Here is a 72,089-nt window from a genome sequence, read left to right as displayed (position 1 = left end):
TATTTTTTGGTAAGATATGTTTTGTCATTTATATCATGTTTCTACATATTCTAATCTGTTCTAAAATAAGGAAAGCAATATGACAGAGAATAGAATAAGAGAGAGCTATTTAAAAAAAAAAAACAATAGAGAGAAAGTAAGTGTATGTTTGTATTATATTTCACTTGTAAAAAAAATATATATTTATAGGTTTATGAACATCAGTAGTTTTCACCTGGTCAGTCACCGTTAGATCTAGATTTGTTAAAATCATATGATGGAGATTAAAACAATCGTATGGATTAGATTTACACCTTCTAAATCTAGAAGGTGATTGATCAAATTCACTTGATCAATTACTGACCAGGTGAAAATCACTGGTTTGAACATAGAGGTTACATACGAACATAAATTATGGAGTTACAAGAGTTACATTGTTTATATTTATGGAGTTACAATAGTTACATTGCTTATATTTATGGACATTTATCATTCATAACATAATCACAATAGTATTAATTATATACATTTTCTTGAAAATTTAATTATATGCGTTTAAAAAATAAGAATTGTGATATAATTTATTTTAAATGGTGCCAAACCCCTTTAAAATGGTAATGTTTGGTAAAAAGCGTTTTGAGATAAAAAGAGCGGTTTTGATCAACTTTAGCGGTTTGACCATTGAAACCGCTGATTGGAGTGTTTGGTGGAGAGAGGTTTGGGAGAGAGTTTTGGAATGAAAACGCTAATTTAGAAAAAGCTCATTTTAGGAGCTTTTTCAATTAGCATTTTGCAATATTAAAATTAATGGACTTCTTTAACCCTAATTATTTTATATATATTTTTATGTATTAAAAAAATATCTTTATTCGTCTTTTTGCACAAACCGTTATTATCAATCACCAAACAGGTCTATACAAACAGCTAGTTAAATCAACTAATATAATCAGTTAAATCAACTAATGTAATCAGCTAATAACAGCTAATTCCCAAATAGGGGAAATGTAAATTTTGGTCCAAATATTTTCCTAAATAAGCCTAATGTTTTTGTCTTTTTTCTTTGAAGAAAAAGAAATATAGTCCAAAACTCTACTAGGCCCAGGAAGGCAAGAACAGTAGACGTGGATAAAAAAAAAAATATCTAATTTAACCGTAGGTGGATAAGGAAAAGTCAAAATAAAAAAGATAGATAGAAACGTGTACGTTCCTGATTTCATCTTAGAAAAGAAACCGCCTTATGATTCGCCTTGGGATCTATTTACCCCCTATTTTTGTACTCGTATATATATACCTCCTCCTTTATCCCTTCCGCCTTGTCTGATCCAAAACCTTCTCTCTTGCTGCCGATCTTCAATTGTTTTATGGATTCCCTCTCCTAATGCCAATACAATTGTTTTTTTTTATTATTCAATGAGATTCTGATATTTCTTGTCTTTTATGATCGGAAACCGATGTTTTCGAACTAACTTTAGGGTTTTTATTACGCCGATTTTGATTGAGAGAGGAAGTTTAACGGATAGGGGTTTTGGGGGGTTTCGAAGAGCAGAGGGGTGATAATGCCTTCGCTGCCCATAGAAGTTATTTTGCTTTCTATAGTTCCTTATTTGACTTTCTATCATGGTGGATTGTGCTCTCATCGTTTGAAACAGCTTGAAAAGGGTGATCGGCGTGGTAATCTTAGTTAACATTAGGTCTTTTCTTTTTAAAATCTGTATTACCTCTCTCTGCTTCTTTCTTCTGCTTTTCTTTCTGGGTTTTTGCATTAGTTCCCTTCGTTTGTGCTACGTAGCCGCAGTTCTTTTCCGAGAAATTAGAGATTTCAGATCGCGTTTGGAGGATTTGGTTGGATTTGATTATAGCTATTCTAAGGCAAAATAAGAGGTAATTTTATATAGATACTCACGTAATATGTGCTTTTGTACATTATTAATTGATGGGTGCTTTAGATTATCAATGAAGGAAATGCCTATGGAATTTGATGAATGCACAGGCGAAACTTGTATGATGATTTGATTGCCTGAAATATGCTTTTATTGCATTTTATTTTGTGCTATTCATTATCTAAATATATGGTCCATGTGAATTATTGTGATTGGTTACAATTATGTCAATCTGCAATAGAATAACTAACTTGCTTGTTATAAATGATTTGAGTCATGATGGATGGATCTAATAAAACTAACATCCCTAATAAGTATCTTCTGAAATTGTTTGTGATTTCCTTTATTAATGGAAAGAAAATTTGTCTGGTGTGTCTGGAATATAACATAAAATGTGTTTTTATTGTTTTGCAGTTTCACTGGCATTTTTGATGGACATCACCTCTAGTCGGCGTGGTGTGGGTGGTGTTTTGGTAGATGAAATTGAAAGCAGTTTGCGCAAGTTCGTCCGCGTAGAAGATATTCAAGAAACATATGCATCTCAATCTGATGATAATAGTGATGATGCAGAGGAATCTGAAGAGCTTGAGCCCTTTGGGCCTGAACTTGGTGTGGGGAGCATGGAGAAGGATGTGACAGATCCACGCACTGAAGAAGATGATCCAGAAGCAGCACTGCAGCTGCTGTTCTCTGAGGGATCCACACAGCCCATTGTGCCGGTAAGCCATTGGATTCATGTTACCTAATGGGATGCGGCATATACTGTTGTCAATGATATTTTTCTTTAAATACCTTTATTCATTTTCTGATATGTGCCTTTTCTTTTTGAGTAGGCAATAGAACATTTTCTATAGACATAAAAAAATGATCTTATTACCGAATAGATTAGCGGAGTCTTGTTTTGTCATAATGAATGGTTTTGTTTTCAACTGCACGGGAATAGAAACACATGAGATGGTATGAAAATGCAATTCCTATTGACTTTGACAAAATTTAACTTGGTTGTTCTTCTTTGAAGATTGTTTCTGCCATGAAAGGCACTCGAGAGAAACTGGGAGCATCCCCAAGGAAACTGACTGTGAATTGGGCACCCGATGTGTATGATCCAGTTCCTAATTCGTTATCGCACGCTGTGAAAAGCAAACAGAAGAAGTCTAGGAAAGACAAAGACAAAGATAACAACAATTACAAGAAAAATGGAAAGAAAGGACAGAAGGGTTACTCGAAAGGAGGAGCTGGCAGTAAAGACAAGAAGCAACATCGTAAAACTGGTGGGAGGTCTGAAAAGTGTTATCGTAGTTGTGATGGACTGGATTCGTCTGATGAATTTGATGTTGGTAGTCCGGACTATTGTGGAAGTAGTTTCCTGAAAAAATCCCCGGCCAACTTTCACTACTCTGTTGCTGAAGCATTGTGAAGTTCGCCTCTTTGATGATACATCTGTTCTGAAGCTGTTTGTGGATAAATAAAGATGAAGCTTAGGGGTTATCAAGTGAAGAATCCATCCTGGTTTTTTGGTGTCGTCAACTATATATATATTCTTCTACTTTTTGCTGGCTTTCTGGTGGGTTGGGTGGAGTGTGTGATTTAAGTTAGTATTTGGTACGAGTTTAATTTGTTTGAAACTCCATTAGCTTCTGCTGAAGCTGTTTAGCATTTTCTATTTTCTTTTCTCACCACAAACATTCTCGATATTATTATTTTCATACGTTCCTTGGTTTTTATGCAGTTTATTTTTTATTATTGTTATTATAATCTACTTGGAATGTGGATAACATTTGAATATTTGGTAAAGAATCAAGCAGGTGAAAGCAAGCTTCAGCTGATTTCCAGAACGGTAAACTTTTGCAGGGTGAGTTGAGCGAGCTGCTGTACGGCCAAGTACTCGGCCAAGTAGTGTTTGTGTTTTGCGCATGTTAATTTTCAAGAATATGAGTAATATTGGATAATTTTTTCCTCATTTCATTAACGTGAATGGGGATTTCCCATCCATCTAGATGGGAACGGGGATTGGAGTAGTTACCATTCCGTGCCATTTTGCACCTAGATATAACTTATGCTTTAGGGTGATCTAGCAAGGTCATTCATTTTGGTGAGTCTCATTGAACTCTTCCTCCATGCATTAGGGTGATCTAGCAAGGTTATTCATTTTGGTCGGTCTCATTGAACTCTTTTTCCAAACCCTGATAACACCTAGCATGTTCATTGAACTTTTTCATGTTAGTGAGGAGGTTGCGAGAGAATGAACCAAAGATAACACCTAGATTTTTTGTAAACTGTTTTTGAAGTTTTTTAAAATCTTTATTTTAGAGGTTTTAAAAAGTAAAGCTCTTTAAAATCCAAATGCAATGCAACCTTATGTTTTCAAGTTTAAAAGTAATTATTTCGCTGTAGATTTTAGAAATACATCCTTGTGAAAAGATAAAGCTCTTTAAAAATTAAAATGCAATACATCCTGTTATGAAAAGTTTGAATGTTGGTTGCTGAACTTGCTCTTGTCATATATTTGAGTGAACTTGATTTAATTGATTACATACTAATTAGATTAAGTTCCCTTAATCCTTGTGTACTCTTTAGTTTTCGGATAAAGACTATTCTATTAGAACATAGTAGTTGCAACTATACTCTGAAGATGAATTAAGTAATAGGTGACGGTCTAAGTTCGATTTTTAAAATCAGAAATATTGGTCCTGTTTGGGAATTAGCTGTTAGCTGATTACATTAGCTGATTTGACTAGCTGTTTGTGTAGACCTGTTTGGTAAAAATTAGCTGATTGATAATAACGGTTTGTGCAAAAAGACGAATAAGGGCATTAATTTTGGCGCAGGAAAAGAGGGAGTCTATCTATTAGGGTTAAAGAAGTCCATTAATTTTAATATTCCAAAACGCTAATTGAAAAATCTCCTTTTAAGAGCTTTTTCTAAATTAGCGTTTTCATCCCAAAACTCTCTCCCAAACCTCTCTCCACCAAACACTCCAATCAGCGGTTTCAGTGGTCAAACTTCTAAAATTGGTCAAAATCGCTCTTTTTATCCCAAAACGCTCTTTACCAAACAGGGTCATTGTAACTGAAGGTTTTATTGTTGTATTGCTCCAAGTTTTACTGAAATAAACATAAACATATGAGGAGGAAACTGAATTTAACTTAACGTTTGACTCAATTTTAAATTCAATTACAAACTCTCTTTTCGAAGCTAACAAAAGTGAAATTTAGATATGAACATTACAGTTTTCTGATTTCAAATTTAGGATATGATCTGGGGTCAGTTTGGTTTAGGTGAAAATAGAGTAACAACCTCTTAATTTTTATTGGATATCTTGTAGTGTGATGTTTGTTTGTTTTTTTTTTTTTTTTTTTACGTTTTTAAGAACAATGAAAAGACCTAAACATTTTCTTTCAAATGTGTTTATGCCTATTATTAAAATTGAGACCTGCCATGAATTATAATAGGTTGGAGAAAAATATTGAGAATGTTTTTTCTTAGATAGTATATGTTATTAATGATTTATTATTATTTTTTGAGTATATATTGTAATGTTATTTTTTAATAATTTATTATGTTTGTAACATAATAACTTATTATGTTGTTATATTATTTTTTATTTTATTTAGACGATTACATGTCTGACTATTAAAAAAAATAAAATGTATAATTTAATTGTTTTGTGTATTTGTGAATGCTTAAAAATTGAATTAAAGAGTTAACCGTTCAAAGTAATTAGTTAATGGGTAAATAATTATAAAGTCTTTATGTTTTTAGTTAACACGCTAGTAAGTCCATCATATTATTATAAGGCAGTTTTATGTTAATCAATTCTTTAGTTCTTCCATTTGTTTTTGTAAATGAAAGTCCAAAATTGCCTCTAGTTAAATACATAAAAAATTTAGGGTAAATTCTAAAAATCGAAAAATATATAGCTAATCGACCAGATTTAATTTAATCAACTACTTAACTGATCATGTGTACAATTAAAAACTCCCGCTCCTCGCTTTTTTCTCCCTGTCTTCAAGTTTTTTCTCTCTTTTGTGGATCTACATTAAGGAGGAAGAAGGAAGTTCCTTCTTCCTCCTCTCAACGGGTTAGGTTTATTGTAAATTTTTTATTGTATTTTTTTCGGTCAGTGTTTATATATTTTATTGGATCTCTTTATCCGTTTGAATTGTATTTGTTCTCCATTATTCTACTGTTTATACCTTTTTCGGATTTAGCAAGAGCGGAAACGATTTATTTTATACATGGATCAATATATCTACGTGGATGCAACAAACGAAATGACTCAGATCCGAATGTTCGGAAGGACCTAAATGATGAAGATTCGATTGCAGTTGCTTTTCTGCGGATTTGGATTTCAATGAAGTATATGTTTTTTTGTTTTTTTTTGTTGGTTTTGTACCTTTTATGATTTTTTATGCTCTTTGTAGTCATTTTCGTCCCATTATGGATTTTGTAAGGTTTTTTACCTTTCTCGTTTCTTGTTGTACTTGTTCTTTTCATATCTAATGAAGATATATGCATTTCCATCAAAAAAAACTACTTAACTGATACTATGTACACCTCTAAAACTTTTCGTATCTAATGAAGATATATGCATTTCCATCAAAAAAAAAAAACTACTTAACCGATACTATGTACACCTCTAAAACTATGTATAAAATAAAATAAAAAAAACTACCAAAATACACAAGCCATTACTCAATGTACCATGAATTTTTATTTTTTTTTAGAAAAATATGATTATTTTGTATAAGTGCTGATTTCGTTAAATTAAATCTGAAACCAATATATCGAGAAAGAAAAGAGGTGGATATTCCTACACTCCACGAACAGACACAAAAATTTCTATCTTAGCTAAAGAATGAGCTGCAGAATACGTTGAACGCTTGACATAAGAGATTAACACGTTATCTAACTCTTTAATACAATTGACACACTCTTAAACCACATCAGCCAAATATGATAAATAATGAGCCGATTTATTAATGGCTTGAACAACCGAAAGACAATATGATTGAATTACCATATTATTTCTACCTAACAATTTAATATAGGATAATACTTCATGATCACTGTTGCCTCTGCCATATTATGCTCCGGGGCCCAGAACCAAGACTGTCTCTTCATTAGCAAATAGAGGAATAGTCAAAATGATATTGCAATCCTCGTAGACTTTCCATCCTTCGTTGTTTTGGAGCAGAGATAACTACTCATTCCATTTGCAAAATTGCCTCTTGAATTCATTCCTTAATTGAATCCTCATTAATAGTAGTAACTTTGATATTTACTACTCTCTTTATTACGCTTTTAATTGAGTGGTTACTATCATCATAATTATCAGTTACTCTTTTAATTGAGCAGCTATTACCAGCATAATTACCAGTTACACTTTTAATTGAGCAGTTACTGTCAGTATAAGGGAAAATTACAAAATTGGGTCAAATGGGAGATCCATTTACATATTTAACCCATTTACTCAACCTATTACATATCTAGACTATGTTTGTGTGAATTTTTCCAAAATACCCTTAATATATATATATATATATATATATATATATATAACACTTAGAAAAAAATTTCCGTTTCGTCTTTCGTCCTCCCGTCTGACTTCGCAGATTTCACACATTGCGAAATCTGCGAAGACAATGTTTGGTTTATTAGATGATTTCAATTCGCAGATTTCGCAATACGCGAAGTCTGGACGTGTTTTTAACAAAATTTGTGAAGTGGTATGTAACACAAAAAAATGCACAACAACAATGGATTCCAACATTAAAATCATAACATTATCAAAATTTACAACAAGATTGCCACAATAAACTCCTAACTAATCATTTCAAAGTGAATGTGACGAATCTGGATGGAAATTTCTCCCTGTATTGGAAGTCCAGACCTTTTGGGATGAGAAATGGAAGTTCAGACCTTTTAGGATGGATGTTTCACATGGTCCACACCAAGATTGCCACAATAAACTCCTAACTAATCATTTCAAAATGAACGTGATGAATCTGGATGGAAATTTATCTCTGTATCAGAAGGAAAGTCGTCCCCTCTGTTGGGATTTAGTGTCCTATGGACAATTGTTCTAGGATATAAACTTAATATAAATGAAGTGTTCTTTATCATTTGTTTTAATAAGATATGGTTTCATAACTATATAAAGACAACCTCTTTTAAGAACTAAATAAGTCTAATAAAAGGAAATCCCTAAGTTTGTTTAAAGTGATTATAAAGTGTTCATACAAGCATGAAGTGAGACAAAACTTTATAATAAACTAATAAACTTAAAATCACCCCAAGTCAAGTAATATGTTTAGAAATAGGATTGACATATCACTGCTGAGACTTGCATGTAACAATGTCTTCTATCGAGACAGAGAGCTGATCTCACAAGCTTCAGATATGCAGATATCTGGACAGTTACATGGATCCAATGAAAGGGAGTTCATTAGGATTGGGGACCCGACTTGAGATAACAGGATGGGTAGATTTATCCTTGTCACATGTTCATCTCATTGGTGCTAATAGGTATAAGTAATCCTCAGACTCAAAGGAATGTTAATTAGTGATTCTGGATTATGGAATGTGATGCTTTGATCTTGTTGTAACACGGTCCATAACAGAGATGGCTCTGGGGTGTGAATGACAGACGTTGGGTATTACAGGAAGTAATTACATGATAGTTATACATTGGATTGAGCATTTGTCACTCCCGATAAATGGGAGATACGTCCAAGGATCGCTTGTGGAAGACTTGACTCTAAATCCTTACAAGGTGATAGCTTAAGACTTGAAATGCAGATTTCACTTAACCTATCTAATTGGAGTTAACTCGGTCTGTACAAGTAAAACGAACGACACGCTATATGTGACTTGACATTATCCATAGTCATAAGATTCAGTTCAAGGATGTAGTTGATAAAGGATCGAATTATACTGTAACTAATACGGAAAGGTCAACGACAGAATCAACATGTCTTCTTATAGCTCTGGGGGAATGTTTCGGATTTGCTAATCACATTTCACATACTTATTCCGTTATGCAAAGATTAAATATAATTCTGTGAAAATTAATTTAATAGTTGCATACGGCTAGAATCAATAAGAACCTAATGGGTTACACATAAGACTTAGAGCCCAAAAGAGAAACATATGTTAATTAATTGATGGAAGCCCTAGTCTACCGAAGAGAGAGAATTTCGACCCCCTTGTTGAGGACGAGATCATTCACCGCTTCCTTCCGATTCGATCGATTTTCATCTCTTTCTCTTATTCCTTGATCTTATGTTGATTAATTAGAGGCAATCTATTCTTGATTGCTTATACACGGTTGAGTTCTAACTTGATTTTGATTTGTGTTTTTGTCTTATGCTCGGGAACTCGGAGTAAGAGTTGTGGGCACATCGATTGCAACGGTGGATAGAACTTCGAAAGGTATTTCCTTCTATCCCTCTTTATATGAAATAACGATTAACGGATCTTGGGTTAATGGAAAAAGGTTAAAATTTTTATATTTCCGCTGCCAAACGTTAGCCTATTTTCCTTCAGTGGTATCAGAGTCTGCGTTAAATCCGTTATTTCATATATGAAAATTAAAAGGTTTTTCAATCAGATTGAATAAATATTTATAGTTAGGTTAATTAACGAAACTGTTTTGATTGATTAACTCTAAAGATAAATAAGTTTTAATTAATTGTTAATTAAAATAGATTATGCATATATATTCCTAATTATTTTGGTTGATAATCATTGTGACAAAATCTATTAGTTTTATAGTTAGATTGATAAAAGTTAGTTTTATTAATTCTAAAGATAAAACAGAAAATCTTTGAAAGGTTTTCCTATTTTCTGAAAATCGTTTTAAAACCGTTTTAATACTGATATATATATATATATATATATATATATATATATATTTAAAAAAAACAGAACAGTAGTCCGGGTTGCGCCGCGAGGTAGCAACCCGAACTACTGTTCACGGTTGCTGCCTCGTGGCAGCAACCGTTTTGCGATTGGACGTCGCTGCCGTAAGGCAGCCGCGGCCAGCCGCGGCGCTGCTGCCAAACGGCAGAAGAGTGTTTAGGTCTCGGGCCCTTTGCGGGCCCGACACGAGTAAAAGCCTATTTGTTTTAAAACCGTTTTAAAATAAAATAGTTTTAAATATATTTATATATATATGTTTCAGAAATTAATAGTTTTCTGTTTTGATTATCGAATGAAAATTTATTTAAAAGTTTGTTTTTACCTATTTGTAAATCAAAAGTATTAAATGAATTAAAATCAAAATAACCGGTATATGCATAAATAAGGTTTTGTATAGTTGTATTAATCTAATATGTAATTGATACATTTAATTAGATTTAATATAGAAGATACGAAACTGATAGAATTAAAATTGGATGAAAGTTAATTTGATAAGTTAATGCGATTAACCTAAATATTACATAAATATTTTATGTAATCAACCAATTAAATTTATTTAATTGAGTCTATGTATGTTTGGAGTTATGGACATATTTGGACCCTCTATTTAGTCTTTTGGTATTTTTGAAATAGGGCATGCGAGTCCTGCCTATCTACTATCTATTGTAATTTCTCCTCTCATCTAATTCCCTTCAAGTTAATTGAAGTTTTCTTTAGTAGTATAGAAATTAATATGTAATTTCAAGGCGCCATGGAGAAGACGGAGGACCTAAAGAGAAATATGTAATAGTTAGTATTTTCCTAGGTTTGGCCTTTTATTCCGTTTCTGGCTCGACGGAATAATTTAGATAATATGTCCATAACGCCAATGTATGAGTCTGATGTATGCTAAAGCAAATCAAGACTAGGTTAGATTATGAGATTTAAAATAAAAATCCCTCACTAATTAAAAGTTAAGTAAATAAGCAAGTTATTAAAATCGGTTGCCCCTCCCTAATATTATAATTCAGCCGGCAGTACTGGGGGCATTTGGGTTGTTGAGTAAACTCAAGCTCGGGGGTCTTATGGTAACACCTGAATTATCGAAAAATCGTTTTTCATGAATATGGGGTAATACTTAAATTAGATTATGGTAATTGGATGGGTAAACTCATGTTATCATAAACTAATGGGCAATATGGTTGGGATTAATATGAATAACATATTGGTTAGTAATGTGGTTAGTAACCCAATAACCTAGGAATCACATTGAAGATGTGATTGATTACATGAATCTACCTAACAAATGAGACTAGCTTGTTGAGTAAACTCAAAGTGAAATCTCAGGAGTTAGGATCCTAGCTCACTAAAGGATTTGTGAAATTCTTCGAATTAATATGGAGGGCTATTAATTTGGCAAAACAGTGGGAGCAATTTAAAATGAATTAAAAGACCTATAATTTTAGATTGATGTAGTTTAAGGCAAATGAATAACATACGTTTACTCTTTCTCACTCTCAGGTTAAATTAAAACACTCCTAAAATCATGACTAAAACCAATCTGCAAAATATACTTACCGATAACAAGTTGAACGGTTCAAACTTCACCGACTGGTATCACAACCTCAAAATCGTTTTGAAGTTCGATAAGATAGGGTATGTACTTGATACATCGATACCCCCTACCCTGGCTTGTGATGCTCCCATCGAAGAGATCAATGCTTACCTAAAGCATAAGGCTGATGATGATCACGCGGGATGCATCATACTTGCATCAATGACACCGGAATTGAAAAGGCAACATGAGGAAATGGATGCCTATTCCATGGTCGCGCACCTGAAAGAGTTGTTTGGGAATCAAACTCGGTGCGAACGCTACGAGATAACAAAGCAGTTATATAGATGCAAGAAGCAGGAGGGCACATCTGTAATGACACATTGTGTCAAGATGATTGGCCTTATTACCAAGTTTTCTAGTATTGGTGATGCGATGGATCATGAACTAAGTGTAGACTTACTTCTTCAATCCATCCCCGAGAGTTATTCACAGTTCATCATGAACTACCAGGTGAATGGCTTGCAAACCTCTCTTGAAGAGCTTGCAAATATGCTCGAGACAGTCGAGCCTAATATGAAAGAAAACGAGGGAATACCGGCCCTTGCTATTGAAGGATCAAAGAAGAGGAAAGGGAACTCTCCCAATCCTAACTATCCTAAGAAGGGCAAGGGGGCCATGCTCACCGAAACAAAGGGGAAGGAAGTGAAGAAGCCCAAAGGAGAGTGCCACTTTTGTGGTGAAGACGGGCATTGGAAAAGAAACTGTTTGGTGTACCTAGCTACCCTCAAGAAGGGAAAAGTCGGGACTTCAACATCTGGTATGTTTTATATTGAAATAAATACAATTTCACTATCTAAATCTTGGGTATTAGATACCGGATGTGGATCTTATATTTGTATGAACATTCAGGGACTCAGACGGACTAAGGAATTGAAGAAAGGAAGCATAAACTTGCGAGTGGGAAATGGAGCAAGAGTTGCCGCCCTCGCTGTTGGAGATTATGTTTTGAGTTTGCCCTCTGGGCTTGTAATAGAATTAGGGAACTGTTTGTATGTTCCAGAAATGTCCAGAAACATTATTTCTATTAGCCGTCTTGTTGACGACGGTTTTTCATATTTCAATAAAAGACAAACATTGCGAGTTTTATAGAGATGGGATTTTCTATTTTTCAGGAATATCACAAAATGGGATTTATGTGCTAGATGACAAAATTTCTGTATTCGCGATTGATACCAAAATACATAAGCTAGATAATTCGATTTACTTGTGGCATTGTCGTTTAGGCCATATAAACAAAAGACGCATGCTTAAGCTACATCAAGATGGGCTTATAGATTCAATTGATTCTGAATCATTGGAAACATGCGAAGCATGTTTAAAAGGTAAAATGATAAAGACACCCTTTAGCAATAAAGGTGAGCGTGTATCAGACACTCTAGGATTAATACATTCAGATGTATGCGGTCCTATGTTAGTCCAAGCAAGAGGAGGATTCAGATACTTCATAAGCTTCATAGACGACCATACCAGATATAGTTATATTTACCAGATGCGGTCCTATGTTAGTCCAAGAAGACTGATTGGTCTTTCACAGGCTACATACATTGAAAATGTGCTAAAGTGGTTTAGCATGCTTGAATCGAAACGAGGTAACTTACCCATGGTACATAGAGTAAAGTTAAGCAATCATCAATGTCCTAAAATCGAAGATGATAAGAAACACATGGCTGTAATCCTGTACGCCAGCGCAATCGGTTCGATTATGTATGCTATGCTTTGCACTAGACCTGACGTAGCGTTCGCGTTAAGTATAACGAGTCGTTATCAAGGTAATCTAGGAGACGAGCATTGGAATGCCGTCAAGAACATTCTTAAGTACTTGAGAAGGACTAAAGACATGTTTCTAGTGTACGGAGAAGGGGATCTGAAAATAGAAGGATTTTCAGATGTCAGTCATCTCACAGATGAGAACGATTTTAGATCCCAATCAGGATACCTGTTTATCTTGAATAAGGGCGCGGTCAGTTGGAAGAGTTCCAAGCAGGGAAGCGTAGCTTTCTCTAAGACCGAGTCAGAGTACATCGCTGCTGCGGAAGCAGCAAAGGAAGCGGTTTGGATTAAGAAGTTCATTACAGAACTTAGTGTGGTGCTTGACATTGTAAATCCCATTACTCTATACTATGATAACAATGGAGCCATTGCACAAGAAAAGGAACCACTATCTCATAATGCATCCAAGCATTACCTGAAGCGATACCACATTGTAAGAGAGATTGTGGCAAGAGGAGATGTGAGAATAGAAAGAGTACCTACTGAGGATAACGTTGTAGATCCGTTAACAAAGCCCTTAGCCCATAAAGTACATGATCGTCATCTAAGTTCGACTGGGATAAGTTGTAGAAACAATTGGCTTTAGTCCAAGTGGGAGTATGTTGGGGTTTAGTGTCCTATAGACAATTGTTCTAGGATATAAACTTAATATAAATGAAGTGTTCTTTATATCATTTGTTTTAATAAGATATGGTTTCATAACTATATAAAGGCAACCTCTTTTAAGAACTAAATAAGTCTAATAAAAGGAAATCCCTAAGTTTGTTTAAAGTGATTATAAAGTGTTCATACAAGCATGAAGTGAGATAAAACTTTATAATAAGCTAATAAACTTAAAATCTCTCCAAGTCAAGTAATATGTTTAGAAATAGGATTGACATATCACTGCTGAGACTTGCATGTAACAATGTCTTCTGTCGAGATAGAGAGCTGATCTCACAAGCTTCAGATATGCAGATATCTGGATAGTTACATGGATCCAATGAAAGGGAGTTCATTAGGATTGGGGACCCGACTTGAGATAACAGGATTGGTAGATTTATCCTTGTCATATGTTCATCTCATTGGTGTTAATAGGTATAAGTAATCCTTAGACTCAAAGGAATGTTAATTAGTGATTCTGGATTATGGAATGTGATGCTTTGATCCTGTTGTAACATGATCCATAACAGAGATGACTCTGGGGTGTGAATGGCAGACATTGGGTATCACAAGAAGTAATTGCATGATAGTTATACATTGGATTGAGCATTTGTCACTCCCGATAAATGGGAGATACGTCCAAGGATCGCTTGTGGAAGACTTGACTCTAAATCCTTGCAAGGTGATAGCTTAAGACTTGAAATGCAGATTTCACTTAACCTATCTAATTGGAGTTAACTCGGCCTGTACAAGTAAAACAAACGTCTCGCTATATGTGACTTGACATTATCCATAGTCATAAGATTCAGTTCAAGGATGTAGTTGATAAAGGATCGAATTATACTGTAACTAATACGGAAAGGTCAACGGCAGAATCAACATGTCTTCTTATAGCTCTGGGGGAATGTTTCGGATTTGCTAATCACATTTCGCGTACTCATTCCGTTATGCAAAGATTAAATATAATTCTGTGAAAATTAATTAATAGTTGCATACGGCTAGAAGCAATAAGAACCTAATGGGTCACACATAAGACTTAGAGCCCAAAAGAGAAACAAATGTTAATTAATTGATGGAAGCCCTAGTCTACCGAAGAGAGAGAATTTCGACCCCCTTGTTGAGGACGAGATCATTCACCGCTTCCTTCCGATTCGATCGATTTTCATCTCTTTCTCTTATTCCTTGATCTTGTGTTGATTAATTAGAGGCAATCTATTCTTGATTGCTTATACACGGTTGAGTTCTAACTTGATTTTGATTTGTGTTTTTGTCTTGTGCTCGGGAACTCAGAGTAAGAGTTGTGGGCACATCGATTGCAACGGTAGATAGAACTTCGAAAGGTATTTCCTTCTGTCCCTCTTTATATGAAATAACGATTAACGGATCTTGGGTTAATGGAAAAAGGTTAAAATTTTTATATTTCCGCTACCAAACGTTAACCTATTTTCCTTCACCCTCTGCATCCCAGTACACCGCCTTCTTGCGGGATGTTATGTATTCAACCACCTTCAGAAAAATTTAATAGTGTTAGGCAGAAAAAAGGAAGATTTGGCTTCACGAAATGAGGATTTGCGAAGTATGTGAATATAAATGTGCAAGAAAGATGATGATTTAACTTCACGAAACGATGATTTCGCGAAGTGTGCAAGAAGAAATGTGACGCTTTGACTTCGCGAAACGATGATTACGCTAAGTTTGCGATGGAAAAATCATGAACTTTTCTCATCGCATACTTCACGTAATCCGTTTTCGCGGAGTAAAATCATCACATTTCAGGCTCTTTCTCCTCGCAGACCTTCGTGAAAACGGAATACGCTAAGTGAATTTTTTGAAAAAACGCAGAGAAAATAGTAGATACTTACATTTTTCGCGCCTTCCACCATTAAAATCGACAATAACCATATGATAAATTGGGAAAAACGATGAAAATAATGTAGAATAATGATTGCTTCGAACTGCACAAGAAGAAAGAAACCAAGAGACGAGCAGAAACATGAAGATGAAGAACCATAGCGTCGTTTTCTAGCAATAGGAAGATGAAGAATCAAGAGATGAAGAGAGGAAGAAGAGAAAGGCATGGTGATGTAGAGAAATGGTGCAGATTTCACGAAATATAAAGGAAGGGAGAAAGATCAAAGGTCTGGGGAAGACCAACCGTTCGCGTAACCAGGAATGGGAAGGGGGAAAATGAAAGGGTAAGGGTATTTTGGGAAAGTCACATAAACATAGTCTAAATATGTAGTAGGTTGAGTAAATGGGTTAAATATATAAATGGATCTCCCATTTGACCCAATTTTGTAATTTTTCCATCAGTATAATTATCATTTACCTTGATTGTCTTTATCGGACTAGATCCATCCACCACCATCGGGGAACTATCGCCATCACCTCTTATACATGCATCATTGCATTACTAGAAAATGTGTAATTGCTGGCGAAATTTTATGACAGAAAGGATTCCATTAGTAAAATTTGATGGAATTTCGTCAGTATATCTTCCATCAATAAGGTTGACAATCTAGCAAGCACTTCTACTCCGATGTTTCCATCCAGTCTAAACAATCATTCCAACAAAGGATTAGTGGAGATCAAGATGATTAATATTGAGATCTTCAGCAGGCACAGTTGCTCCACCATTCTCCTCATCTTCTAACGAAAGAGCATCATGCATCGATTCAAGATTACTTGATGATGTCATAAATGGACAAAAAAGAACATTTACGCAAGAATTAAAAGAAAAGAAGAAACTTGTCAGAGGATAAGGCAAAATAAACTGTTCAGAGGATAAGATAACTACAAAGCTTTTATCATTTGAATATCACCAGATAGAATCCATGAATGGAGATCACTTGAAAGGACAAGTCTCTCTACTTAATTAGGGACAATCTAATGTGGAAGACAAACAACTTAACATACCGCTAACATTCCAAAATCGAAAGTGATACTGGTAGAGATTTAGAAATTCCAACACGGTGTACTAAAATAGTGTATTGAAGTACATGGCAGTTGAACAACCTCTTAGGTAGACTTTGTATATATGGAGAGCTTATTGGCAGTTATTGTTGTCCTCTTCTTTTCTTTTTTGTATCTATGTGTCAAGAAGATACATATATATATATATGTATATATATACTTGAAATTGTTTAAATGCATATAAATTATATCTAGAAGATGTTTAAGATTCTACTAAAGTTGTTGTTTAAAATTGTTTAAAACTGATATGGTTGAATGATGAGATTGTATTTGAATTAATTTGAATTAATTTATTTGTATAGTTGTACACGGTTAGCTAAAGTCTTTGGCTTCATATATATCTCTTTCTATCTGGTTGTGTCAATTCACGTGTTACTCAATACAAGATATCATGGACTCATTTGATTTTCATATTATTAGAGTCTTCTTAAAGTTTAAACATCATTTCCTTTCTTCTTTCATCATTTCACAATGCCAGAAAACCAATTCCACAGCAAACAAAAACAAAAGCTCAGCAACTTTGATTCTGAAACTCATCCTTTCTTATATCTCAATTCTCAGCAAATGATCATCATTTTTCTGCTCCATTTTCACCAAATATTTTGCATCAACTCCATTAAACTCGAAGTTTTCAATTTTTTGGTCTAGAAATATGCAATTGGTTCATTTTCTAAAAGGTTGCCGCTTGTACCGGCATATTCATGGAAGCATTGTTGCACCATCGAAACATCTTCCAAATCATTGTGTTTATCCGACTTACATGGTTTGGGAATAACAAGATCAATAAGTATTATCTTAGGTTTTATACTCTATTTCTGAAAATTTATTGCCCCAAAGTAAGGGGACTGTTATGGCTAAAGACACATGTGACAAACTAGTACCAACCTACTTTGTTGGCTCCATACCTCAGATTCACAATCTGAAATCGTAATTACAGATACTGAAATGTGAGAATGAAAATATCACAACATATATTCAAATGGATAAACTCTTGTATGATCAATTGGTGTTTGCGAAGCCTGATTACTAAAGATTGTTGGTCCCTAATAAGCGGAATAGTTCTAAGGGGGGTGAATAGAACTATTGAGTAATTTTACGCCTTTAAAACTTTTTACTCAAGTTAGTATAGCATAGAGGGTAATTTCAGTATCATGGGAAATTTCAATCTACTGAGCTATTCAGCAATTCAGTCTACTGAGATTGCTTCAGGTTCTGATAATTCGCAACTCAGAGGATGACTCTTTATTAGAGGTTCTGAAGAACGTAAAGCAAGTGACATGTAAAATATGAATAGTGTTAAGAATATTCAGAGTGTTAATATGTGAGATAAAGTTCGGAGCATGAATAATTCAGTAAAGTAAAAAGCAATAGCATGGAAAGAAATACTTATCAAATTTATACTGGTTCGGCCTCTTTTCTACGTCCAGTCCTCAAGATACCTTCTCTTAAGCTTTAATACACTAATGATCTCTTTCAGAGGTAGAGAACAAAACCTTTTACAAAAAAGCCTAAGTTTGAATGAAGTACCTTCCTTCACTCAACACTCACACTAATTCACACTTTGCTACTTATAATCAGAGTAAAAAACAGCTACCAAATACAATATAAATCGTATATGTCTTTGTGCGCTTGAAAAACCTTGTTTGAATTTGTCTTTGAGCTTTCTTTATATATGCAGAAATTAAAACTAGCTGTTTGAATCCAGAAGATGTTCTTTGAGAAGAACCATCCTCTATTCTTCTCTGGAATTCTAGTTTGTATGATTATTTGCCAATTTGGGAAACTAGACACTTTTGACTCAGATGTAATAATTTGGCATATAATTTCCACATAAAGAATTTGATTTTACCTAGAATATGAAGGCTTAGGAGTGAAATGATAAATGCATTGAGTGATCTTTACTCACTGGTCAAACTGTGTAACAAAAAGGTAAAGGCACTCAGTAGGCGGTGTGATAAGATCGAAGAGGTCAAACTCAGTGACCTTCGACATCTCCTCTAGGACAATACCAGGCAAGATGAGAATCTCAAAATCATGCACAGGTTTGTCACTGAGGTCCAATCAGATTATAAGAAACTAAAAGAGGACATCACATCTATTCAGAACCAACTCAGGGTTCCGAATAAGAGAAATTCCCATCAGAACGCTCAGTACCAAGGTACCGATCAGCGGAGATGGAATCCCCAACAAAATGTCCAGTGTGACTTTTGTGGGAAGAAAGGCCATACTACAAAAGTGTGTCGCCACCGAATGAATTACAATGTATTACCTGTTGAGCCTAACAAAAAAGGACCCAAAAAGATTTGGGTACCTAAAAGTAACTAGTTATATTGCAGGTAGGCCTGAGGTGTGCTGAGAAGTCAAAACTGTGGTACATTGACAGCGCATGCTCAAGGCATATGACGGGTGATGGAACTCAGTTCATCACACTTGTGCATAAACGTGGAGGAAACATGAGTTTTGGAGACAACAAAAAAGGTAAAATAGTTGGGTCAGGAGCCGTTGGTGGTAACCATACTATTGAGTCAATCTCCCTAGTCAGAGGACTTGAGTATAACCTATTGAGCGTAGCTCAACTTTGTGACAGCGGTAGGAAAGTTATATTTGATGCCTCTGGATGTCAAATACTCGAGAGCAAGACCAATGAGTTAATTTTAACTGCCCCTCGTGTCGATAATGTCTTTATGTTGAATCTAGAAAAGAAGTTTTCAAAAGATATATTCTTAGTGTTAAAGAAAGAAAATTCCTGGCTATGGCACAGGAGACTTGGTCATGTAAGCATGGACCTCCTGACCAAATTAGCAAGAAAGCAATTAGTTGAGGGACTGCCCAAACTTAAGTTTGAAAAGGATCAATTATGCAATGCTTGTCAGTATGGAAAACAAACTAGAAAATCTTTGCAAAGCAAAAACATTGTCTCAACCAAACGTCCATCAGAGTTACTACACTTGGATCTCTTCGGACCAGTCCAGCCACTGAGCTTGGGTGGTAGAAGATTTTCCTTAGTTATTGTAGATGACTTTTCTCGGTATACTTGGTTCATCTTGCTCAGTAGCAAGGATGAAACATTTGAGATGTTTTCAACACTGTGTAGAAAAATTGAAATGATAAAGACCTAAAGATCACTCATATCCGAAGTGATAATGGTGGAGAATTCAAGAACCAACAGTTTGATGAATTCTGTGAAGCCAACGACATTGACTATAATTTCTCTGCTCCTAGGACTCCTCAATAGAATGGGGTAGTTGAAAGGAAGAACAGAACTCTAGTTGAAATGGCCCGGACAATGCTGAGTGAGAATATGCTTCCGAAGTACTTTTGGAGAGAAGCTATTAACACAACATGCTATATACTCAATATGGCTCTAGTCAGACCTATACTGAGGAAAACCCCATATGAACTTTGGAAAGGACAAAAACCTAACATAAGTTATTTTTATGCATTTGGTTGTAAATGCTTCATTTTGAATACTAAAGACAATCTTGCAAAATTTGATTCAAATGCTGATGAAGCCATCTTTTTAGGCTACTCAATAAACAGCAAAGCATATAAACTTTTAAATGCACTAAGAATAGTTAGAGATGAAATTCAACTAGATTTAAATTTCAAGAAAAAACAAAGTACTATAGAGTTATATTTTGCTAAATTAATTTATAGAGATAATAAAACAATATATTTATAACAAGAATTTTCACATGCACCTTAATGAGCATGTAGAATCTCCACCTCAAAATTCTAATAAGTCTGGATCTAACGGTGAATGAGCAAATTCTATATATTTATTAAGGTGCATGTGATCAAAACTGTATATTTATAAAGGGTTGTTTTAAAAAATTATTATTTTATTAATTTTTTTTAATAAATATTATTTTTTTAATTTATTAAAATTGATAACTGATCCAAATCGAAATAAAAAAATTACTCCCTCCGTTTCATATTACATGTCATTTTAGACAGTTATATAGAAATTAAGGATATTGTAAAAAAAACACTATTGCCCTTTATTTATTGATTCCAATATTGATTTATTCTATAATAAGCTCATTATTCTAATCAATATTCGTAAACCCGCGTTTTATAGCAGAAAAAAAGATGACTTAACGTGTACTGATTATATAAAATGACATGTAATATGAAATAAAAAAGAATCCCCAAAAAGATATGTAATATGAAACGGAGGTAGTATTATTTAAAAAAAATTATTAATTTAGGAAGGTTTAACTATAGAAAAACAAATACAATATCGAAATGTATTTCGAAGAAATGATTCGTTAGTACTATTACTATATTCACTATATAAGTATACATTTAATATTTTTCTTGAAAGCTTGAAATGTGCGTTTGCTCCCTACATCTTATTGGTCCATTTCAATTCAGACGGATTGCCACATCATCAATCCAGTGACCGTCTATCAAAGTAATCTAACGGTTCTGATTCCATCATTCAACAAAACCAAGTTTCCTTCGAACTTTCTCCTTCACCAAGCTCCGTCTATATCTCCTCCCTGTCCAACTCATTTCTTATCTCATTCTCATACATATCCTATTTCCTACTCTTTCTTTCTTCATTGTCTGTTTGTTTCCCGAGAAAAGTGAAAAGAAATTCACAATCCTCTTTTCATCATCTTAACACTTTGAGCCATGGATACCGGAGGAAAGTTGAAGAAAGGAGCCGGAGGAAGAAAAGGAGGTGGTCCAAAGAAGAAGCCGGTCTCCAGGTCCGTTAAAGCCGGTCTTCAGTTTCCAGTAGGTCGGATCGGTCGATTCTTGAAGAAAGGCCGGTATGCTCGGCGTGTAGGAAGCGGTGCTCCCGTTTACATGGCCGCTGTGCTTGAGTATCTTGCCGCTGAGGTATGAATCTGTACTTGCCATTCTTTTATGTGTAGAGACGTTCTGAGCTGTGAATATTCCTTATCTGCTAATTGTTTGTGTAGATGAGTGATCTCTTCTAAAATTAGGTATGAAGCTGATAATTAGGGTTTTTATTTGGTCTGTGAGAACTCAGATTGAATCTTACCTTATTCCTGAGCTGAAATTACATGCTAATCATCATCCTGTAGCTAAAGAATTTTGATTTCTAGGTATTGTGTGTATTATGCTGTCTGGAACTCGAATCTGCCTCAATTAATTTTGCTCGTGTGAAAGTTCGAATCTGGGCCATAATTTTTGAAATCTTTGAATATGAATAGGTGTTGGAGCTGGCTGGTAATGCAGCAAGAGATAACAAGAAAAATAGGATTATACCAAGGCATGTGCTGTTGGCCGTGAGGAACGATGAAGAACTAGGAAAGCTGTTAGCAGGTGTGACCATAGCTCACGGTGGAGTTATACCAAACATTAACCCAATACTTTTGCCGAAGAAATCTGAGAAGGCAGCGGCTACCAAGGAGCCCAAATCACCATCCAAGGCCGCTAAATCTCCTAAGAAGGCTTAGATCTTTCATCTGTCTCCTTTGTTGTATCTAAATTGTTTTTTTTTTTTAAATCTTTTAATGTATTTGGCTTGTAGGAAGAAGTGATGTGCCTTTTGGTATCTAGAACCATCTGTGCTCTTTCTTAACTCTTATGTAGAAGATCTTTCTCTATGTCTCATTAAGTAAATTAAATGTCACTTGCAACTGTTCTTTGTCCAAACTAAACCAGATCTTACCCTTTTTCGTACTCAATTTCGTAATCCTAAAATCAGATCGTGATCCTGAACTTGAAGAGAAGTAACAGATGCAATCTCACTGCCTTCTGATCTCATCAGGTTTTGCAATGATTGCATCATTTGTTTTAATAATTCTGTTATGCTAAATGATTTTGTAGATCGAATTGTATTGTAATTTGATAGTTCATTCTTACTGCTTTCCGCTCTAACAAATTTTGGAGCTTATCTGATTGTTAAGGTCTAACCTAATAAATTTTGGAGCTTCTGTCTAACTAACTATTTGAAGCTTAAATAATGAAAAGTTAGATGTCTCCTTCTATTTGGGAAGAAGGATATTAGGAGCTTCATTTAAAGGTTACAATTATCTGATTATTAATTAGGAGCTTCATTTGAAGGTTACAATTATCTGATTATTGGAGGTTAAATAATGGAAAGTTAGATGTCTAATTATTCTATTTGGGAAGGATAGTATTAGGAAGAACTCTTTATTTTCAGTTCTATCAAATCGGTGACTTCTTTCATCCTTTTCTATTAAATAAATCTAGCTCGCCTTTTTCTTCTATTAAATTTTTTGGTTTAGCTCCCTTCAACTGAATCCAATTCTTACTTCAGGTCCATCTAAGCTTATTTTTAAGCCCAGCTTTCGTTTTCTTCCATTAAAATTCTTGCCTCAACTCCATCCAATCTACCTTGCTTTTTTCTTCTTCCATTAAAATTCTTGCCCCAGTAGTAGTAAAAAAAAAAAAAAAAGTTCTTGCCCCAGTTCCATCCAACAATATTCTATTCTTGCCTCAGCTCCATTCAAGCGTATCCTTAAGTTTGTCTTAGAACTGTTTCATGAAAATACTGTCATTTTTGCTCGTTTGGTAGTCCATTTTTATTTTTTCACTTCAAATAATAAAATAGAAATATTTGGTTAAGAGTTTGAAAATTCTATCAGCTACGAGGAACTAATTGAATCAAAAGTTAAAGTTAATAACTAACGTCTAATAATGGCTTATTGAGCTTGAAGTAAATGAGGTAGCTATGATTTGAAGTCTCAACTATTTGATTTAAGAAGCTTTGATATAATGTTAAAGGAACCGATCCAAATAAAATGTTAAACTAATAGTTAAGGTCCAAAAATAACTTTTATTATTATCAATCTCTGATATTACTAACAGTAACAACAACAAAGAAATGAACTAAAAAGAGTTTAATTTGTTCTCTCATTGATGTGGGAAAATATGAGTAGAAACTCCAGGGTGGTTTGAGATAGGGCTGTAATCGAGCCGAGCTGAACCGAGCTTTGGCCTGTTTAAGCTCGGTTCGCTATAAAATTAACGAGCTCGAGCCCGAGCCGAGCTTGCTATAAAATTAACGAGCCGAGCCCGAGCCGAGCTTTGGCTTGCTCAACAAGCTTGAGCCGAGCTTCGAGCTTGTTTCGAGCCCAAAATCCTCTTTTGGATTTGGTTAATTAAGAAAATTATCTAACCATGAATTGTTTGTGAGTAAGTTGTTAATTATATTTGTGAAGTTTGCTCGCAAATAACTCTTTAATTGTGTACATAAACAAGCTCACAAGCAAAGTTCGTGAATAAATAAACAAGATGCTTACAAATAGTTCGTCTATTACTCATTTATTATGTTTGTGAACGAACTCATCTAATAGCAAATGAAATAATATTAAGTTTAGATATTTGTGAACTAACACAAAACTATATAGTTTTCTACAAAACTAAAATTTGTTCATAAATGTTCTAATCGAGCTTGCTCGCGAGCTTTCGAGCCGAGCTTTGGCCTGCTCAAGCTTGGTTCGTTTACAAACCGAGCCAGTAAATCGTGTTCACGAGCGGCTCGTTTACAAATCAAGCTGAGTCGAGCCGAGCTTTTATCGAGCCGATCACCGAGCTGCTCATGAGCGGCTCTGTTCATTTATAGCCCTAGTTTGAGATGATGACTTTTTGAGATAAGATAGAAAAAGAGTCAAAAGATGGCCTATGGATTGACAACCTTAACCTTATTCTGATGCTTAAGTTAGTAGAGATTTAGAGAAAGAAGATGATGAATATTAGAATTCTAAGATTTTGTGATGATGTACCTTTTACTGCACTACCCTTTCTATTTGTAAGTGTCAAGGGTAGTTCTGATAATTTGTTAGTTTGTGCATTTTAATAGTGACATAAAAGATGTGTAAGGATGACAATAGAGAATATCTTTTAGCCGGCCTAAGGGGATTTGGCAAGCAAAACTACCATCCTGTGATTATAGGCGTAATTATAAGGATTGGCATCTTGCGGTTTCGAATGTGAGTATGCACCTTGACTGAGTGATGTTTAAGCATATTTATAGGGATTTTAACGTCCCAGGAATGCTTAGATGGTTGTTTAGGTAGGTAGCTTCCTACTCGTCTTGGGCTTCCTTAATCTTAGGCGGATCTGGAGGAATGTAGTCCGAGTTGGATATGGAGAACTCCTTATTGATCCATGTGTCAAAGGAGAAGATATCATTTTTAGTTGAGAAATTCGACGATTTTGGGTATTCTAGGCATCCGTGGCAGCCCGAGGTGGTAACTAACATGCATACTAATGTTATTTGACATGTTATCAGATGCCCTCCCCCCTCCCCCTGAATTTCAGAAGCTCTTTAGGGCTTTGTTTAGCTATAAAAGCGTCTGTAGGGCCTTTTAATTTTACTTTCTAGTGGAGGACAGGCCCAAGATGGTATGGACTTTTGATGTGTGATCGAGGGTTTTCTCTGATGGACCATTACATCATATTCTCGGTTGAACCATGTCGAAGGAAGTCTCATGTTAGGAATATGATTGGCTCTGATACCAACTGATACAGATTAGTAATGATGTTAATAGTTTTGATCTTAAACTAAGAAAAAAAAATATCTCTTTAGCTAAACTAGAAGGAAATAACCCTTGGAGAGATTTTCTTTTCAATTGTCTGTCACCAAATCTGGGATTGGAGGAATAAGGAGATTTTTGAATCTGTTCCTATTAATATCCCTGACTTGGTGGACTTCTTTGCTAAAAAGGTTTACCATGTTATTAATAGTTTTATGGAAGATTCTTTTGATAGATATGTGCAAAGGAAGGCTATTCACTTTCTTTGCTGGAAAAGACATCGAGAAGGGTTGATAAAGCTCAATACAGATGGCTCTTGTCTTGCTAATGGTAATATTGCTATAGGTGGAGTCTTGAGAGATGATGGGGGTGCTTGGATATCTGGGTTCTCGCATAATCTTGGCATAGGGTCTTCCTTTTTGGCTGAGTTGTGGGGTATTTATTCTGGTCTTGCCCTGGCCAAGAGTTTGGGGATAGTTAATCTGAGTGTTGAATCTGACAATCAGGAAGCTATCAGGTTAATTTCTAGCAATTTAGCTATTGGGATGAATGGCAAGAATCTTATTAAAGGGATCAAGAGGCTCTGCCATTCCTTTGCTTCTATCACTTTCTGTCATATCTTTAGAGAGCAGAACAGGGTGGCGGATCGTTTGGCGGCTGCGGGTCATGAAGGAAGTTGGGGAGTCACTAATTATCCTTCTCCTCCGGCCTTTCTTTCCTCGATCCTTCTAGAGGATGTGGTGGGGGTTAGCTTTCCAAGGCTGATCCTGGGTTAGGTTTTGTTTTGTTTGCTTTTATTTTCTTATTCCTACCAAAAAAAAGAGAAGGAAATAACCCCAAAGGTTTAAGAACCTTAGCCTCCAATGGAGAACGTTTGTATTTGATTCAATAAAAGATGCATCTTTTACAAAGCTTGAGGCTTTTATACCTCTACAACCCTAGGATAGAAATGACATAATACCCTCAATGCAACACTAACATAACTTAAGGCATTAGGGGTAAAGTAGTCACAAATAAACTAATGGCAAACTAATAAATATGCTAAATGGAAAAGCATTAAATAGGTAGTGGAAAAACAGTAAATATAACATAATGCAGAAATGGAAGAACTCGGCAGAACTTGCTGGTTAAGTCAGTCCGCACGCTACATGGAAAAGTGACACGTCATATGGACTAAAATTCTGATAATCCACACGTCGTGTGATTAAACCAAAAAAGAAGCAAAAACCCGAGTTATTGGCCACATGTCGTGTGGGTGCCTTGGACACTCTTCCTTACCGATGCTCAAAACCGCACATTACGTGTGGTTGTTCTCACACCTCGTGTGAGCCTTGTTTTGGTTATCCCCTACATCTTCCTTGATGCCCTCATCATTCCTTTATTCCTGAAAGAAAGTGGACCCCAAGTCTTTGGTAGTGCGCTCGAGAGATGCATCTGGCTTGAAAGGACTCAAATCCTAAACATTAAATGAAGGAAATGTCTTTCCCAACCAATTCGGAAGTGCTATATGATAAGCATGCACATTGCCCCACTTGATGATCTTGTATGGACCGTATCTCCTAGGTTGAAGCTTGCTACTTAGAGCACTAGCTAGGCACTCCTTACTCAAATACACCATCACTTCATCCCCAACTTCAAACTACACATCCCTTTAGTGCTCATCAACATTGACCTTCAACTTGATATTTCGCTCTTCAAACTTCTCTTTCACTCCATCATGAATTTGTTGGAGTTTATGAGTGAGCGTTTGAGTGGGAATACTAACCTTGTCCCTTTTCGGTATGCTCATAATGTTAAGGGTGTGGTTGGATAATTTAATGTAAAAAATTTAAAAATGAGACTTTCTGGTTCTCGAATGAATGGCCCCATCGTATGCAAATTCTGCTTGAGCTATCACCATGCCCCACATCTTCGGCTTACCATTGTACTTACTTCTCAAGAGATTCCCTAAGCTTCGGTTCACCACCTCGGTTTGACCGTCAGTTTGAGGGTAAGCAGTAATACTAAACTCCACGAAAGTGTCGAACAAAGCCAAAAGGTCCTCTAAAAAAGAACTTAGGAATTTGGTATCTTGATCAAATACAATGATCTTTAGTAACCCATATAACAGAATGATGTTGCTGAGAGGAGAAATCATACTCTTCTCGATATGTTTAGGTCTAAAATGGCTGAAGCAAATCTTCCCATCTCCTATTATGGAGATGCTTTTCTCATATCTACACATGTTTTGAATCGAGTGCCCTCCAAATCTATCACCTCAACTTCATATGAGTTATAGATAGGTCGTAAACCCGATTTAAGCATGCTTAAATCATGGGGTTGCATTGCTTTCTCCCATCATACCTCGAGCAAGTTTGATAAACTAGGCCGATAGGTAAGAAATGTATCTTTATAAGATACATTGATATATCAAAAGGATATGTCCTAGTGGGAGAAAACGATGAAGGCCATATGATGGAAATTGACTCATAAAACATTGTCTCTTTAGAGAACGAGTTCCCTAAACTAGGGCAAGCAAACCATGATCTGGCTTTATATGAGAAACTTGATTCAAATGGACCTATCTATTTGAGCGGGTGGAATTTTGAGGAACGAGGACTTGACCCAGTTGTTCTAGACCATGATCAAGTACAAGAACTTGATCCTGAACCTGAAAATGTTTCGAATGAGATAGATCCTAATTTAAGTGGGAGCATGATTCCTGACTCAAATGAGAATATGGAACAAAGTCTAAGAGAAATATTTTTAGGTTATGATGAATATATGAGATATATTTATCAAGGATCAGAACCGCATCGTATTAAGAGGTAAAAAGTCGAACACTGACAATTTAGTATCAAAGGCATGACTCTTTTAATCACCCTAAGTGATAGCGATAAAACGTATCTACTCCTAAGAGCAAGTGAACTCTATCGTTATAAAGTAGTAAACGTTCCTAAGAACGGTATCGATCCCAGAGAGACTAGTTTTCTATTCGTTACTCGACTAAAATCCTACGTTAACTAATTGGTTAAAAAGGCTATTGTTTTAATTATTCTAATTTAATGTAAAAATAGTGATTTAATGATTGATTTTTCTACGAATGAGTGAGAGGCTGAGATATCGGGATTCCTATGCTTAGCTCCTATGGTATCAAGTTATATAGTGATGTAATAAAGATATAACTCTAAAAGACAGTAACTTTCCTTAAGAAGTAAATAACCTCAGCCTAAGATTATTAACTATATTCCTAATTCCTTAGACATATGCTTGATTAGCCAAAATCTCTAAGTTACTAGAAAGCATGAATATTAATGAAAGCTAAAGCTAAGTCGTGACTTAAGCTACAAAGTCGCATTATCCGATCAGGGTATAGGTAAAGTTAGGGTTGCTTGATTGAATTGATTACTTGATTAGGTTTCACAATTCAACTCCTATACTAATTACTTGATTGGGTTTCTTAGTATAGACAATAATTCCTAACTTAATCTTTTCGGTTAATTTCTTTTCATAATACAATTTAAACGTTAACTTGATTTAAACCATATTCGCTAAACATAGTTCACCTTTAATCTCAGCCAAAGGGTGGTTTAGTTCATGATGGAACTAAAACATAGATTGGGGATAAGATGTAGGAAAGGTGAGCTCATGTTTATCAAATACTTTCTTAAGATTCAATGTGAGATGAACAGAATTGAACTTTAATAAGTAAATTGATAGACTTGAGATGAAGAACAAACCAATATTGAAATCTTACAACTAAGGGATGAATGTACTTTGGTTGCTTGAATATAAAAGGAATCTGAACTTACTTGAATGTAAAACGAACAACTAAGAACTAATTTAAGCTGAAACTAAGAATAACTGAAATTGAATGCCTAATACAATGGTTCTAGCCTCTTTTTGTAGTGTTATTATCACTATTCTAGTCTAATTAGGTCTTTCCGCTGCCTCTGAATCGGATTGAGGTGTTTGTTTTTTTTATCTGAAGTTGAATAATTGAAGTTGAGTTAGAGCAGGATTCGTAAATCTACTCACCGAGTAAGGGGGCTTACTCGCCGAGTAGGTGTCCAATTTCGAGCTTTCACGGTTGACTTTAGGCTCTAATTCTTTGACTAAACTTGAGGCTTGTCTGGTCTGGACGAGGAAATTAACTCGTCGAGAAGTTAATGTTACTCGCCGAGTAGAGTTTATTGTCAACCTTTATTTTGCTCCATTTTTACTCTGTTTCTTCCTCAATTGTCCTGAAACACCTCAAAGTGCACATTAAACGTATAATGGAGAGAATACCACATAAACTATGGTAAACAGATGATAATTACACATAAATAGCCTAAAACCATGCCTAAAACTCTATATAAAATGGCCCTAACACTAAGCGGTGATGTGGAGCCTAAAAATGTCAAATATGTTCTCTTTTGCCTAGAAAAAGACAAGTGAATTACAATGATACAAGAGTAAATAGACTCTATAAGATCTAACCAAGTTTGGGAACTGGTTGATCTATTAGAGGGAAGAAAATCTATTGGGAGCAAGTGAGTTCTCAAAAGCGAAAGGTTGACAACAGTATCAGAAGGTACAAAGCTCAACTTATTGGTAAAGGCTATACACAATAGGAAAGGATAGACTTTGAGGAGACCTTCAATCTTATTGTAAGGTTTATATCTATCGAGTTAATCTTGGCTATATAGTAGCAAGTTTAGACCTAAAGCTACATGAGATGGATGTGAAGACTTATTTTCTCAATAGAGAATTGTACGAAGAAATCTACATGGAACAACATATGGGTTTCATCATGCCAGGATATGAGCAAAAGGTTTACATGTTGAATAAATCAATTTATGGCCTTAAACAATCTTCTAGACAATGGTATATTCGATTTCATAATCAGATGATCTTGAATGACTTCAAGTCAATTGAATAAGACCATTGCATCTACACAAAATGCTCAAGTAGAATTTTTATTATTATTTCATTATATATTGATGACATCCTGATATCATGTAATGCCATTGGATTTGTGAACCAGATCAAAGTTTGGCTTAATACGAGTTTTGAGATGAAAGATATGAGCGAAGCCACTTATATTCTTGGAGTTAAGATTTCAAGAAATCGTTCGAAGAACATGTTAGATCTATCTCAAGAGACCTACGTCAACAAGGTCATCGATCAATTTGGTATACATGGTTGCAAACCTATAGATAGCCCGACGAATAAGAACATCACCCTCAGTACCGATATGTGTCCACAAACACAATAAGAGAAAGAACAGATAAAAAAAATGTTTGTTATGCTAGTGTCGTTGGTAATCTAATGTATGTTATATTATATACAAGACTCGATATCTATCATGCCATTTAAATGTTAAGCAGATATCGGTCTAATCCAAGACAAGCATATTAGGCAACTGTTAAAAGGATATCGAGGTATCTTAAAGCAACTAAAAACTATTCTCCATGCTATCAAGGCAAATATATCAATTTGAGAGGATCATAAATGTTGATTATGTAGGAGACCTGGACGAGAGAAAGTCTACGTCAGACTATGTATTCTTACTAGGGAATGGTGCCATCTCATGGAGTAGTAAGAAATAGACGTGTGTAGCTTTATCCACCATAAAAGTTGAGTACGTATCGTAATCATCATCATCATCATTTCAAGAGGCAATTTGGTTGAATAGATTCTTAAACCATTTAAACATTACCACCTCTAATACTCTAGTCGTAGTTAACATCGATAGTCAATCTGCTATTACTTTCATTAAGGATCAGAGATACCATGACATGGTTGTGGATCCCTCACCAAAACTGTTAGCAGAGATATTTATATTAAACATGTTAGATCCCAATGATTGCGTAAGATCTCGGTATACTTATGTATGTGATAAGGGTCGAAAACCCCTATCTTTAGGTACGGTTTTTAGGATAGTTTTTGTCTAGTTTTCATTCAATAAGCGAGCAATTCTCGCATTTTTATGCATATGTGCGTGTTAGTTAGTTTTAATGTATGTTTTATTTACTTTTGTAGTTTCTAGCCGTTTTCTGATTGTTTTCAGGAAAATATTGCCAAAATAGCACACACGTGAACTGCCACTTACTTGTTTTGGCTAATTGATCCACCAAAGGTCGCACCAAATGGAGTTTTCACTCAAATCTAACGACTGGTGGGTCAATTTAGCCTTTGGATTAACATTGTTTGGAGTTTATGTGCATGTGCAGGTCAAAACAGGACCAATTTCGGGCGGAAATCGCATCTCGGGGACCCCCGACAGTCCTCGACGTGTTTTGGGCATGGTCAGCTCGTCGTACTGGCCTTGCCAGTGCGGTGAGCTGGCCTTACCCAGCTCGCACCGAGCTGGCGCTTGGGAATTAATCTTTTGACTAATTCTCGGCCCCATGATGTCACGTTTCGCCTCCGACTCGCCCACCTGCAACAGAAAACAAGTTAGATTAGGTTTAGGCATGAAACTACAACTATAAATAGGACTTTGTAACATTGTATTAGATATATTTTATTTTTGTAAAAACCCTAGCCTCCATCCTTGAAGAATCATCTTCCTCCTTCTGTCAGCCATTGAGGACCCATCAAGCTCCGCGTTCCCCGAGGATTGTTCAAGGCTCCATCCTTCAAGTCCTAGGAAGACGTCTACATTGGTCGACCTTGTTCCCTGAAAGGGATTTCTTCTCTTTTACATTCTGTTTGCCTCTGATATATTCTATGAATCCTAGGCTAATTGTAATATCGTGACAAACATATCTTTCATATTTAATATCAATTCAAGTTCTTGTTTTATTCAATTGATTGTGTTATTTAATCTTTGTCTTACGCTTTGCCTTTTTGGTTTAACTCATTCATAAGTCCAAACAAATACTTGGCACATATTGCGAGCTGAATCTGACATAGTCAGGGCCTATAGGATTGACAACCTTATAGAAGATTAAGCCCAAATTTCTGAGCCTTGGAGCTAGTTTCGGCCTTACAAGGGAATCACGCGCTAGGAACCATAGAATGATAAGTAGGGTTAATCGCCTTAGGCACAAATGACTCAGATTAGGTTAATAATTAACTAACAATATAGATTGAATTTGGTATTATCGTATCACCACACTTTACCTCAGGGTAATTACATTAACTAAAGATCACTTAGGAGTATAATAACTTAATTAGGAGTATGTAACTTAAACAAAACTCAATCTCAAACCCCCTATAGCCTAGATAACATTAGAAACTTAGTAGCTCGATACTTGCAGGTGTAAATCCTGTGGATTCGATACCTGGACTTGTCCAGATTACTAGTTGGTAGCGATGTGGTACACTTATCCCTTAGTGAGTCCATCAGAGCGTTAGTCCGTGTGAGCATTAGTATGTTGAGAATATGATTTATTAATAAAGGTTTCATGATGTTTTTCCAATACAGGAGTGAAGATATGTTTTGTTAATTTTTGCTATTATATGTTACAATGCATGTCAGACAGAAAATGAGCTCACTCATATGAGCATTTGCCCTTGTTTTGTCACATGGTGATAAATAGAAGGATGATGCCGTTTTTGAACAGTTCGAGAGCATGTTCAATAACGTAAGCCGCCTTGCAAATGATATGAAAGCAATTTCATAATGATGCAAGATGATAACATACAGTACATGTGTATGAAATAGATTAAGTGTAATCTGAAAGGCAAGTTTGAGACAACTTAAAGCCTTCTGTCAATACAGCCAGAAGTAATCATTATATATAGTGAACTAAAGTTAGATATTTTGGTACATCTGAACATATACTTCTGAATGGTGTTAAGATGAGAGACATGCTTCCCTTTCTAAGAAAGAATTGAACATCATAACACATGTTTCATACCATGTGTGCTTTATCGACCATAAGATGGAAAAAAGATGATATCGCCTATTTCCTAGTGTGAGACTTACATTGTGAAATCATGATTTCTTGGCAATCCCTATCCTAAAGACTTTTAACTTATTCTAGAAGTATAGTTTGATATGGCTACCTGGGAAGGGTCTTCTTTAGATTGATGTGATAATTCGAACCAAAGAGAACCCGACTGGATAAGCGAGTTAGACTATGATAAAAGGAATAAAGTAAGAGGGAAAGATATCAATGAAGTTCACATCTTAAGAGTTTATGTACTTCACTGTCTGGACACTTTTTCACATATGCATATTTATGAAAAATGAGGAAGTGTAGAGATCAATGTAATTATAGTGGATGTGATGTATAATCTGTTGGGGTTTAGTGTCTTATAGACAATTATTCTAGGATATAAACCAGCTGTAAATGAATTGTTCTTTATATCATTTGTTTTAATAAGATATGATTTCATAACTGTATAAAGGCAATTACTTTTAAGAACTAAATAAGTCTAAATAAAAGGAAATCCCTAAGTTTATTTAAAGTGATTATAAAGTGTTCATACAAGCATGAAGTGAGACAAAACATTATAATAAACTAATAAACTTAAAACCACCCCAAGTCAAGTAATATGTTTTGAATAGGGATTGACATAATACTGTTGAGACTTGCATGTAACAATGTTTTTTGTCGAGAAAGAGAGCTGATCTCACAAGCTTCAGATATGCAGATATCTGGACAGTTACATGAATCTAGTGAAAGAGTTCATTAGGATTGGGGACCCGACTTGAGATAACAGGATGGATAGATTTATCCTTGTCACCTGTTCATCTCATTGGTATTAATAGGTATAAGTAATCCTCAGACTCAAAAGAATTTAATTAGTGATTCTGGATTATGGAATGTGATGCTTTGATCCTGTTGTAACACGATCCATAACAGGGATGACTCTGGGGTGTGTACGGCAGACGTTGGGTATCACAGGAAGTAATTGTAGGATACTTAATATTGGATTGAACATTTGTCACTCCTGATAAATGGGAGATACGTCCAAGGATCACTTGTGGAAGACTTGACTCTAAATCCTTGCAAGGTGATAGTTTAAGACTTGAAATGAAGATTTCACTTAACCTATCTAATTGGAGCTAACTCGGCCTGTACAAGTAAAACGAACATCTCGCTATATGTGACTTGACATAATCCATAGTCATAAGATTCTGTTCAAGGATGTAGTTGATAAATGATCGAATTATACTGTAACTAATACGGAAAGGTCAACGACGGAATCAACCTGTCTTCTTATAGCTCTGGGGGAATGTTTCGGATCTGCCAATCACAGTTCGTGCACTCATTCCGTTATACAAAGATTTAATGTAATTTTGAGAAATTAATTTAATGGTTGTATATGGCTAGAAGTAATAAGAACCTAATGGGTCACACATAAGACTTGGAACCAAAAGAGGTATGGATGTTAATTAATAGATGGAAGCCCAATATAAAGGTCCAAATAATAAAAAGGGGAAATACATGTATTATATATATATATATATATATATATATACATGTGAGAATTAATTTATTTTAGTCAATTATGATTAGATTATAATTGTGGATAAATTAATTATGGAATAATTAAGTTAGAAGATTTAAAGTGATTAAATTGCTTCTAAATATTATTCTACCAAACAACCTAATGTTATCTTTATATTTAGATATAACTTTAGATAATATTTATGAAGTTTTTATTTTAGAATAAAACTATAAAGAAGTTATCTAAAACTATAGATAATATTTATGAAGTTTTTATTTTGGAATAAAACTCTAAAGAAGTTATCTAAAAACCATAGATAATATTTATAAAGTTTTATTTTAGAATAAAACTCAAAAGAAGTAACCTAATTCTATCTAACTAGAGTTTAGATACAAGAAGCTATATATATCCCCCTTATAGGTGTACTTGGTTAATCCCGAATAGAGAGTGAATTTCGACCAGTCTATTGTAGAGGAAGAAATTGCTCCGCTCGCTTCCATTCTATTGATTTCTTCTCTTTCTCTTTATCTTTGATCTTGTGTTGATTTGTTAGAGGCAATCTGTTTTGGTTTCTATTCATTGGTTGTATTCTAATCGTTTACTTGTTTGATTGTTTGTTTTGATTGTGTTCGTGAAACTCGGGATTAAGAGTTGTGGGCACTTCGTTTGCAACTGTAGATAGATCGTCAATAAAGGTATTTCGTTCTATCACTCTTTATATGAAATAACGATTAACGGATCTTGGTTTAAGGAAATAGGTTAAAATTTTTATATTTCCGCTGCCAAACGTTTGCTTATTTTCCTTCAGAATCTAGGATAAAACATACACCAAGGACGATTCATGTTCAAATATAAAGACTATATATCTCCAACAACTGTATAGTCCCAAGTTTGATACATGCACATTGAGCAGGTATATGTTTCAACGAGTATATAGCACAAGAGCTCTCAATAGTATGTCGGTCCCACGAACTATTTGCAACAGTGAGACGAGGTTTGGAATATGTTCTATCACGTGCGAGTGGGAGATGTTAGAATTATTTGAGTATTGGGCCGAATAATTAATCCGCCCGAAATGGAATCTTACCAAGCCCATCTAAAAGATGAAGTATTACGGTTAGGGTTTTTAACCTAATAAAAATTCTATATATAGATAGCTATCTAACCCTAATCAAGTTGATGCATTATTCTCCCCTGAGCCTCCACATTCTATGCACATATCCTTCTCCGTCTCTAACGTCCGTTTTAGTTTGTGGATTCTACGTTTTCACCTCGTGATTAACATCTAGGTCGGTGATTTGTGACCAGTGATACGAGATCGTGTCAATCCAATTCTTCCACTGCCTATCTTCCTAACGAGTTTTGCTCTACAAGATGTAAGCCTTAAACTCATATTTATATTCGGATTATCTGTTTAATAACCACCTCACTACTCAAAATATTTTAACAATTTAAATTTATCTCTAAAGTTGTTTCATATTTGCAAACTTCCAGAATGACAAGTTTATAATTTATTCGTGCGATCATTTGTAATCTTGCGAATGTTCCACTTAGCTATTGTTTGGAACGAGATTAATAGAGTTAATGTAATGTAAAATATTACTTTAACCTTATTTATGAGTTTTTTTAGAGTAAATATCTCTTATTGTTTTCTGCTTTCATTTATTTAAAGAGTGTTTCACTCTAATAAAATTTATCATGCACGGTATAAAAAAATAGAAATTTCAAGTTATAAATACAATTAACTATATATCTTGCATTGTTGCATGCACACCTGAAGAAAAACCTCAACATTAAAGATTGATATCAATAAAAAATCGAAATCATATTCACAAATTCTAATCTTCAACCTAAAACTTTTATTCAATTATGCATATATGTATTATAAGAGGTAACCAAATAAGTTATTACTATATATTTATACCAAGGAGAATTCTCGGAGGCATGATCATTCTTCAAAAACTCTTCGACAGTTAAAAGGAAACCCAAACCGAAAAAACAATGGCTGCCACCACACTGCATTTAGTGTAGAATTAAAGATCTAGCTTATTTGAAATCTTTAATCATTCTCGCTAAGTTATGCAACTTATCATTTTTAAAGAAAGCCTCTATTTCAATTTTTATATATTGAAAAATAGATATAAATTTATAAAAATTATTTTAAATTAATTATATAATTAATATATTTCATTTATTTATTTATTACATCATTTTGGATCTCACCAATTCAAGTCCCTTAATTGAACCATACAACTATAAATTTTATTTGACATTCATTGTTAATAGACAGCTAAACAACCATAACTGTTGAACCAAATAGATAAAAGAGGGTTTTTGAGTGGCCTTTCATTCTTTGATGGATTATTCAGTTTTGAGCATGAAATTGACCTGAGAAGACTTAAAGTCAAAAGCAGAATCCGTGCATCGCAAAAACGCCAAAACTAATCATTCTGCTCTGCTCCATCAGTCCATGGTTTCACGGTGGACTTACGACGTGTTCCTGAGTTTCGGAGGAAAGGACATAAGGAAAGGTTTCACCGGACACCTCTTTGCTGCTCTATATCGGAATGGATTCAACATTTTTCTCGATGAGGAAAAGCTGGAATACGGCGAGGAAATCGGAGAAGTATCTTTGAAAGGAATTAAAGACTCAAAATTAGCACTAATTCTTTTGTCCAAAGACTATGCATTCTCTGCATGCTGCTTGGAAGAGCTGGTCCAAATCCTAAAGTGTAAGAAGCAAGATGATGTTTGGCCAATTTTTTATGATGTTGATCCATCTCATGTTGAGGAGATCAAAGGAAGCTATGAATTAGCATTTATTCAGCATAAAAAACGTTTTAAGCAAGACATCATCAAGAAGTGGAAAGATGCATTGCAACAAGTTTCTTATTTCAAGGGCCTTGATCTACCTAAGCATCTGGATGGGTAAGTTTTTGTAATTAGTTTATTTTACATAATCAGTTTTTCTTTTGGTAAGTGAATCGGATTACTCAGTTCATTGATACCTCCGTATCTGTAGCTCAAGAGACTTTAGGAACTTGACACTCAAGACCCATTGGTACATAATCAGGTTCTAATTAAGAAAATGAAGTGTTAAATTTTCTTTTCACTTTGCAGACATGAGGCAGAAAATATTGATCATATTGTAGACGAGTTAACAAGAAGACTAAGTCCAAAAATGCTTCATGTTGCAATTCACCCTGTTAGGTTACCATCTCTAGCTGAAAATGTAATTTCATTAATGGCTAACGAGTTAGAAGAGATACGCATAGTTGGGATATATGGGATGGGAGGCATCGGTAAGTCAGCTATTGCAAAGGAGGTTTACAATTCAATCCATCATATGTATAAAAACAGTTGTTTCCTTGAAAATGTTAGAGAAGTCTCGAGTTCTAAAGGTATAGCTCATTTGCAGAGAAAACTTTTGACTGAGCTATCTGGAAAAAAGCATGCAAAAATCCAACGTCCGGAAATAGGCTTGAATTTGATTATAGAAAAACTATCTCAAAGCAAGGTTCTTTTTGTTCTAGACGATGTTGATGAAATGGATCATATACACAAACTTCTTGGGAATTGGGATTGGTTATTTCCAGGTAGTAGAGTGATCATAACTACAAGATTCAAGGACTTTTTAACTCCATCTGAGTTATATTTCCAATACGAGGTTGATAAAATGGATGTCAATGATTCTCTTCATCTCCTTAGTTTACATGCCTTTGGACAAAATCACCCGGTTGAAGATTATGTTGCTTGTGCAAGAAAGATGGTACATTATTGTGGGGGAATTCCTTTAGCTCTTGAAGTTTTGGGTTCTTCTTTGAGTTGCCAAAGTGTTTCTGTGTGGAATAGCAGGTTAGAGAAACTCAAAGTGATTGCCAACAATGATATTCACAGCAAGCTCAAAATAAGCTACGACTCTCTTGATGAAACTGAACAGCTTATATTTCTTGATATTGCTTGTTTCTTCATAGGGTATGATAAGGAGTATGTCATAAAAATACTAGATGGATGTTGTTTTTTCTCAATTCAAGGCATCAGTACCCTCACCCAAAGATGTCTAATAAAGGTTGGGTCTAATAATAAGTTGGTGATGCACGATTTGCTTCGAGACATGGGAAGAGAAATCGTTCGCCAACAGAATGCCATAGATCCTGGGGAGCGTAGTAGATTGTGGCATCATGAAGATGTAATTGATGTTTTGGCAGATAAAATGGTAATATTGCAACTTTATCTATGTAAATTTTGTAACTATCTTGCATATATGTCAATTCCACATCATTGCTTTCTTTTAATTAATAGGGTACAAATGAAGTTGAAGGCCTTGTTTTGAACAAGCCAGGATTAAAACACACTTGGAGTACCAAGACTTTCAAGAAGATGAAAATGTTGAGGCTGCTTCAACTGAATTACGTCGGCCTGACAGGAAGTTATGAGCATATATCTAGCAAGTTAAGATGGTTGTGTTGGCGACAATTTCCCTTGGAGTTTATACCATACGATCTCAGTCTAGAAAATCTGATTGTTCTTGATATAAGATATAGCAGCCTAAAAAACTTTATGGAGTCCGGAAAGGTATGTATATTATTATTTAGTTTCCCCACTCTAACTTGCATAGTTACAGTAATTAATTATCCTAATATTTTGTTTCTTGCAGACTGCAACTAAGCTGAAATTCCTTAACCTCAGTCACTCTCACAAGCTTGTTGGAATTCCTGATTTTGAAGGCTGCCAAAGTCTTGAGAAGTTATTGCTAAAAGATTGCACTAGATTGGAAAATATTGGTGACACAGTTGGACTTCTTTCTAGTCTCCTTTTCTTGAATATTCAAGATTGCAAGAGTCTTAAGAATCTTCCAGGAAGTATAGGCGGACTAAAATCACTTGAAACGCTTAATATGTCCGGCTGCTCTAAACTTGAAGTGGTGCCTGAAACCATTGGAAATCTAACTAACCTTACTCTGCTGACTCTAGAAAATTGTGAGAACTTGCGGAGTCTTCCAGGGTGCATTGGTGACCTCAAATCACTACAGGAGCTAACCTTATCGGGCTGTTCTAAACTTAAGTTACTGCCTGAATCCTTGGGGTTCCTTTCTAGCCTAGTTTCCTTGAATTTGCAGAACTGTGAAAACCTCAAGAGTCTTCCAGAAAGCATTGGCCATCTACGGTCACTTGAGAAGCTTGACATGTCAGGCTGCTCGAAACTCGAAAATTTGCCCGAGTCTACTGGGCATTTTGATTCCCTTCTATTTTGGAATTTGCAAGACTGCAAGAGTCTAAATAATTTTCCTAGCAACATTTTGGGTCTAAGATCACTTCAAAAGCTTAGCTTGTCAGGCTGCTTGAAACTCAAAGAATTGCCTGAGGAACTAGGAAACTTGAAGTCCTTAGTTGATCTTAATCTTGATGAAACAAGAATAGGTTCCTTGCCTGAAAGCATCAGGAATTTGAAAAAGCTTGAAATTTTGAGTCTGCGTGAATGTCCTCTTGTGTTTTCACCTGAAACGAATTCACATGCTATGAGCATTCTGCCATATTCTTTAAAAAAGCTGGATGTCAGGTATTGTAACCTAGTGGATGAGGTAATTCCCGATGATCTTCAAGGATTGTATTTCTTGGAAGAGTTGAAAGTATGTGGAAACAAATTCACAAATTTACCAATGAGCATATGCAGCCTTCCAAATCTTGCCCATCTTTTCTTAAATGAATGTAAAGAGCTCCGATCTATACCACAGCTTCAGTCAAGTGTAAACACCTTGGAAGCTAATCATTGTTCATTATTGGAAAATATTGATCTAACAAACTTTCCAGAGGATCGACCTTTGAAGCTCGAAGGGTGTGTGAATTTAAAAGAATTGAAAGGCTTTTTCAACTCAGAACCACTAGAAGTTGAAGTTGCTGAAAAACTCGTGGGAAGCTCAATCCAAGACTCAATTACAAACTTTGCTGTACGCAGAATCATCTGTCAAACATTTGGTAATAAGATCTGTTCGTTGCAGGTACTGATCTGTCTCATGCTCTTTTTTTTTTCCCTCACTGTCTTTCCTAACAATTAGACTCTCTGAGCAGGCTCTCTTCGAAAGGGGTATATATAGCATCTTCTTACCAGGAAATGAGGTTCCAACATGGTTCAGCCATCGAAACGTAGGGAACATTGTGTCGTTGGAAGTGCCTGAAATCGATGCAGGTTCAGCAATCAGTGGAGTTGTTACATATGCCACATATGCTTGGAAAACTTCTAGCTCTTGCTTCTGTGTACCTCTCGCCACAATCACTAACAAAACCAAATTGTTTCGGTGGATACATCAACCAAATGTCACCTTCTTTTCGAGTGACGTTGGGCAAGATATCAGCTGGATGGCCTATTGGATGTTCGATTTTCACACCAGGGATGATAAATTAGATACAGGGTGGCTATTTAAGGAACAAACAGCTGAAGGGGATGAAGTAGAATTTTCAATTAACATGGGTTTTGGAACCGATGTTAAAAACTGTGGCATCCATTTGCTTTGCCATGGCAGCTTGCTCTCAGATGAACTTGCAGTCATTTCTTCTGCAGCATCCAGGCATCATAAAAGGTTCTCATCTACTTTTCCGCAGTTGTTAACAATGGAGAGCGATGGAGAAATAACTTTCAAAAATCATGTTCCACCTCTGAATCAAGAATTTATTGAGTAAGATTTCTTATTCATTTCATTCTTTTGTTCTAGTTTGGCCGAACGTGGAATTTAATTTAGAACATGTTGTTTGCCAATTTTATGATTGAAGACTCATTGGAATTTTAGGGACTAATGTAGGATCTATGCTTTTAAAATTCAAAACAATTAATGACATGTCTCTAATTCTTTGTTGTTCAAATTGGTAAATAATGGTACAGTTGACGGGTAAGATGTACGGACAGCGATCGAAGTTTGGAATCTGTTTCACAATAGTTACTGAAATTCTTTGTTTTTTCAATAAAAGTATTGAACTTCAAGTTTGATTTCAATAGTCATTTCAGTCAATTTACTTATAAAAACTCACTAAAACTTTAGTGTGACACAAAAAAACAATTGATTATATACCAACTAAGCTACATTCCGGACATGTTTGATTTTTATGACTGACGTGACAGCTACATGTGTTCCATGTGGCACATCCTAAGCCATAAAAGAAAAATACAGCCTTGTCTGCGTGACAGTTACTTAGCATATAGTCAACGGTCTTCTATGTCATTTCAACATTTCGGTTAGAAACTATATATAAATTGACCATGATAATAACAATATTAAAATCAAATCCTGAGTTCAGAAATCTTTACAAACAAACTTCAACAACAGTCCGTACAATTTACCCTACATTTGTCAGTATTAGTGAGTGTCAATGATTTTGATTTTAAAATCCTGAATTTTTGTGAAGTACTAAACTGATACAGATCCTAAATTGCCCATTTTGGCGTTGTAGTTTTGACATAGACAAGAGAAGAAAAAGATTGATTCCATTTCCTTTGTGTAATTCATAGGTGGTCAAAACAGAGAACTCAGAAAATAGAGGAAAATTCTTCTATGAGAGAGCATGAACGATAATTAACTTCAGGAACAATTTTTGCAGCCATCAAATTGAAGGATTTCATCAACTGGTTAGTTCATATCTCCAATGTTAATGTGTTTTCGTACAAAAAAAAAGTTAAACCTAATATGAAAATTTTACATTATTTAGTCCTAAACTGAAAAGTTTGTATAATTTGATACTTAAATTTGGCATATTTTAGATTAAGACCAAATGTACAAAACCGGCTATTGTTTGCCTAATATTATATGGATGGAACAATTTTAGAACCAATTAAGGGAAAATAACACATTTAAGGTGGTTTTTACAGATTTCGCTTGGACTGTCTAAGCCCTAGGCAGGCGCTTGACATCGATCTGTTTCGATTAGACCCTCTGGGAGGTGTCTAGGCTGCCTGGATAGCGTCCTAGTGGTGCCTAGACCATCTGGACAACACCTATGCAGTGATCAGAATAAGTTTTTTTTTTTAATTCACTTTTGAACATTGGTTGCATGCTTATTAGTGAATTGTGTTTATAATTTTTCAGATATTTTACTTAATTGAGTTTTCTATTTGTTCCCGTGATATGTTTTAAGTCACTAAGAACCTTATCTCATAGTTTTTGATGAATTATGTTACTTATGAACATAAATTTATTTACTTGTTTAAGTTGTTTCAATAATACTTTTTTTGAGATGTTGTTTGGACATTTTAAGAATATACGTTCCAAATATAAATATTTTTTATATTAAATCATCTGGCCTAGTGTTTAAAACGTTCAGAAACGTTCAGAAGCAGAATCAAGCTTTGTTCCTGCCTAACGCAGCAAACAAAGTTTGCCTCTGATTCCGAGCTTGCTTTGCCTTGTGTTATTGATCTAAATTTTGTGAGAAATTATTAAAGGTGTAAATTCAGCCAATAGTTTCATTCACCCCCTTTGGAATTAGATTCTATCTCACAAGAGACCAACAATTAATTTTGGCATATTTTCCTTTAAACTGTAGTTGTAGTCTTATTGTTCATTTTAGTTATTTTATTAGTGGGTATGCTCACAATATATGCGTTAAAGCATAAATAAATACGAAAGATAACTTATTATAAATTCCGAATGGGGGAAATGGGCTACATATTTCAAAGTGCTGATATAAGAAACAAATGAGTTAGTCATAAATAGGGATGCGTGAATGAATAGACCTTGGCTCGGACGTATGTAAACGTTTTAAGGCCTTCGAAATAGGATTTGACACATTATAAAACCTTTGTGTTCCATCAGTTTCAAAAGACCTTTTATGGATACTCCTATCATACTCCTTGTCTATAGGAGTAACTGGACACATTGATCTTGAAAGTGACCTTAGGGATCCATCATCATCGCATGGCTCTACGAGAGCGACACCCCACTCGGATTTACGAATTTATTTAAAACCATTTTGACACTAGAACACGCCTTGAAACCATAATTACTATTTTCTTAGGCCTCAGGGGCCCGAAATCTATTTGAGGATGTATGTACATAAACTAAAGTGGTCCCGAAAAGTAAAAACCCCAAATACTAGGGTCTCTACCACAAGCCAGGAATAAGTGACGTACATCAATATAATCTCCATCGTACGACTCATCCCTTCCAAAGGTGAGTGTCGTCCGACATTCCTAGGTGGAAACTGAAACCCTTTTCTCATCTATTACTCCTTTCCAAGCAACCGGAACCACCAGAAGACCTTTTAGAGGAATTGCATGAAAGTAAACCACCTTTTGTTCAATTTGGAAACTTAGTTTTATGTGATAGCTTGGAAACTTAGTTTTATGTGATAGCCCGGTAAAAACCCTCATGAGCTTACCCTCATTGTGTTCCAGTTGTCCTTTGAGGAGCGTGGTTTCCGAACAAAGTGATTGAATTTTGGTCGGGGGGTGTGAATGCTAGAAGCTGAGGTAAAAGGAGCCTGAGAAGTCCTTTTGTTAAGTGTGTGTAGGCTAGGAAGTGTCCTAGTGGCTTGGATTGTCAATATAGAATATTATAGATTGGTGTTTGCACTAATGTAGTGAGATAGACTCTTTTAGCCTAATAAGGATTGCAAGTGCAAGAATGTCGAACCCCTTTTTTGGTATTTGGGGTGCCCTTTTATAGGAAAAATTGGAGGCATTGGGCCTGATTTCTATGTAGAAGTCAAAATTATTGCTTAGTCGTACGGCTAAAGGGAAACAGTCGTACGACTGAAAGCAAGCAGACATATGGCTGAGGCAAATAAGACCTGTGATCTTATGAAAAAATTGGTTCAGGCGACTATCTGATGCGTGTTGCGTAAGCATCGTACGGTGAATGGCTAACAACCGCTAGGCTGAGAGGGGAATAACCATACAGTTGGAAGCTCAATTATTAAAGACACCCGTGATCGATCGTATCAGAGCGATGGGTGGCTCTCTCTGATAGTAATTTCAAGAGAGTTTCTTATGCATATTTGATAACAGCCGTATGACTGAAGGATTAACATCTGTAAGGCTGGAGGGCACAAAAGTCGTACATCTCTATACAATAGCCAAATGACACAATGGTATTCAACTGTATGGTTGTGTTGTAGGCACCAAAATGGTATTTTTGTTATAATAAAAAATTTCATCAAAATTAGGTTTCAACAATACATTCTCCGAGAGAATGAGAGCGGAATCGGAGTTGTAGTTCGTGACGCGAGGGGGATTTCCAGCAACGTACTATTTGGCAGTCTTGACCCTAGTCTTCTGTGGTTGAGTTCGAAGGGAGAGCAAAAAGTACAGTTCGAAACGTGAATAGACTTATATGCTTTCGGAGTCTTTGTCCAAGATTGCAAAGACATTCTCAACGATTATCCAGACTATTCAGTCTCTTATGTGTCTTGTTTAACAAGTCGACTTGGTTGCACGGCGGGCCCGGTCCAATACTGACGATTTTTGTGACAAATGTTTTACCTTTCTGGTTTAAGGATTTAATTCTTAAGGAATTATCTACTGAATGATTAATAAAGTTCTAGTTTTCTGCTTAAAAAATGATGGTCACAAATTCAAAGCATTAAACATTATGGTGACAAATTCAAAGCATTAAACATTACCATAACATGATCCATGAAAGGAAGAAGCTAAATTAATTCCATTAAATATCATAAAATTACATAATTAAATATCCATCGTAGCTTAGCTAAAGCTATGGTGGAATTAGTTCATAGAAACCAATTACAACAACAACAAAAAAAAGTTCAAACATAATTGAAATTAGGGTTTAGAAGAAAGTTTGATTCAGATGAATTAACTTGTTGGACTCGTCTCCAATGATGAACAACTCCGGCCTCAACTGATTCCTTCTCCCTGATTACTACGCCTGGCAAGGAGAGACGGATTTGTTCCTTTCTTTCTTAAGTCTCCGCCTTCTAACCTTCCTTTTAGCCTATTTCCGTTTATGCAGTTTTTCATTTCTGATAAAAGCCTCCTCCACCATTCTTGCTAGACAGGGATGGGTCTAGCTTAAGCCAAATCCCCCTGTGATGCCAAGATCTTCAGCGCCAACCAATGCAGAAAGGGTATATCCTCTTATTAGCATCCTGCTAATGCCTCAATCGGAAGGTCCCCTGTTTAAACAACCTCTCACTATGGGCTATCTCGAAGCCCGTAGTGTCCACAGCGTTCCACTCTTAGGAAGACATTCGCCTCTCTTTACGAAGATCGAATGTCTGACTCATAGTCCCTAATCGATTAGGGTGGATTACTTAAATCAGTAGTACCAACTACTGATCCATAAGATATCGGAAATCCAACACTAGAGTAGTTCTTATACCAACGCGGCCACCACGATCAGCGCATGTTAACATGTTTCATTTGTCACTCCATATCAAAATCTCTTCGTAGTCTTATCAATGTTTATAGTTGAATTTGCCTCTAGCCTAACTCCCCTTATACTAAGCTGAATTTGAAGTCTGATAAATGGATGAACAATTTTATAGTGCCTTTTAAGTTCGAAAAGTTCTAAATAAACAGAAGGTAAAGGCAGAATTTCACTAGTCAAAAAAATAAAATATACATGTTGAAAGTTAAAATTCCTGAAAGTCTAAGAAATGAAAACATGCAAGATTTCGATGAAAACTAATTGTTTTTTTAATTGATGCTTCTCCAAAGCACGTTCTGACACCAAGATAACTCTCGAATTGCTTTCCCTTCTTGCAAATGATGCTAAAAGGCTAGAAAACATTATATCAATCTTGTTTCTCAGTTTTTTTTAGAGTAAATAAAATTTAATGAAAGAAACTTTTATTCCAAACTCTTATGGAGCGTTTGGGATAAGGACAAAAATATGATAGTCGAGAATTAGTATTCAATATTTGGTATGTAGGATAGGGATAGAGATAAAATAATACATTTTACTATTTTAACCTGGTTAATTGAAGAGATAAAATAGACTTTTCTATCTTATTAAAATCGCAGGAGCTTATCTCATCTTTGTATACCACCCTTTTTTTAATATAGAATTTGAAGGATAAAAGGTTTATACCTCATCTATCTCATTCTTCTATCTCCCAAACAAACACACAAACAAACATAGGATGTTTAAATATTTCGTTTAGGAGTTTAAATATGAAGAGGAAGTAAAAGTTATTTCCATTAACTCCCAATTTGAAGTTTAGAGTTTGGAATTTAAAGAAAATAAACATTTAACCTTCATTCACTCTCAAAAAAAAAAAAAAAACAATTCCTAAATAAGATTAACTTGATATTTAAACTTCTATTATCCTCATTTATTTTCATTAACTTCCTTCCCAAATAAAAGCTTAATCTCCAAATTCCCAAATGAATAATTAGAAATGAAATAAACAATTATAATAGCAAGAATACAAAATTCTTCGTTAATCTGTAAAATTTTCATTAACATGCTTGGGAAGGTTGGGTTGGAAAGGAGTGTCAAAGGCCAAGCCCAGTTTAATCCAAATCCACAGGAGGATAAGTACGTTTAGACCCGGCCATTGCAGGCCTTGCAGCTAGTCTGCCATTTTCATTGTTACGATCTCATCAATCCAAATGAAAATAGAATTTTTCCCCGTTCTATTAGCTTTCTCGAGATGACTAAATTATATAGAAAACCCTGTTTTTATAGAAAGTGTCTCTCTTAATACCATAAAGTAAAACCAATTAATCATCCAATGCCATTTTGCAATTTCATTTCAACCGATCCCAATCGAATCAATAACTAACTGGAAAAAGAAAAACGAACGAATCAACCTCAATATGTTCAAAAAATCACAGCCATTTCAATGTTATGCGGAAGCAATGAACAAATAGAGATATAAATCGAGATCCATTCTAAAGAAATCTAACATTCCCGATTCAACCAAATCTAATTAATTGAATTAATTAAGAGCTAGTAAATTTGGTAACCGCCTTAGTCCCTTCGGAAACGGCGTGTTTAGCGAGTTCCCCAGGAAGAACCAATCTCACAGCCGTCTGGATCTCCCTAGACGTGATGGTCGGCTTCTTGTTATACCTGGCCAATCGAGACGACTCTTGCGCGAGTTTCTCGAAAATATCGTTGATGAAACTGTTCATGATACCCATGGCCTTGCTCGAGATCCCGATGTCAGGATGAACCTGCTTCAAAACCTTGAATATGTAGATCTTGTAAGTCTCTACGCTCTTCTTTGCTTTCTTCTTCTTTTTCTCGCCGCCTTCTTTAGTAATCTTCTTCTCCGCCTTCGGTCGCTTCTCTGCCGCAGCAGCTGGAGATTTCTCCCCTACGGTCTTCTTCTCCGCTGGCTTCTTCTCTGCCTTCGCCATTGATTACAACACCACACAAAAAAAAAAATGAGGAAAGAGTGAATTAATTCTTTTCTTTCGTTCTTTCTGTTTGCGACTTATGATTCAGATTTTCGGAGGAGATATATTATATAGGGACGCAAGGATGGTTCTGATTGGTCAATCAAAGTACCGTGCGGATTGATGATCTGGAATGACTTTGGCCGTTCGATGATTTATCTAGCAAGAGAGATGGACGCGGGCGGTTTAGATTGGATTTTAGCGTTCTCGGGAACGTAATCTGTAGAAGTTTAGAATATGGGATCAGGAAAGCACATGTGGTTTGAATAAGTCCTTTTACAGTAGATCTGGACATGGCCCCGTCCATCCAGACCCAAACCCATTTAATCGGATTTGGATGTATTCAAATATTGTTAGGTCTGGTCGGATCCAAATCTGTGTAAGCCTGCTAAAAGATAAATGGACTTAGCATCGGGCCGATCCGGCCCAATATACTATATAATATATAAATATAAAGATAAATATATTTTTATAAATTAAGTTTGCTGTTATATATTGTTTTAAAAAAAAAAAAGTTTGCTGTTATATATCATTTTTATGCTGTTATATATTGTTTTAAAAAATAGTTTGCTGTTATATATCATTTTTATAAATTAAGTTTGATGTGATATATAAATTAAATTTATAAATACAGTCTCTGTAAAATTATAATTTTATAAATTAAGTTTGTTATGATATATAATTTATATAAATTATAATATATAAATATAAGCATAAATATATTTTTATAAACATTTAAAAATTTAATTGTATTTTTTTTAATATACAAATGGGTTTGGACAGGCGGGTTGGAATTCATATCGTAGATCGAGCTCAGGTTTGACTAAATTTTTTATGGGCTGGGCTGGGCTTGGCCTCGTCAAGCTTTATTAAAAGTCCGACAGACCCGGTCCATGTCCAGGTCTACTTTACAGTGAACTTACATAAAAAAAAAAAAAAAAATTATCTAAAACCAAAACAGATGTATCCGGTTAAAACTTTGTTTTTCTAGTATGTTTTATTTATAAAATAAAATATTATAATTATATAGTTAAGTTTTGATTATAATTAAAAAAAATCATTTTAAAAAAAATATTTTTATATATTAGTAAAATACGATCTCTAAAAAAAACTTCCTAAATTGAAACAATAAATAATATAGTAGAATTTTACATTTTTTACTAATTTGACAATTTATGAACTAAAATTGATATTTAAGTTCATTTTACACAGTTATAATTTGATTTTGGGATCTGTATTTTGTCAATATATAAATATAATTAAAAAAATTAAAAAATACTTTTATTGTAATCAATTACTTAAAAAGTTTAATTTTAAACACTTTGTTTTGTTAAAAAAACATATCACATATCTCTATTTGCAAACTTTTAAATCACGGACCTCTATTAGCAAATAAGGCAAACCATGAGCATTTTTTTCGTATTTTGCTCTATAAATTAAGCAATTTTAACTTTAACGTCTAAAATGATATAAATTTACTTATAATGTTGACAGCAAAGAGCAATTTTATCTTTAACGCTGGTAAGTTTCAATTTCAGACATTATTATAAAACATATATATATATATATATATATATTGTTCTTTATTTTGCACCAATCATATCCGTTGATTCTAAAAAAGATATTTCATATTTTTATAATTTAATAATAGAATTGAATATTAATATTTATAAATTCGGTAAAATATATGATTTTTTATCCAAATCGCAAAAAAAGGTATATTTTTAAAAAAAAATCACGTTTAATCATATATTTGTTATCTATTGCTAATTAGTAATAAAATAACGAACATGTGAAGTATAGATAACAAGATTCATGATTGAAAAGACAATTTGATGAATTATTTCTCAAATTAACCCAACTCGTCAACGTGAGGGGTAAAATCGATATTGGCTTCTAACATGATGAGTAAAATTGCTCATGATTATAAACATTAGAGGTACTTTTGCACTTTATCCCTAAATTATGAGTTTATATATGTTTTTTAAGGTTAAAAATAACAAAAAAAAATATTAATTAAATAATTATAAAATTTAATAAAATTAGCTTTGATATTATTTTTATATAAATTTATTTATATATATAATTAAAATATTATTAATTTTTTTTAATATGAATTTTTATTATATAGATAGTGATATCAAAAAAATATAAACTCATCACAGTACACTTAAAGGTTCAACACATGGGGAACACATGATGTCTCTAAAGACCTAGTCAATTGGATAATACGACTCAACGCTAAACTGGATAATATGACTCTGTATTAGAGACCTCGACTTGGAAAGCCTTGGAAGACTTAGTTAAGGATTTGTTCCTTACAACAATCACGTCTGAAACTCGTGAATCTCGGGCGTAGTAGGCTTGACGAATATCAGGCCCGGTATTTGGATGCACGTTCACCTATCAACACGTGACACGTAGCGCATCCCACTCCTCAACTATCAACTGCCTTCTACTGTCCGATCATAGTATAAACAGAGTAAGATTAGTTTAAGGTACATAACTTCATTCATTCTATTAAGCTTACATTACAGTTTTTATGTTACTGGTTGTGATTAATTGTTAGACCTTTCATAAACTGACTGACACATCAGAGTGGATTATTCGGACAATGATCCCACATTGACCTTGTTTCTGTCCAATTGCAGGTCTTCAAATGGACTTTCAGAATTCAACCACATCAAATTGGTGTGGTGAGCGTGGAACAAACATCAGTAATGACTCGCTTAAGTAGTTCCATCCAACTCCATTCCTCCAGTACACTCCTTGCCTCTAGAGTTTAGATAACTGCAAAAGAAGACGCACGATAGTAGTTTTAGGTTAATCGTGATATGGCAGAGGATACTGAGGCCTTAGACTCCCAACAACAAAGGCTCTTAGGCGTAATCTTCCGGTGACTGGCCAAAAACCTGGGATCTATCCATGACGTTGTCAGTGTCATTCGAGAAGAGCAGGCCATCCAAATGGTCGATGTTAAAGAAAAGTTGGAGCTTGCCGAAGAGACTCTCAAGTACATAAATAAACCTAAGATGTCAATTGTTCAACTGGGCATCATACTACCTGAACCATCGTCAACACGATCAATCCTAAAGAGATCGTGTAAGGGAAATGGGATGGAAAATGCATTTCCCATCCCGTCCAGTTCACATCCCTAACTATCCAAGCAAACTAGGCGCTACCCAAGCAACTTAGACGTCATTTAGGCACTGGCTAGGCAACCTAAACAACACTAGGCAGCTAAAAACGCCTAGGGCTTAATCGAGAAAAATCGAAACAGATTCTCAAATTTATACCAAGTGAATAATTTGATAGATCTGACTTTAGAATCTATAATCATTTAATAGATCTAAACTTTATAATTTAGAATCTATAATTTATCTTTTAAAATTTAGAAATTACATTATCAATTGTTGATTGATAGAGAAATTATACTATACATCCAACCAATACACTATATATGATGTATATCATCCAGATTAAGTCTAAATTTTATAATTTAGAACCTATAATATATCTTTTAAAGTTTAGAATTTATATTGTAGGATATAAATATTTTATAGAAATACTTAAACTAAAAAATATAATTAATTACAGTATATTAATATTTTATTGGCATGGTTGAAATGCAAGTGACATTAAATTATTGATCCAGCGTTGATCAGGCGCGGATGACCTCTCGTATTAATATCCAATTTAGTATTCAAAAGACAATAAGTAGAGAGAAATATGTGAGCCATAACATTATCGTTGAAGATTTGAACATTATACCATAATAAAAAGTGCTTGCCAGAAACACGTATCAACAGGTAAAAATTTAACAAATAAAATGCGGATAAAAACATATAGGGAGGAAAATGCTGTGGGGAAAGAAAGACGAGGGACAAATCATCATTTAAAATGAATGACTAAAACAAGACTTTTTTTCCCCAAGGTATGTGGAAGGTTAGATTACACAAGCTTGATCACCTTGTCGTCATCATCTTCATTTATCTTCAGAATTATATAACTATTCATGCAGAAAATATACGATCGTAATCACATTTGTGAGGCCAATACACTCACATATTGGTGATTACACAACTATTATATGTAGCAACAAAACTTATATATAAGAGGATTAATAGAGTCCATCATCTGTTACTTCTGCATTCACCGCCTCAGGCTCTCCACTATGTAGTCAGCATACAGATTCCTTTTGATAGCAAAAGACACACGGTTAAAACCATAGAACAAAAACTATGACAGCAAACAGCAGAAATATAAATACAATGCTCCTTAAGACCTTCACTCCCGATTGCAAAGAAAACATTAGATGGGCAAATATAAGCTCATTAAACTGTTATATTATATGCACAAGTGCATGTGTTTTGCATATGAGGATCAGAGAAATCTAATAACTTACATGGAATGGTCGACTGCTTTGTAGGCATCAGCAGCTGGAAGGAAGTCATTAACAGCAACTTCCTTGTTTTCATTTTTCTTGTCTGAATGTGTTGTTAAGGATGATAATTCTAAATTGAACTTCTTTAGGCTTCAGAATGAATAAAACTAATAATGAACACTAGGTTATTTGCTAGGAAATAGAATTAAAACATTTGAAAGGATACAATCTTCAAAGAAGCGGCGGATCTCAGCCAAACGGTGTGGTGGGAGTTCCTTGATATCATCATAGTGACGGTACTCAGGATCATCAGCACAGACAGCAATTATCTTGTCATCTTTCTCACCCTAATTGGTCAATATGGAAACGTATAATGAATAAGCAAATTTGATCCAAGGAAAAGGGGCAGAGGAAAATAAACTTCTCTCCAGCAGAAGATGTGTACCTGATCAATCATTGGCATAACTCCTATAGCTTTAGCCCTAAGAAAGCATCCGGGAAGCACAGGTTCCTGTACAGGAATTTGTATATACTTTGTTTCAAATGGTTCCGTATAAATCAATGTGTTAGCGGAAGAAAAAACGCCTGAACTTTATGTATGTAACATCCCACATCCGCAATGGTGGCAAATGGAATAGAATAGAATAAAATGCTTTCACGAAACCATGCTAAGCACAACCAAAAATCAGATAAATGATCATCAAATAAACTACCTGCATGATAATCAAGACATCCAAGGGGTCATTGTCCTCACAGAGAGTACGTGGGACGAAGCCATAATTATGAGGATACACAACTGAGGAGTAAAGCACACGGTCAACCTGCATCATACTAATACTTAGCAACACATTGTGGATCAAAGAAATGCAGGAAGAAAACAAGCCTAGAATGAGTGACTACCTTGATTAGTCCAGTTTTCTTGTCAAGTTCATATTTCACCTTGCTTCCTTTCGATATTTCAATAACCTGCATCAATTATTCAATTACGTTCAAAAACAATTATCAAGAAAGAGTTCGAACAGGTGGCAATTTGTCATAAACAAATAGCCAAAATTTCCACATAAAGTACTAAAGCTGTAAATACAAATACAATTGTTGAAGTTATAATGCAGATAAACTATGGTAAGGCAGAAATTAATTTGTTTTCCCCTACTTTGTTATCAAAACAAACATAAAACAGATCTGGTATGATCAGAAAACCAAATTTACACCAATATGTATATGACGTAAAAACACACTTTAGCAGCCCTATTTTGATGAGCTTATACTGGTTCCGCAGCAATCAATGTACAACAGAACTAGAGATTATACAGAAAGATAAAAGGATAACGTTATGATTTGGTAAAATTAGTATTCCTGACCTTAAATTGCCTATTACATCAACAGAAGTTAAAGAAAAAAAAATGGTAGTTGTCTAATATAAACAAGCTATACGTGATACCAACAAAATTTGTACAGAACATACGAGCTAAGGTTAAGCATACTTACACAGTTGAATATTTTAGGAGCTCCAGGTCCTGCATTAAAAAATGGAATAAGCTCGTCTCTAGATCAATAGAACAAGCAATCATAAATTAATTCTGAATGGTACACAGATATTTCCATACCAATCTCTAGATCGTGCCAAGGGTGTGCAGCAACAGACCTCCTGGTCATTGATGAAAGGATCCTTTCATTGAGTGGTGGACGCGAGGAGTGATTATATTGATAGGGGGCAGGTGTCTTGTTGGGAGTTTCAATTGATGGAGCCATATCTTCAACCTAAAAAGGATACATTTGTTATAAACTGAAAATCAGTGATATGAAACATTATACGGTGTAGTTTAGCCAACCAAAGCACAGTTGCTCACATCCGAAGCAATTATACATTGTGCATTCGACATTATTAGAGAAATCATTTATATTAAATCACTACATAATTATTTATATTAAATCACTGCATCAAACAAAATCGCAAAATCCACAAAAGACCAAAAGCAAGAAAATCATGTAGCTGAAATATATGTAAATGACAGTCATGTTTCTGGTGTTCAAATCTACTTCCAGTTCACAGTGCACACATGAAATCTAACTTTTATACAATTCAACTTTAGTTTTTGAAGGACAAACCAAATTGATTTAGAAGACACTCCCACATCAGAGCAGCTATTTCTAGTTTTTCTTTAGGGGAAGAAAAACTATTAACTACGAGCACTGAAGACAGACAAAAAATGAGGAAAGGCTTTTAGTAGATCAAACATGCAAAATACGTTATGCCATATAACCGTCTCATTTACTATCCTCACACAAAACCTGCCGCTCAACAGCACGAGAACATTTTTTACTTCGGCCCTCCTGAACTGAAACGAACAAAAATCAATGAACAGAGCAGTATCGACTCTGTCCACGTAGCTGTATTCCAGTATTTTGTTTCACTTTTATGAATCAGTGTTGCTCTCAGAGCCAACCTAACTTTTGTTTCTCAAAATAAAGGTACGGCATCGAAAGGAACACAAATTCTTCTCCGATACTGATTTTTTTTATTTATTTACAAAATAGCTAAAGACCTCGAACAGGTTCAACAAAAAGAAGAACAAGGAGCAGAGATACATACAACAAACAGAACAAAATCGATAACTCCTAAAATAAACACAAAATAGAAACAAAGGAGCCACATATGAGGTGAACAGCCAATAGAAAGAAAAAAAAAAGAACCAATGAAAACGAGTTGATACTGAAATATTAAGAAAACAAACACAGATCCAGAAGAGAAGACACCAAGCACCGGAAAATGAAGATCTGAACAAAATTAAAGAAGGCAATGACTCTGAGACCGACATGTAATTACTAACCTGTAGCATTTAGGTCAAAACTCTGAAATGGAGTTTCAAAAGGAGAACTGAAGAAGAAGAAGAAGACACGGAGATCCAAGAGGAAACAAAAAGGAAAGAGAGAATAAGTGTGGAGTAATGACGAAGTAAATTGAGTTTACAGAGAAGGTGGGGGTGAGAAGAAGGACGGAGCAAGCGTACGTGTTCCCGCTTTCTTTCTTGCTTTACTACCATTTAAAGGAAAAAGAAAAAGGAAACGTTTCTCTAATGGAAGTTAAAATGCTCGTGGAATCACCGTATATTCTTCCCAACGAAAAATTCGTGGCTGCCAGCTGTGTAACACGTGGCATTTCAGTATTGGATGATTTGACAGGATCCAGGGGCCCTGTTATAGATGTAGACGGAGTTCCAAACCGGCGGTCTAGCTTTCGTCTAACAGCGTATAAAAGACATTTTCAAACTTTTTCATTTTTTAAGTTTGAAAATTGGAAGATGTTCTTCTTTTACAAAGTTCAAATTTCACCCAGAGAAATGTATATCTTACATATTTAGTATATTACTAATAATAATTATAAAAAATTTATTCAAATTCTAAAAACTAAATCTACAGATACGTTAATTATATTTTTTCAAACGGTTTAAAATATTTACTATATTATTAATATAGTTTTAAAATATCAATAAAAAATATACGAAGCTGCTTCAATATGTAGACAAACGTGTTTAGAATGTTTGATATTATAGTTAAATAACCTGTAAATCAGTCTTTTTAAATTTTCGATAGTGCTAACTAAAATTAATCTTGTTTGAAAATATTAGAGTTAAATTTATATAATTTCATACGTTAAGACTAAATATGCACTTCACTTAAAACGTTAGAACTAAATTTGACACTTATCCATTCTTTTTTAATTTATCCAATTACTGGATGAGATTCACCAGATGAATTGTCACTTAATCAAAGTTTCTACTTATATTAGAATCGAAGCGGTTGGAACATTTTACCGCCCAAATTAATCTTAATTATTAAATATTAAAATATTTTCTTTTAAATTTGAGGTTTTATTCCGACTTTTAGCCGAAAAGATAAGCTCATTCTTTATTTTGTTTGCTTTATTGAATAAAAAAAATTTAATTTGATCAATTTTATGTTAGGTTAGATTATTTCCTTTTTATTTGGAGTGTATTTTATTTTCTTCCTATATGGGAGCGTATGTTCTATCTCTTTTACGAGTGTTTTCAAGTTTTCTTCTATAGAAATACAAAAGAGTTTTTGTTTACTATCATATCGATCCGACTCATTGAAAGATCATGAAATCGTTCATAGAAATAAAAACATTTGAAGTGGATTTTGGGCGGAGCTCGTTTTTCAATGTTGTGCCAAAAATAGTTCAAGCATTCTTTATTATTGCTCTATCACGATATATGAATTTGAAGATATCGATTGTAACTCATCTGATGTACTTTTTATAGTAATTTTTTAATTACTATCATTAATATATGTACTATTTCTATGAATTAAACTATCACTTTTTTCCGGAAAAAAAAACTATAATTTTAGGGCAAATTACATCAATGGTATCTGAACTTTACTTCAATTCATATTTTAATACCTAGATTTAATTTTGTTCCAAAAATATGCTTTGAGTAATGGTAACCAAACAATTAAGTACATTTTCTTTCTCTTTTTGTCTTAGATTCCCCTCCCCCCCTCTCCATCGGCTTTCTCGTCTACATATGTAAATTTATAATAATTAAATCTCCAACAAACTCCACCAAATTATGATGTTGGCTACATCTCCCAAAAACCCTATCAAACTCATAACTTTAAAAATTAGTAACGGAGTACAAACTCTAGCTTTGCTATAACAGAAAAGCATTTTCACCGAAAGGAATTCATTTAACTTTTGATCCCAAAACGTTCTTCACTTCGAAGTAGATTTTAAATGTGATGACTCGGAAACGAACAAAGTTTGTGAAGTGTTAACGATGTTTTCTTTGCTCTGCCGGAATATAAGGTTTTTTGTTGTCTCTAAGGAGAGCTATAAGGTTTTTTAGTTAGAAATAATGGATGTTTTGCCCCAGATCATTAATGGAGTTCTAAAATATAAAAGCAACATTCTTATTTTAGTAAATTACAACTATGGAGTCTGTTTATCTCTGTTGAAGAAGCTCTTAACAATGACGTTTAGAAAGAGAAAACGAAATGGAGAAAACTAACTAACCACCTTGCATAAAAGCTTCTCAACAGAAAGAATCAAATTCGAAAGGGAAGAAGATAAATTAACAGATTGAAATTCTTACCCATTTTGTTTCACTCTTTGTCGGGTACAAACAAGGAATACGAACTTCCCTTCCATATGTGTACTTATTTCTTCTTCTAAGTAGTGTTTTATTTACTTATTTCTTAATTATTGATTTGTGCATTAAGAAATTCATATGCTTTCTAATGTTTTTACACCCAGAAGAAACGAATGGATATGAAACAACATTGAATTTTCATTTTTAGAGAGAGAAAGGAAATGGGAGAGAGAGAAACAAAGGGAAGAAAGAAAAAAGAAGGCAAACTATTGCTCATGTTCGATTAATGGAAATGAGAATCGAAGAGAGAGCGAGAGAGAAAGAAACTAAGAGAGAGAAAATAAAAGAGATATATAAAATTTAAGAGAGAAAGGGAAAATTTAGTCAAATATTTAATTAAAAATGGTCAAAACTTGCGTTGATCGGTTAGTGACTGGCTAAACGTACTAAATTATCTAGTTACCATTACTTAAAGTATATTTTTTGGACAAAATAAAATATAGATACCATCTATGTAATTTACTCTTTAATTTATATATTATAATAAGCATTTATTTATTATCCATTTCACATAGGTAAAAACATTTTAAGATATCTAATCTTTTCAATTTTGATGGATTAAGTTCTTAATTATTTTATTTCATTTGATCATTTATTCTTTTGTCACATTTATCATTTACTAGTAACAATTACAAACATATGTATACACATAAAAAAAATTATAATTATAATTTGTTATGTACGCGTTGGAGAAAAGAAATTAAAAATCCAAATATTTTATCAAATTGAAAAATATATTTATCTCATATTCTATTATGAAATTAAAAAAAAATGTAAAATCTTTTTTAGAACCAATTAGATGCAGAATATAACAACAAAATATCTATATTTTTTTAATGATATATGAAATTAACTAATTTGCTGATATGGTTTCTTTTGTTCATTTATATATATAAAAAAAAACTAATTTGCTGATATTATCGGAATGACCTAAATGGTAAAATTTGGATGACGTCTGCTTTTCTGCATATTTCGATTTACGAAAAATATATGTTTCATTGTTATTTTATGTTTTTTTATATCTTTATGATCTTTTTTGTTCTATATAGTCGTTTTAGTCTCTTTGTAAATTTTATAAGGTTTGATTCCTTACAGTTGTTTTCTTGTTGTATTTATTATGTTTTCATTTAATGAAATTATAAGCATTTTGATTGTTAGAAATAAAATTACTATTAATTGTGATTGTTAAAATATTTTTATAGTTGTAGAAAATAATAATGAGAATGATTAATGAGATGCATGGTAGGAGAGAGGCACCCATCTTGGTGCAGTTATGAGCAACAGCCTCATGAAGTGTGTCTATTGTATGTCTGCATTAAAGTTTAAACTAGAGAGATGCATGAACAAGAAACTTTAACAATTTGCAACAAAATGTTGTTCCCACTTCGTCTTCCTTGTATTGAACCTTTATCTCCTGGAAAGCCGATGAATTTGATGACATGGAAACCACATCTTCAACAAGGACTACTAAACACCATGATCACAAATTCCCTATTCTAATTAGTTGCTCGGTTATTGGAAAAAAAACAAGTAACAAGTAACCCCATCATACTACTTATTTATAAGTTATAAATGACATTTTTCAATGTGGAAATTTAACTCATTCCTTAGTTCAACATCTGACATCTATGTGTGACTCGGTAATTGATGTCTCGGATATTGAATTACACACTATGTATGTAAATATCGGGATAACTGGGCCTGTTTGGTTCAGCTATTAGCTAATAGTTGCTGTTAGCTATTTGCAGTTGCAGTAAGCTGTTAGCTGTTGCAGTTGTTGTTAGCTATTTGTAGTTGCAGTAAGCTGTTAGCTGTTGCTGTTAGTTGTTAGTTGTTTGTTATTAGCTGTTTAATTACTAGTGTTTGGTAAAATTATATTGATCTGTTGCTGTTCGGAATTAAAATATCTAATGTGGACATGTTTTAAATTAATCAACGAAGAAATTATAAAAGGGAAAAAATGAAAAAATTCTCATAACATTTACAACTAGAAATAATTTTACTCTTAACATCTAAAATTGTGCAATTTTACCCATAACACTGGCAGTTAAGAGCAATTTTACCCAAAATATTGGCAAGTTGGGTCAATTTCAGATATTATTAGAAAACATAGATATTTTATTTCTTATTCTACACCAATAAAATTGAAAATTAATATTTATAAATTCGGCGAAATATTTGAATTTTTTTTGTCCAACTCGTACAAAAGACTATATATTTTTTATTTTCTTAAAAAAAATCAATTCTAATCATATATTTATGATATGTTATTAACGATGATAAAATGGTGTACATGTGAAGTGTAGATGACAATATTCATGACCAAGAATACAGTTTGATAAATTATTTCTCAAATTGACCCAACTTGTTAATGTTAGAAGTAAAATTATTCTTGGCTGCCAACGTCAAGGGTATAATTGCACCATTTTAGATGTTAAGGGTAAAATTGCTCCTAGCTATAAACGATATGAGTATTTTTGCACCTTATCCTATTATAAAATAAAAAATGTGCTACACAAATTAATAAAAATAATCTATATAAAAAACAAAAAATTTATTGAACGCAATAAAACTTTGTTCTTCCGGTATTATATTGTAGAAATATAAATAATGTTAAAGAATAAACATCTTTTTGTGAAAACAAGAAAGATAATTTTGTCAATAACAAATAACTACAAACAAATATTTATGAAAAAGCTCCAAATATAAACTTTTCATGAAAAGCTCCAAAACGCTGCAGTTTCTAAATAAAATGATAAACGTTGCAGTTATATAAACCTAACCAAACGCTATATTTCCTACTGTTTTGAGTGAAACGCTAAACGCTCATCCGAAAAGCTGAAACAAACACCCCTACTTATTAAATTTGGGTTAAGGTGCAAAAATACCCCTAACATTTTGGGTCAGGAGCAATTTTACCCCTAACGTCTAAAATGGTGCAATTTTACCCCTAACGTTTGTAGCCAAGAACAATTTTACCCCTAACATTGATAAATCAATTTCAGAAATAATTCATCAAAATGTCTTCTCGGTCAGAATCTTATCATCTACACTTCACATGTGCGTCATTTTATCAGTAACAAATCATAAACATATGTTGGGATGTGAAAAAAAATAAAAAAATATAATGTCTTTTGTACGAATTAGACAAAAAATTCAAAAAAATCACCGAATTTATAAATATTAATCTCGAATTTAATTATTAAATTACAAAAAAACATAAAATCTTTTTTTAGAATGAATTGATCTGCAATTGGTGCAAAATGATGAACAAAAATATCTGTGTTTTATAATAGTGCCTGAAATTGACCCAAATTACCAACGTTAGGGATAAAATTGCTCTTGGCTACAAACCTTAGGGGCAAAATTGCACCATTTTAGACGTTAGGGGTAAAATTGCTCCTGATCCAAAACGTTAGGGGTATTTTTGTACCTTAACCCATTAAACTTTAAAATGTAAATAAAAGCTCCTCAATTTTCTATATTTTTATATTTTGACCGATAAACTTCAATCAACGCTTTAAAATGACCGTTGACGATTTGAAAATAAAAAACTTCATGAATTGATGATGTTCTAAGCAAAGCAACTTTAATTCTTCAAAATTTTCGTTTTCAGGTCATTTAGATGTTGTTTGGAAAGGAGAGATAGTGGATTTTTAGAGAGAGAAAACTCCAATGGTGATTTTGTAAAACATCTTTATAAATAACTTTAATTCTTGAAATCGTTAATGATCATTTTGAGATGTTACTTAAATTTTAGTGGTCATAATGTTAGAAAGTGTAAAATTGAGTGACGTATGTTATATTTTGAAGTTCAGTGACCATATTGTGAAAATGTGTAAAGTTTAGTGGCTATGAGTATAATTTACCGTGTAAATATCCCTTGATTTTTTAATGAATATATACGTCCTTTGATCTTGACCTATATATATATATAAGATATGATTCTATATCATAGCTCAGTTCATTAAAGAGATGTTTGAGGTAAAATTAAAAATTTGAACCATTTTTAGAGATTTGACCAGTAAAAAATGATGTTGGTAAAAAACGGTTTCAAACAGCGGATTAAGCTCAAACCGTTAATTTTGAAAAAACTTATTTTAGGAGCTTTTTCAATTAGAGAAGTGGAGAATTTCTTTTAAAAGACTTATATATTCTCTATCATAGCTCAGTTCATTAAAGTGAGGTTTGAGGTAAAATTAAAAGTTTGGACCATTTTTAGAGATTTGACTAGTAAAAAACGGTTTCAAACAACGGATTGCGCTCAAACCGTTAATTTTGATTTTTTTTTATTTTAGGAGCTTTTTTAATTAGAGAAGTGAATAATTTCTTTTAAAAGACTTATTTTAGGCTGACCTGAGATGTGCACAAGAGTAGAAAATATGGTATTTTGACAGCGCATGCTCAAGACATATGACTGGTGATGAAACTCAATTCATTACACTGGACCATAAAAGAGGAGGAAACGTAAGTTTCAAAGACAATAATAAAGGAAAGATAGTAGGATCTGGATCTATCGAAACCAATCCAACTATTAACAATGTCTCCCTAGTTAGAGAACTGAAGTGCAACCTTCTAAGTGTAGCTCAACTCTACGATAGAGGTAGAAAGGTTATCTTCGAATCCTTTGGATGTAAAATTATTGATAGTAAGACTAATCTAAATATACTTACTACTCCTAGAGTAGAAAATATTTTCGTGCTAAATCTAGGAGATAAGTTTGCAAAAGATACTTGTTTAGTCTCAAAGGAAAAAAATTCCTAGTTATGGCATAAAAGGTTTGATCATGTAAGTATGAATCTTTTGGCTAAATTAGCTAAAAATCAACTTCTTGAAGGATTGTCAACACCTATAGCAGTCTGAAACCTTCTCCACAAGCTTTCTGCCTCCCTTTTCCTAATGAAAGAACTTAGCCCTTCTATAAAAATAATAAAAAAAGATAAAGGTATAGATGATCCCCCTGTCTGATTCCCTACGTTGGGACAATCAGACCAAGAGCCTGCTTATCAACCAAAATTTGATACAATGATGAGGTTATACAATTTAGCAGCAAATTTATTTATTTCATATCAAAACCCATCATTGATATCGTCGATCGAATGAAACCCTACCATAGCCGATCATATGATTTACTCATATCTATCTTTAAAGCAGTAAAACCCTCATTCCCTTGTGATTTTTGTTTCAAGTAATGTGTCGTCTTGAAGGCAGTAAGTATATAATCCTTATAAGCCTTCCAGGAATGAACACACTCTGTGACTTAGAAATTACATTATTTAACAACGGTTTCAGCCTATTCGCCATTACCTTTGCTAGATTTTGTAAACTATGTTATACAATGATATTCGCCAGAAATTCGCCATACTAGTGGGTTGCTCCTTCTTTGTTATAAGGACAATATTCATATGATTCAAATTGTGAGGTAGCACACCTGTCTAAAAAAAGATACAACATCCCCACCAATAATTGTCCAAAATGATTGGAAGAAAGCCGGATTCATTTCATCTAGGTGCTTTGTTCGAGTGCATGCCAAATAAGGCAGTTCTTACTTCATCTGCTGTAATATGCTCTAAAAGGTAACCATTATGTTCCTCTATAACCTTCGGGATCACACTCTCAAGTACTTCAAAAGAAAATGAATTTGTGGTTTGAAAAATTTCAGTGAAATCGTTAACGATCAAACCCCCAAATTTTCTTCCCAATCATGTCGGCCACCGTCATCATCTTTTAACTTCTTAATTCTATTTCTTCTATTTCTTCTTGTAACAAAGGAATGCAAAAAATATGTGTTTGCATCCCCTTCCTTAAGCCAATCCAGTTTCGATCATTGCTTCTAGTAGATCTGTATGTTCCCGAGTAAACGAAAATATTCCTCATGTTTATCTAAAAAAACCTCCACTCCTCCCATATCCCACCGACTATGCAACCCCATCAGGTCTAGCTTTACACTTCTCAATTTTGCCTTAATCTAACACAGATAATCCTCACCCTAATGCTTCAATGCACCACTACATTCCTTCAGCTTTGTTTGCATATCCCATGTATTATTTCTCCTCCACACATCTTTCACAATCTTTTGACACTTTATATCTTTTAACCAAACATTCTCGAATTGGAACCACTTAACCTACACTCTCATGTTTTGCTTCCCGAGTGAAAAAACAATGGTAAATGGTCCGAAGATGAAAATTAAGAACCTTAATTATCACTTGTGGGAATAAATCCAACCAATGAACCGTAGCAAAATCTCTATCTAATTTTTCTTCGACCCATTCCTCTATACCCCTCCATTTTTCCCATGTAAAAACTCCCCACATTGCCATATCGGTTAGACCACTATCAGTTATAGCTTGTTGAAAGCCCCGTAACAACCATGGTGGATGCAGAATCTAACATTCTCTTCCAACCTTAATAAATCGTTACTCTCCCATACAACACCATGGAAGATCAGAACTTGCATCAAGATGATGAATAATGTCTAAGACTCCTGCCACTTCCCCCTTTCTAGATTTCTATAGAAACTCGTAAATCTCCATCGTTGCTCAACCCCCAATTGAATCAAAACATCCACATAATTCCTGCTAGCATCAACAAACTTTATTATGTTATCATGCGCCTAGAGAAGCTCTAAGCCTCCACTCTGATCAATACAATCCAACTCCAACACCTTTTGAACCTCAATTTCCTATGAGCAACACCTAATCTACTGAAAGTGAAACGTGTTCTGAAAGAAAAATCACATCTGGTTTATTTTGTCGGGTTAGATCTAAGAGAACTTGAATTATCCGTGGATTGTCCAGTCCACGATAATTCTATGCCAAAATGTTTATAATGCTTGGTGAGCGTGTCTAGCAGAATTATTAACAATAGCATTGGATGAAACCATGATTAATTTGAAATAAAAATAAAAAAACAAGTCTAAAAAAACTTGTCATATAAACAAGACAAAACCTAGTTGCCAATACAATAAGACTTGTGCTCAATCTATATATAATATAAAACAGTAACGATGGAGCTGAGATGTCACTTCCTCCTTTTTTACAGATAAAATATATAATAAAAGATATAATATATAAATTTTAATTATATTATTATATTTATCTATAAAAATATTATTTATCCGTAATATATCTAAGAGTTCTACAAAATTTAATTAATCCCTAAAATCTCTCTAATTCTCTGCATATCTATATCTAAAAGTTATACAGAATCTAAATTAATCCCTAAAATCTCTCTAATTCTCTGTATATATATATAATATAATATAAAACAGTAATGATGGAGATGAGGTGTCACTTCCTCCTTTTTACTGATAAAAAACATAATATAATATTGATAACTTGGGAAAAATCCTTGATCGGAGCACTTCCCTGTGAGGCGCCGTTGGGATCGGCCGGGGACACTCTGATGCCAAAGTTAGTAATATTTCTAAGAATAAACTGTAAGCACAAAAGTAGAGAATCAGTAAGTGTACCTTTGACCCTAGGAAGCTGGGGTATTTATATAGGTTTCTGTAACCTTCAGCATTAATGGGGAAGCAGGTGAAGAGTCGTGTCATTACTCATCTTTGATTGCTATCAATTCTCCATTAATCCCATCATTTATCATTGAAACCCTCAGAGTTGAGGTATTCGAACAGTCAAGTCTTTATTCCCCTTTAATGGCTATTAATTGCCATTTAATTGTATTTATTCCCATTCATGGATGGTAATAAAGGCGCCTTTTGGTATTCTTAGATCCGTCAAGACGTATGTACGCTTTCCTTGAGAGCTATGGCGGGTCTCCACTATTCGCTCTCATCGGGCGTATCTCGCCATGGTCCACGTGGTATGGCATAATGCTAGAAACTCCTTCTTTTTCTCCATTATTTGCATATCCACCCCTGCATTAATCCTGCAATAATTGTCATTAATTCCATATTAATCATGCATAAATATCTCTTTTAGAAGGAATAATGGTTTGCCATTATTTCTATTAATTTTCCCTTATTCCTTATTCAAGAATAATTTGGGTTGTTATCAGAAGCCCCCCTAACGGTATAAAAAGCTCTTCAGGGTTGTCTAAAGGGTGTTTTATTTTTCTATCTTGGAGGAAAGTGGACCCGCCCTAGATGGGATCATATATGGATATGGTGCGCTTTTATGGGTTTTTTCTTCTTCGTGGATAGGTGGTCAGCTGTATCCATTGTTAGCCTCTAGGGGCTTCTTGAGAGTTATATTTCATTTAGAAAGGAATAACCCGCCCTTTATGGGACCATTTGTTCCTACCGCATAGGATTATGATTCGCCTTTAGGGACTACTTTTCTTCAGTTCTACCATATTGAGGAGAATAACCCGCCCTTAGGGATCAGTAAGAATGATCAGCCATTTAGGGACTTTTGCGCATTTTGTGGGGGTTTTTGACACTCTAGGCACTTGCCTTTTTAGCCTTTACTCATTTTCCAAAGTGTTTTTACTTTGCATTTGTGAAGGTGAGACTTCATTGCTTTTGATGAAGACGAGGCTTCATTAATTGGAAGAAGACGAGGCTTCATTGCTTGGATGAAGACGAGGCTTCATTGATTTGGATGAAGACGGGGCTTCATTATTTTGATGAAGATGAGGCTTCATTGCTTTGATGAAGACGAGGCTTCATTAATTGGATGAAGACGAGGCTTCATTGTTTGGATAAAGACGAGGCTTTATTGTTTTGATGAAGATGAGGCTTCATTGTTTTGATGAATATGAGGCTTCATTAATTGGATGAAGACGAGGCTTCATTGCTTGGATGAAGACGAGGCTTCATTGATTTGGATGAAGACGAGGCTTCATTGTTTTGATGAAGACGAGGCTTCATTAATTGGATGAAGACGAGGCTTTATTGCTTTGATGAAGACGAGGCTTCATTAATTGGATGAAGATGAGGCTTCATTGTTTGGATGAACCCTTTTCTTTCCAGAACTATTTTTACTTATGCATTATATCTTTTAGCAAGTAATTTTCTAGAATCTGGTTTAGGATTTGTTTTGTTTGTTCAAGGTAGGTGGCCAGCCATACCTCGGAGTATGAGCCTTTTTGAAGGCTAGAAGCTTTTATACCTGGTGAGGAAGTTAAGCTGCCTCAGGTGATCGATTGTTTCCTATCTTTGAGGTAAATCGATCCGTCAGCGGGTCTTAATACTCTCCTTTTGAGAAGAATACTTGAGGGTGTAAAGATCTCACGTCTAAGAAATTTTTAACCCGTCCCTGACGGCGATCAATCGTTTCCTATCTTTGAGGTAGATCAATCCGCTGCTGAGATTATTGTTCTCCTATCTTTGAGGATAAAGTTTAGGGTGTAATTTTCTCATGTTTGAGATAATTTTAACCCACTTTTAATGGTGACCAATATTTTTCCTGTCTTTGAGGAGAGAGTTGAGCTTATTTGAAAGCTCTTGAGGGTCTGTGTTTCTTATCTTTGTGGAAAGGGGACCCGCCCTTGGTGGGGATCAATTGTTCTATCTTTGAGGTAATTGATCCGCCTTTGGAACTTTTCATTCGCCAGCCATTGGACGTATATCACCTCTTTGATTACATCCGCCTATTCAGCTTTGCTATTTCTTCTTCTATAGAATTTGGAAAGATATAGAACAAAACTAGGCAAATGAATATAAGAAATATGGCGAAAAAGAATAAATTATAAAATATAGGATACTATAACAGTTTAATGCACATATAAGAATACGTAAAAATACTGATTTTTAGGCCCATGGTTCCGACTTTTCTGAGCAACTGGAACCGCATCCTCAATGATGTTTAACTTATGAGTAATCACATCTTGGCTTACTCCTGTGAGGATCTCATTCTCCCATGAAAACCCGCTTTCAGACTCAATGAGAACTTTCGTAACATCCTCCTTGATCTCAGGTTTTAATCCTTTGGCGATCCGCACCCGCTTTCCATCAGCAATAAGGAACATTTCTGTGTCGCCCAAAGCTGTAGTGACAAGTTCATCTTCCTCACCTTCCTCATCTTTGAATTATGGGCGGATCGATAGCGACGCCGAGTAGGTCTCTTGAACCACCTTTTGGTTCCTGCTAATCATTATTCCTCCTTTGCTGGTGGGAATGTACATTGCCTGACGGCGGATGGAAATTAGGGCTGCAACCTCTAAGATGAACGGCCGCCCAAGAATGATGTTATAAGCTAATTGTCCATTTATAATAGAGAACTCCAGATCACCAATCCACGCTTGATCTTCATCCGCCAGCTTGCATTCCAAAGTTACATGGCCCTTGGTCTGGATAGTGTGACCTGTCACTCCCATGATGTCAACAATGGTTGTTTCTATTTGGATCGGATCAACCTTTAGTTTGGCGAATGCACCTCTGGTGATGACATTGCACGTATCCACCATTACTCGCTTCATTTCCCAACCTTCCACCACCATAGTAATAACTAGAGCATCTGCATGTGGAGGAGGGATTACTGGACCTGTTTCTGCAAAAGGGGCAATTGAGGGATGTTTTATCCAGGGCGGATATTTTTGCTTTTTTCACGAGTGGCTGATACACTGGTCCATCTGCTATGACATTAATGACACTTTTGAATTTCTTTCTGGGCTCTGTCTTCTGCTTGTCGTCTTGTTATTTGTTATTCTGGATGAATCTATCTAGTTTGCTAGCCCCCAGCAAGCTTCATTGTGGTGGCCATTTCTTCTATGGAACCTGTAGTACACTTTGGCGTTTCTTCCAATGGTTACATGCTCCCCTCCTTTGGGTTCGGGATATGTAATGTCCCGTTTATATTGACTCTTCTCCTTTATATTGTGGCAAGTTGGAAGCTTTAAACATTCTATCCGCCTCGTACCTCAAGATCCGTGCTGTGAATGGCGAATTCCTGTTAACTGGATGACGTATCTTTCTGCATTGTTCTCTTGTCTATCTAGAGCGGCATGCACTCACCTTTCAATCTCATCATCCGTGTGTTCAATGTTGAATCGTGGTGGTGAAGCTGGCTCTTGATCTTGATCTTGATCATGTTGAAGTTATACTTGGAACTATGGTTTAACGCGGATGGATGTTGTCACAACCGCCAAAGCCATTTTATCTAGCTTCGAATATCTTGTCTCCGCATCCTTCAACATTTTTCTAACATAATAGATGGCGAACTGTTGACCTTCTTCTTCTGGAATAACCACGGTGCACATAGCTTTATCCATGATAGAGTGATACAAAGGCAGGTCTCCCCTTCAGATTGGTCTGCTCATCGAGGGCAGTTCTGCTAGGAATTGTTTTATACCTTGATATGCTTGTTGACAATCTTTCTAGTACGATGATCCGCCCGTTCAACCTTTGGATCTTTCTCACCCATTGTGGGGCTTTCATTTAGGCGCTCTTTTCACCTTTCTCCTCATTGGGCTTTTATTTAGGCGCTCTTTTCGCCATTTGCCTCGTAGGCCTTTTACTTTATCTGGATTTGCTCTAAATCCTCTTTGGCTAATGACGTAGTCAATGAATTTTTCTGAAGTGGCTCTGAATGTACACTTCTTTGGATTGAGCCTTATTTTTCATGTCAATGTTAGGCGCTGGTTGCAGTATTAGCGATTCTCTTGTACTTGTAGGTTAGTACTGAAAGAACTCCAAAAGTGGGGCATACCCTGTCCATTATTAAAAGATTGTGGTAAGGCATAAGAGTTATATTCACTTACCTTGGGGATCAATGGCTTGATCCAAGGAACAGACTTCATAGCGAAAGACCGTTTGCATTGGCCTTTGTTGGCAAATATCATGTACGATGCAATGTCTCTTTATAGAATTTTTAGTTCATCTCGGAATCAACTTAATAATTCCTTCACGTTGGTCCCTGACTCTAGAATGAACTTAGTCAAAGGATAAAACCGAGTAAATATTATATGTCAAACAAATTCATAATAGAATTTTATTCATACTTGTGTTAATAATACCACATATAACGGTCATAACCATAAAGATTATTACTGCACATAAATATCATAATGAATTCTTAATAAATAACCATAATGAGAATGGTTTAAGAACAATGTCCTTTTGTATTTCAATGCGCATTAATATCCAAGATAGCATATTTATTTTAAACATCATAAAAGTTATGACATTCTATATTGGGTAAGATATCTTACATAGTTGCTATTTACTTGCAATTAATATTGTGCATCCATGCATTAATGACATTCAGAGATTATTAAGGCCACATTTGAATGAGGTGTAATTAAAGTAAGGTAAGTGATGATTTAATAATGTAGTTATATATAAAATTACTCTTATATCATTTCATTTATATAAATAAAATAAAATACAAATGGTGATTTTGGAAGAAAAATACATGTACCATGATTCTCCTCCAATTCAGGGTGTAAGAAAAATTACTCAAAATTCACCCTCACCTACCTTCATATACAATCGTCCAAACAATCTTTAAGGAATTCTCATGTATATCCTAAGAACTTTGCATGAATTAATGTTCTTATTCAAAACTGACACTTACACTCTTTTGTAGTTAGCTTAGGACATGAAAATTTTGTTTATCCAATTTGGTAATTCATCATCCCAGAATGGCCTTAATAGTTAGAGACAATTACATGATAATCACAAATAGATTCAATATGTTCAAGTCTCTTACGTTGGTAAAAGAAATTCTAACAATGTCAAATAAACAGTTTTTATATGAATAAACACATCATTGTAAAAAGGGGATGAAATAACTGTTTGAGAAAACAATATTCAAAAACTATGAATTTCTGATATTAAAAGTACTATATATGAGAAAAGCCATACATAGATGGTGGTGAATAGATGATGGTGAATTGTACCCTAAAAAACCAAATATGATTTTCTTTGTAATTTCTTCTAATAATTATATGCATGTTCTCCAAAAGACTGATCAGACCTAAGTGATCTGTAATTACACGAGCCTTTTTATGACATTTTAATATCAAATGACAAAATCACCTTGAATGGATGGATTTTTTTCTATAAAATTCCAAGATTACGGATTTTATACATGCATCTTGTACTAATTCAATGATAATAGCCTATTACACTTGTCATGCATAAAAATATAAGGCATATTAAGCATGCAAGATTTAATGAAAAATCTATCTTTATGACTTTATCTTTCATAATTTGTTAGATTTATCATAATAACATGTATCGATATTCATACCACTTTATAAGGGTGAGAAATCTCAAAATTTTTTAATTAAAAATGGAACAAGAAAGGGTAGGAAACTTATCTTATTTATCATAAAACTCCAGATTTAATGTAGAAAGCCCTTTCCCACCAATCTATAGAGAAGCCTATCTTTGGATAGATTTATTTGTACTGATTGAGCCAAAGTTTGAGATCGAGATTTCTATTCCGTTGACTCCATTATTTTGTTCTTTGTGAAACTCTATACAATCAAGATTTTGTGATCTTCTGTTTGCTAGAGATCCACCTTCACCGTACCAATTGATAACTTGGGAAAAATCCTTGATCGGAGCACTTCCCTGTGAGGCGCCGTTGGGATCGGCCGGGGACACTCCGATGTCAAAGTTAGTAATATTTCTGAGAATAAACTGTAAGCACAAAAGTAAAGTAGAGAATCAGTAAGTGTACCTTTGATCCTAGGAAGCTGAGGTATTTATATAGGTTTCTGTAACCTTCAGCATTAATGGGGAAGCATGTGAAGAGTCGTGTCATTACTCATCTTTGATTGCTATCAATTCTCCATTAATCCCATCATTTATCATTGAAACCCTCAGAGTTGAGGTATTCGAACAGTCAAGTCTTTATTCCCCTTTAGTGGCTATTAATTGTCATTTAATTGTATTTATTCTCATTCATGGATGGTAATAGAGGCGCCTTTTGGTATTCTTAGATCCGTCAAAGCGTATGTACGCTTTCCTTGAGAGCTATGGCGGGTCTCCACTACTCGCTCTCATCGGGCATATCTCGCCATGGTCCACGTGGTATGACATAATGCTAGAAACTCCTTCATTTTCTCCATTATTTGCATATCCACCCCTGCATTAATCCTGCAATAATTGTCATTAATTCCATATTAATCATGCATAAATATCTCTTTTAGAAGGAATAATGGTTTGCCATTATTTCTATTAATTTTTCCTTATTCCTTATTAAGAATAATTTGGGTTGTTATCAAATATATAATATTTTAATTTTAATTATATTATTATATTTATCTATAAAAAGATTATTTTATCCGTACTATATCTAAGAGTTCTACAGATTTTAAATTAATCCCTAAAATCTCTCTAATTCTCTACATATATATCTATATATAATATTTTTATAGATAAATATAATAATACAATTAAAATTAATATATTAAATATTATATTATATATTTTATCAGTAAAAAAGAAGGAAATGACACCTCAGCTCCATCGTTACTGTTTTATATTATATAATATTTTTATAGATAAATATAATAATATAATTAAAATTAATATACTATATATTATATTATATATTTTTTATCAGTAAAAAGGAGGAAGTGACACATCAGCTCCATCGTTACTGTTCTATATTATATATAGATAGATATGCAGAGAATTAGAGA

General features: G+C 34.4%; 5 protein-coding genes across 5 annotated transcripts; 3 read left to right on the top strand and 2 right to left on the bottom strand.

Annotated features, from left to right (window-relative positions):
• The first annotated feature begins 1,659 nt into the window (after nucleotides 1-1,659).
• LOC136205870 (uncharacterized) lies at nucleotides 1,660-3,608 on the top strand. The gene is made up of 3 exons (XM_065996707.1): nucleotides 1,660-1,860; nucleotides 2,274-2,578; nucleotides 2,878-3,608. Exons 2-3 carry the CDS (start codon nucleotides 2,291-2,293, stop codon nucleotides 3,274-3,276), a joined length of 687 nt encoding a protein of 228 aa, XP_065852779.1. The 5' UTR covers nucleotides 1,660-1,860; nucleotides 2,274-2,290; the 3' UTR covers nucleotides 3,277-3,608.
• A 17,668-nt stretch (nucleotides 3,609-21,276) lies between these two features.
• On the top strand, nucleotides 21,277-22,403 carry LOC136206655 (histone H2A). The gene is made up of 2 exons (XM_065997801.1): nucleotides 21,277-21,615; nucleotides 21,954-22,403. Exons 1-2 carry the CDS (start codon nucleotides 21,406-21,408, stop codon nucleotides 22,197-22,199), a joined length of 456 nt encoding a protein of 151 aa, XP_065853873.1. The 5' UTR covers nucleotides 21,277-21,405; the 3' UTR covers nucleotides 22,200-22,403.
• Nucleotides 22,404-36,914: 14,511 nt separating this feature from the next.
• Nucleotides 36,915-42,810, top strand: LOC136206654 (disease resistance protein RPV1-like). The gene is made up of 7 exons (XM_065997800.1): nucleotides 36,915-37,547; nucleotides 37,740-38,835; nucleotides 38,922-39,194; nucleotides 39,277-40,617; nucleotides 40,688-41,292; nucleotides 42,120-42,236; nucleotides 42,477-42,810. Exons 1-6 carry the CDS (start codon nucleotides 37,090-37,092, stop codon nucleotides 42,181-42,183), a joined length of 3,837 nt encoding a protein of 1,278 aa, XP_065853872.1. The 5' UTR covers nucleotides 36,915-37,089; the 3' UTR covers nucleotides 42,184-42,236; nucleotides 42,477-42,810.
• Nucleotides 42,811-47,364: 4,554 nt separating this feature from the next.
• On the bottom strand, nucleotides 47,365-48,027 carry LOC136205210 (probable histone H2B.3). The gene has a single exon (XM_065995714.1). The coding sequence runs from the start codon at nucleotides 47,931-47,933 to the stop codon at nucleotides 47,514-47,516; it is 420 nt and encodes a 139-aa protein (XP_065851786.1). The 5' UTR covers nucleotides 47,934-48,027; the 3' UTR covers nucleotides 47,365-47,513.
• Nucleotides 48,028-51,772: 3,745 nt separating this feature from the next.
• LOC136206196 (soluble inorganic pyrophosphatase 4-like) lies at nucleotides 51,773-55,405 on the bottom strand. The gene is made up of 9 exons (XM_065997159.1): nucleotides 55,188-55,405; nucleotides 53,964-54,117; nucleotides 53,845-53,873; nucleotides 53,257-53,322; nucleotides 53,070-53,177; nucleotides 52,802-52,867; nucleotides 52,583-52,703; nucleotides 52,378-52,459; nucleotides 51,773-52,167 (listed from the first exon to the last, which is right to left on the bottom strand). Exons 1-9 carry the CDS (start codon nucleotides 55,194-55,196, stop codon nucleotides 52,125-52,127), a joined length of 678 nt encoding a protein of 225 aa, XP_065853231.1. The 5' UTR covers nucleotides 55,197-55,405; the 3' UTR covers nucleotides 51,773-52,124.
• Nucleotides 55,406-72,089: the final 16,684 nt, after the last annotated feature.

The sequence above is a fragment of the Euphorbia lathyris genome, chromosome 9 (genome assembly GCF_963576675.1).
Source record: "Euphorbia lathyris chromosome 9, ddEupLath1.1, whole genome shotgun sequence".
NCBI lineage: Eukaryota > Viridiplantae > Streptophyta > Magnoliopsida > Malpighiales > Euphorbiaceae > Euphorbia > Euphorbia lathyris.
Note: the sequence above shows the minus strand (reverse complement) of the source record. Positions and strands in the feature narration are given on the sequence as shown.

Bases quoted from the DNA above. Each gene is read 5' to 3' on its own strand.
- LOC136206655 (XM_065997801.1), top strand. From the start codon at position 21,406: ATGGATACCGGAGGAAAGTTGAAGAAAGGAGCCGGAGGAAGAAAAGGA. The intron at 21,616-21,953 runs GTATGAATCTGT...GAATATGAATAG, and splicing joins TTGAGTATCTTGCCGCTGAG to GTGTTGGAGCTGGCTGGTAA.
- LOC136205210 (XM_065995714.1), bottom strand. From the start codon at position 47,933: ATGGCGAAGGCAGAGAAGAAGCCAGCGGAGAAGAAGACCGTAGGGGAG.
- LOC136206654 (XM_065997800.1), top strand. From the start codon at position 37,090: ATGGTTTCACGGTGGACTTACGACGTGTTCCTGAGTTTCGGAGGAAAG. The intron at 40,618-40,687 runs GTACTGATCTGT...CTCTCTGAGCAG, and splicing joins ATAAGATCTGTTCGTTGCAG to GCTCTCTTCGAAAGGGGTAT. The intron at 41,293-42,119 runs GTAAGATTTCTT...TGTAATTCATAG, and splicing joins CTGAATCAAGAATTTATTGA to GTGGTCAAAACAGAGAACTC.
- LOC136205870 (XM_065996707.1), top strand. From the start codon at position 2,291: ATGGACATCACCTCTAGTCGGCGTGGTGTGGGTGGTGTTTTGGTAGAT. The intron at 2,579-2,877 runs GTAAGCCATTGG...TCTTCTTTGAAG, and splicing joins CCACACAGCCCATTGTGCCG to ATTGTTTCTGCCATGAAAGG.
- LOC136206196 (XM_065997159.1), bottom strand. The intron at 52,868-53,069 runs GTAGTTTATTTG...ATTCCTGTACAG, and splicing joins ATGTCTTGATTATCATGCAG to GAACCTGTGCTTCCCGGATG. The intron at 52,460-52,582 runs GTATCCTTTCAA...CAACACATTCAG, and splicing joins CCGCCGCTTCTTTGAAGATT to ACAAGAAAAATGAAAACAAG.